This window comes from Cannabis sativa, chromosome 1 (assembly GCF_029168945.1).
Source record: "Cannabis sativa cultivar Pink pepper isolate KNU-18-1 chromosome 1, ASM2916894v1, whole genome shotgun sequence".
Lineage (NCBI taxonomy): Eukaryota > Viridiplantae > Streptophyta > Magnoliopsida > Rosales > Cannabaceae > Cannabis > Cannabis sativa.
This window is the reverse complement of record NC_083601.1, coordinates 1,721,074-1,793,162: the sequence shown is the minus strand read 5'-3', so window position 1 is coordinate 1,793,162 and position 72,089 is coordinate 1,721,074. Positions and strand designations below refer to the sequence as shown.

General features: G+C 30.7%; 1 protein-coding gene across 1 annotated transcript; it reads right to left on the bottom strand.

The window, feature by feature from the left end:
• Positions 1-40,671: 40,671 nt before the first annotated feature.
• Positions 40,672-41,896, bottom strand: LOC115705071 (ethylene-responsive transcription factor 2). Its single transcript, XM_030632310.2, has one exon. It carries the CDS (start codon positions 41,780-41,782, stop codon positions 40,823-40,825), a length of 960 nt encoding a protein of 319 aa, XP_030488170.2. The 5' UTR covers positions 41,783-41,896; the 3' UTR covers positions 40,672-40,822.
• Between the last annotated feature and the right edge of the window lie 30,193 nt (positions 41,897-72,089).

Sequence of the window (72,089 nt, the reverse complement as noted above, 5' to 3'; positions counted from 1 at the left end):
ATTTACAGTATTAAAAATAAAGTTTCTAATATTCTAGTGTAAAAAATTTTAAATTTATTTTTAGCACTGCAAATTATTCCAAAATTTTTAAAAATTTATAAGTATGATATTATAAATTATGAATATCATACTCTTATGAATATTTATTGTGTATACTATACATTATAAAAAAAAAATATTTATATTATATATATAAAGGGATGATAAAAAAAGGGTTTTGTGCAATGGTCCAAGCTGCCATATGCTTAAGCCAACCCTAACTATAATGAATACTGACATGAATTTTTTTTTTTTAAAAAATATTCCAGTAGTATGTATTTTTGTGTACAAAAATTGACTAACAAATTATAATAAAAGGTTGACGATAGCACTCATCTTTTTCTTATTAACACATGATGAAGACCAAACGTGAGATTTCAATGTTAATACTATTCAATTATAATTTTTAAATATATAAAATTTAAATTAGTTTTAAATTTATTTATAAAAAAATATCTAATTATTTTTATTAAACAATAATAAATAAATAAATTTAAATATTTTAAATAATATAACTAATCATATTTGTTATAAATTATACTTAATTAATTAAATTAACATCTAATTAAATAAATTAAGATTTATATATAAAAAAATAATTTAATAATTAATTGATTGATTTAACAGTGTTAATTTTAATTAATAATTTTCGTTAAATAATTATATTTAATATAGAATTTATATATCTATATATATAATCCCAAGCCCTCAAGTTAAGTTTGTATAATTATATGAGTTTATTTTGAAAAAATAAAATGGCGGCATCACAATTTTTTCTCTTCTAATTTTTTATTTTATTTTATTAATTATTGAGAAATAAAAATTTTATTTTTAGCACATCCTTAAAATATTGTGTATAATTATATGTTAATTTTATTATCTCTAGAGTTTGTTTGGTACGTGATATTGTATTGTATTATGTTAGATTGTATTGTATTATTATTATTATTTAATGCAATACTATATATGTTTAGTACTGACTTGTATTAAAAGATTGTGTAAAGTTATAATATATTTTCAGTAAACTCGACCCTAACACCGACTTCGGGTCGGGTCTGGGTCTAGGATCTGAGTTTAGGTCCGATCTGGGTTCAGGATTCGGGTCCAGGTCCGGGATTTGAGTTTGGCTCTGGCTCCAGGTCGGAGATTGAGGTTGACTTCGAATCCTTTGTAAATATTATAATATAAGTTAATACAGACTATTTGTTATGTATTAATTAAATAATACAACTTACATTGTATTAAAATTTTTAGTTGTAATATATTAATACAATACATTATTTTATCTAAACATAGTGTTATTTATTATTTAATACAATACGATCCTTAAACCGCCTTCCAAATGAGTCCTTAAAGATTAATTTTATACATATATATGACATTTATATAATTAATATATTGTGATTTATTAATCAATACTTCCATAAATGAAAAATAGTAATTATTATAATAATTCAAATAGCTGGTAGTGACCATTTTTCAAGCTGAATGTTGTTAAGTAACAATTGTGTGGACAGTAAGAATTGTAGGAGCTATTGTTCAAGATTGGAATAGAGAAATTATATATTGCTTATTGATGGATCTACCAAGATTTCAGTTTTAAGAGATGCTTCGGGTGGTTGGAATAATGTGTTAATTTGATTCTTTTTTTCTTTTTTTTTGCCTCATGAAGTGAAAGCTATCCTTTCAGGTGGTGTTTCGTTTACTGGCAGGCCCAGCCCTAGGCATAGGCGGGCTAGGTCCGTACCTAGGACCAACTCTTTCTAGGGGCCCATTTAAAATATTAAGACCTTATTATTTTATTACTATATTTAACTAAAATTAACAACCAATATAATTAAATTAGGCTCAGCGTAGTGGCTGTCGAATGATAAGGTTAATGTTGGTTGAGATTTGAGTTCAATCCCACCAAACTTCACATTTTAACTACAAACAAACGTATACACTTAATAACTAAATTCAAAAAAAAAAAAAAAATTAAATACATAAATATTATTTAAACTTTCTTTCTAAATCTAACATTTTATAAGCTTATCTATTTTTTTTTTCTTTCTTTCTTGTCTATATCCCTACTTCTCTTATCATGTTTTTATTTTCCTATTTATTTTGCTTCAATCAAAATTACATTTTTAATATTATGAAAAGAAAAAAAAAACATTAATCAAGATATAATCTTTAATAATAATAATAATAATAATAATAATAATAATAATAAATTTCTTGAATATTATTTAAAGTGATTTTAATTTATATCTTTTTAAATATCTTATTATAATTATGAACTATAATTTAATGTAAAAATTATTTTAACTACAGGTAAATGTAGACTTCATAGTTTTTTTTTTATTTCTTTTTTTATGAATTTGATTTATTGTATGGTTGAAATTTTGGCAAAATAAAAATATTATTATAGATGATAGAGAAAATTTAAGAATACAAATTTGTTATTTTAGATTTTTAATATTTTTTTACTTTTATGTCATGAAATGTAGCATATAATTTTTTAGGCTATTTTTTTTATTTATTTATTAAAAGGCCCAAAATTTTATATCGTCTTAGGCCCCCATTTCTTGAGGGCCGACCCTGTTTACTGGAATGTAATTGTAATAGTAATAGGAATAGTAATGGTAATAGTAATGGGATTACAATTACCATGTTTGGTTTATTTTGTAATGAGCATTGTAATCATTTTTTTTTATTTGGTTTAGTATAAAAATAAAATTGAATAATTAATATATTGACAAAAACTCATTTTATTTATTGTCAACTACATTTGATAAAGAGGTGAGAGAGAGAAGGGTAGAAAAGTCTTTTTGTAATGTATTGGTAATTGTAATCCTCATTCATGAGTCATACTCATGTAATGAGAATTTATGCAAGTGGTGTAATACTCATTACAATGTAAAAGGATTACAAAAGTTAAAAGTAGGGCTGCACACGGGTCAGATTTTTGGGTTTTCGGGTGTTCGGTTTCGGGTTTTCGAATTTCGAGTGTTTTAAATTTGCAACCGAACCCAATTTTTGGGTGGCCGGGTCTGGCGGGTTTCGGGTCGGGTGCGACGGGTTTTCTGTAATCGGGTTTGAATTTTAATGGGTCAGGTCCGAGTGAAATATTTTTGGGTCCAAATAAAATTTATTTTTAAAAATACCATTTTATTTTCTATTTTTAACATCTTTTTTGGGCTCAATGAACAATCACATTATCCAAAATTCCTTATTCAATGAATCAAAATTCACAACCTACGAAATTTCCATGCTCACAAGCATGACCTAAATAAAGAAAATTCATTTTCTATATTTTCTCCCAATTATCAAACAATTCAAAATGTTAAATAAAGCAAGAGTGGAAATTTAATTTCAATAATTTGTAAAAAACTAAAAATATATTATAAAAGACAATCCAAGAAAAATAATGGTGAATCGAATTCAAAGCTACCAGACCGATCGAATTACACTATTTAAATAATATATGTAATATATATGTATATATATGATTAACATTAAACTTAAAGAGTGGTTATTGGCTTGGCTTCGCAATATGGCCGCTCCTCGTGCTTCGCCGTTTGGTGGTTTGTCTAGTTGGTGGACAAAGATTTGGTTTCTTAATCTTCCTCTAAATGTTAGACTTTTTGCTTGGCAAACGTCTCATGATTGGCTTCCAACTAAAATTAATCTAACTCGTCATGGTCTGTTAATTAATGGGTTATGTTCTTTGTGTGGGTTGGAAGAAGAAACTACTCATCATGCTCTTTGGGGTGTTCTTCGTTGTCACATTGTAGGAAATTATGTGATTTTGTGTTGGAGGATTCGCTCATTCACTTTGTGGATTTTCTCGATTTCATTCACAGGTTTGTATATCCTTTCAAAGGATGTGATTGATTTGGTTATGGTATTTCTTTGGAGGATTTGGTTCAAACGTAATAAAATGGTCCATAACAACGTTGAATTGTCTCATGTGCTCATTGTACATTGGCCCCGCGATTACCTTGGAACATTTCACCACAAATAGGTTTCGGTGACGGCTCCCTCCACCTGTCAGTCGGCAGTGGATGTCCCTGTTGGCGAGTCAATACCTCGGACAACCCCTCTTCAAGCAGTGCTGAAATGGAAACCTCCCCTACTTGGCTTTCTCAAAGTCAATACGATGCCACTATTAATTCTTTGGGCAATTGTAGTGGCTTGGGTATGGTGATTCGTGATCATTTGGGAATTGATATAGCTTCGACAAGTTGACATTTGGATGGTTATTTTGTTTCTGAAGTGGCTAAAGTTTTCGCTATTCGCAATGCGTTGATTCAATTCATCTTCTTTGGATATGGTACAATTATTATTGAGTTTGGCTGGTTGAACATTGTGCTTAAACTTAAAAACAATGTTTCTACTATTATTTTTTTATTAGCTTAATTTAGATGATATTTTTAGTCTTTGTAATAGGCTCGAAAATGTTGGTTTTGTACATTGTATCAGATCTTATAATGGTATTGCCTAATTTTTGGCAAAATGTGTAAACTGGTTACTGTTGGAGTAAACCTCCACTTACACTGATATTAAGACTCAATACAATAAATACAAAGGACAGAAAAGGAATTACCAGTAAAGCCCTAAGTTGACCTTCGGTCTCTAATATCCCTAACAGAAATTAGTTAGAATGGATTTGGTTAAATCCACACCTAACTAATTTTTGTAACTAACTATCTATCACATGCAGAAATAAAACCAGAAACCCTAGATCTATATATATACCTGCACTCAAGCTTAGATCTATATGGTTGAGAATTCACTTCAAGATCCAGATGCTCTGAACTTGAAGGAGAAGAAGGAAAAGACCTCGCATGTACAAGAAAAAATAAACAGAGAGTTAGGCTTTGTTAGGGAGAGAGATTAAACACTTAAACTTGTTTTAAAAATAGAGATTACCAGTCGAAAAAGTTACCTGTGACTTGGAATCTCCTCTGATGTACTTCTAAACAACAAGATCTAGTGGAATCGAGCTCTCATCTTTGAGGAGCAGCTCAAACGGAGACGTAGCCAATTTATTGGTGAACTTCGGGAAAAAAAATTCTGGTGTTTTCTAACCCTAAATCTTTTCTGTTTGTGTGTATATGTGTATAGATCAGATCATTGTAGATCTGATCTTGGATTGGTGTTTGTGGGAGTGATTTCTGGGATTTCTGGTGTTTGGCTTCGAGTTTCTCAGAGAGAAACTCTCTGCTAGGGTTTCGAGGAAAACCTAAGGGAGAAAGGAAGTGACTGAGAAGGTTCTCGAGCCTTTGGGGTTTTGTTCAAACTCAAAATGAAGTCGTTTTGATGTTCTGACTTTGAAAAGTCATGTGAACAGGGAAAGGTCGAAATTGACCTTAATTATTGATTAGTTTGTTTTGTTGGTGTAGGGACAGAATAGTAAAATACTATATTAATTTCCTACAATGGTATCAGAGCTTGGTTAAAGCTGGAGAAAGATCAACATTCAAACTAGTCAAGAAGGAGGAAAACTCAAGCAAGAAATCAAGAAACACAAACAAGAAATTCAAGAACTCAACCATATCAACTTGAAATCTTTAACAAAGGATTTCTTGGACACATTATAATTATCTTTATAACTAAATTGCCTATTAACACTTATCTTTATTTGATCTTATTTAAATTCATTAACTATGAGCAATTTAAAGGTTGACATTGACAAATTTGATGGTTCTGGTGATTACAGGATTTGGAGAAGGAAAATTAAGTCACTCTTGGCTCAACAGAAACTGTTGAGAGTGCTTAATGATCCTATAGAATGGCCAGAAGGAACTACCAAGATTCAACAAGAAGAATACTTGGAAACTGCAACTGGAATCATGTTATTCAACTTATCAGATGCCATAATCAGACTAATAGACAAGGAAGAAACCCCTGCCCAGATTTGGAAGAAACTGGAAGAACAGTTTCAACAAAAATCCCTAACCAACAAGATTTTCTTGAAGGAAAGGATTTTTGGTTTTAAAATGAGCTCATCCAAATCACTTGATCAAAATTTGGATGAATTCTTAAGGATGCATATTGAACTTGCAAATTCTGGGGAAAATGAGGCACTAAGTGATAAAAACCAGGCTATAATCATCTTAAACTCTCTACCTGAATCCTACAGAGAAGTTAAGACTGCTATTAAGTATGGAAGAACATCTATAACCCTAGAGGAGGTGATTTCAACACTCAAATCTAAAGATTTAGAGATGAGGACAGAGAAAGGTGGACATTCAAATGGTGAAGTTAACTTGAGTAGGGGCAGACCAGGTCCAAGAAAACCTTGGAATAACAGAGGTAGAAGCCAAGGCAGAGGTTCAAACAAACAGGGAGGATTTCAAAGAGGCAGATCTAATTCTAACCCTAGAAATTCTGATGAAACTAATGGTTGTTACAATTGTGGTAAACCTGGGCATTTTAAAAGAGATTGTTATTTCTTGAAAAGAAATAACAAACAAAAACCACATGGACAGGGAGATTCTAAATACTCTAACTCTAAACCTAAATCTGATATGCATGATGCTAATGTTACTGATGGATATGAAAGTGGTGAAGTGTACCAAGTTGGACCATCCATCAAAGATGAATGGATCCTTGACTCTGGTTGCACTTTCCACATGACTAACAATAAAACTTTTATGTTTGATTTCAGGAAATCAAATGGGGGCAGAGTTATACTTGGAAACAATCAAACATGTGACATACAAGGTTCTGGATCTATCAGTTTTAAGATGCATGATGGAATGATCAGAACACTAAGTGAAGTTAGATATGTTCCTAATCTAGCCAAGAACCTAATTTCACTAAGTGTTCTAGATGACCAAGGAATTGTTAGCAGGATTGAATCTGGCCAAATGAAAATAAGTAAAGGGGCTCTAACTATCATGAAAGGACACAAAGATGGAGGCTTATACTACTTAAAAGGCACACCAGTTGTACCTTGTAACTACACTGCTCACAGCAACAGTGATGACTCAAATGCAATGCTATGGCACAAAAGACTAGGGCACATAAGTGAGAAGGGACTACAACTAATGAGTGAACAGAATCTGCTAGGTAAAGATAAGGTTTGTAAACTTGATTTTTGTGAGTGTTGTGTACTTGGAAAACATCATAGATTGAAATTTTCCACTGGCACACACAACACTAAGAAAATACTAGAGTATGTTCACTCTGATCTGTGGGGACCAGAGAAAATAAGTACTCATGGAGGCTGTGTCTATTTTCTATCTATTGTTGATGATTTTTCAAGAAAAGTCCGGATTTTTCTTTTAAAACATAAAAATGAGGCTTTTTCTAAGTTCACACAGTGGAGAACACTTGTGGAAAATTTAACAAATGAAAAATTAAAAACTCTAAGGACTGACAATGGATTGGAATTTTGTAATGAAGAGTTTAACAATTATTGTAAAGAAAATGGTATACAGAGACACAGGACAGTTAGAATTACACCCCAACAGAATGGAGTTGCAGAGAGAATGAACAGAACCATTCTCAACAAAGTGAGATGCTTGCTGTTGCAATCTGGGTTGTCTCAAGGATTCTGGGGAGAAGCAGCTTTAACAGCTGTTTATTTAATCAACAGAAGTCCATCCAGTGCAAATGGATTCAAGACTCCTGAAGAAAAATGGTCTGGTAAACCTCCTAATCTATCTAATCTTAGAGTATTTGGTTGTGCAGCATATGCACATCAAAGTGTTGGAAAATTAGAACCTAGGGCTATGAAATGTGTTTTTCTGGGATATACAGAAGGAGTTAAAGGCTATAGGCTTTGGGTTTGGGAACAAAGGGGATTTAAAACCATTAATAGCAGGGATGTAATATTTAAGGAAGACATTTTTCCATGTTTGCCTATTTCTTCTAACCCTAGTGCAGGTACAAAAGACACTGAAAATGCAGATAACACTGCAAATGAAGGAACTGGATTAATTCAGGTGGAACAAACAGTGAACACACCTGAACAGAACCAGGGAGATCAGGTTCAGGTGGAACCTGGGGACCAGGTTTAGGTGGAACCTGATGATGATAACACTGGCCTTATAAATGAAGGGACTCAAGAAGACTTGGGGGATTACCAATTGGTCAGGGACAGAGGCAGAAGGGTACCAAGACCTAATCCTAAGTACAGCTTTAATATATGGGATGAAGACATTGCATATGCCTTTATGAGTGAATTGGAAATGGTCAATAATGAACCTCAGTCTTATGAAGAGGCCATTAGAGGACCAAATTCCAGGAAATGGAAAGGTGCAATGGATGAAGAGATGGAATCTCTTTAGAAAAATAGAACCTGGATTGTGGTGCCTAAACCTAAAGACAAGAGCATAGTTGATTGCAAATGGTTATTCAAGGAGAAAGAAGGCAGAACTAAGGATGAACCTATAAGATATAAGGCCAGGTTAGTGGCCAAGGGATTTACACAGAAAGAAGGCATAGATTTTAATGAAGTGTTTGCACCAGTTGCAAAATACAAGACTATAAGGATAATGCTAAATCTAGCAACTCAATATAACCTGGAAATAGACCAAATGGATGTTACTACTGCTTTCCTACATGGTGAACTAGAGGAGGAGATCTATATGAGGCAACCTAAAGGCTATACTGAAAAAGGGAAGGAAAACTATGTCTGCAAGCTAGTAAAGTCACTATATGGGTTAAAACAGTCACCTAGGCAATGGAATAAAAGGTTTGATGGATTTATGCTAAAGCTAGGATTTTCTAGAAGCTACTATGACCACTGTTTGTATTACAAAGGAACTGATATTAATAAAGTCATATATCTACTTCTGTATGTAGATGATATGCTTATAATTAGTAAGGAAAGAGCAAGAGTAAACACAATGAAGGGCCTACTCAATACTGAGTTTGAAATGAAAGACCTAAGGGAAGCTACTAAGATTCTAGGCATCTCTATTAAGAGAAACAGAGCAGAAGGGACACTTAGCCTAACTCCGGAAGACTACATACACAAGATAATTGAGAAATTCTCAATGAAGGGATCTAAAATTGCTAGCCAACCTATAACTTCACAGTTTACACTATCTAAGAAGCAATGCCCTGAGAGCAAAGCAGAGAAGGAGGAAATGAGTAAGATTCCCTATGCTAATGCTATTGGATCTGTTATGTACCTAATGGTAAGCACTAGACCAGACCTTGCTTATGCTATTAGTGTGCTTAGCAGATTCATGACAAATCCTGGTAAGACACACTGGCTTGCTATGAAATGGTTACTAAGGTACCTAATTGGGACAACTAAGCTAGGACTCAAGTACAAGAAATAACAAGGAAGAAAAGCAATAGAATGCTTCAGTGATGCAGACTATGATGGGGACAGAGACAGTAGAAAATCTACATCAACCTACATATTACTATTGGGAGGAAATTGTGTAAGTTGGAAAGTCCAATTACAACCAGTTGTGGCATTATCCACAACTGAATCAGAGTACATTGCAACTACAGAAGCTATTAAAGAAAGTATATGGGTTAAAGGAGTCCTAGAAGAGCTAAAATTACTAGACTTAAAACCATTTATTTACTCTGATAGCCAGAGTTGTGTGCATCTATGCAGAAACCCTATGTTCCATGACAGAACCAATCACATAGAGATAAAGTATCACTTCATCAGAGACAAAGTGACACAGGGACACATAAATATTGACAAAGTGCCTACAGAAGAGAATCCTGCAGACATGGGGACTAAAGTGATCACCCTATCTAAGTTTAAACATTGTTTAAACTTAATAGGGTTGGATCAAGGATAATGTGATCCTTTGGATCACAGAGCTATGACCCTCAAAAATGACTCGACCACTATATTATCAGCTCAGTGAAGGTTTAGGTGGTAATTGTTGGAGTAAACCTCCACTTACACTGATATTAAGACTCAATACAATAAATACAAAGGACAGAAAAGGAATTACAAGTAAAGCCCTAAGTTGACCTTCGGTCTCTAATATCCTTAACAGAAATTAGTTAGAATGGATTTGGTTAAATCCACACCTAACTAATTTCTATAACTAACTATCTATCACATGCATAAATAAAACCAGAAATCCTAGATCTATATATATACCTGCACTCAAGCTTAGATCTATATGGTTGAGAATTCACTTCAAGATCCAGATGCTCTGAACTTGAAGGAGAAGAAGGAAAAGACTTCGCATGTACAAGAAAAAACAAATAGAGAGTTAGACTTTGTTAGGGAGAGAGATTAAACACTTAAACTTGTATTAAAAATAGAGATTACCAGTCGAAAAAGTTACCTGTAACTTGGAATCTCCTCTGATGTACTTCTAAACAACAAGATCTAGTGGAATCGAGCTCTCATCTTTGAGGAGCAGCTCAAACGGAGACGTAGCCAATTTATTAGTGAACTTCGGGAAAAAAAATTCTGGTGTTTTCTAACCCTAAATCTTTTCTGTTTGTGTGTGTATATGTGTATAGATCAGATCATTGTAGATCTGATCTTGGATTGGTGTTTGTGGGAGTGATTTCTGGGATTTCTGGTGTTTGGCTTCGAGTTTCTCAGAGAGAAACTCTCTGCTAGGGTTTCGAGGAAAACCTAAGGGAGAAAGGAAGTGACTGAGAAGGTTCTCGAGCCTTTGGGGTTTTGTTCAAACTCAAAACGAAGTCGTTTTGATGTTCTGACTTTGAAAAGTCATGTGAATAGGGAAAGGTCGAAATTGACCTTAATTATTGATTAGTTTGTTTTGTTGGTGTAGGGACAGAATAGTAAAATACTATATTAATTTCCTACAGTTGCCAAGGAATCCTATTTATATTTAGAATATAATAATAGCGGATGCTATAATTGAATAAATTCTCACTTTCACATTAATAAAGTGTTTGTTACTCTTGATGTTTAGTAGTTGACATATTTTTTTTTTTAAAAAAAACTATACATATATATTTCTCTATCTTTTGCTGAGATTGAGACTAAAATTGTGGTTGATAAAATTATGTGAATAAATGATAATTACTCTATTTTAACCGATGTATAAAAGAATAACACTAAAAATCAATCCATTATCCATTTCATGGGGACACAAAACGCCGCCGTATGTGAAGTTTAGCAAGTTGCATGCATGGGAAAGCAAGTGGTTTATTTTATATATAAGCAAGGCAAAAACAGGTTCAAGTTGGTGAGAGAAAATATGATATTATTTTTATTTGAATTCAATTAATTTCATCAAGTTGGCCATTTGCAATGCATGCCTGTCATCATATTTCCTTGTCTTCTTCTTTTAATTATCTCACCTGCCATGCCATATACCTACTTTTCCAATTTTGTTTCAAATGGATATCACATTCATTGGTAAGATCACTATTTAATGGCTTTACACAAAATACTATATATTTTTCTTCTTCTTTTTACTGTTTTTAATTTATTTAAGCTTCTATGAAGATTTTATTTTTTCTGTCTCTTTCTTTCTTCTTTTTTTCAGTCACCAATGCTGATTTTTTATTTATTTGCAGTCAATCAACGCTGACTTTTTTTTTTTCTCTGAATCTCCATCTCTTTTTCATACGCTATTTTTTTTTTTTATCTTTATATAGAAAATATAAGTATAATAAGTTTAACTTTTTACATCACATTTTTTTTTTAAAAGTCTCATCAATAGATAAAATAAACTTAGATCTGTTAGTCATTACAAATAATATCAGCCGGTATAGTATAAATTAGAGGTGTTCGCGGTGCGGGTACACTACAAAAAATCTTACTTTTAGTCCTAACAAAACTTGTGATTAAAACTAAAAAAATCGTGACTAATTATAAATTATTATTTCTATGTTATGACTAAAAGGTCCATGACTAACAGTATTAGTCACAAAAATTACAATTTGTTGTGACGAAATATATTTTTAGTTACAATACTTGTTGAGACTAAAATTAAATTAGTGACAACTTATAACTAAATACTACATTTTAGTCACAAGTAATATTTTATTGTGACTAAAAGTCACATTTAGTCGCAAAAAAATTGTATTATGACTAAAATGTTGTCATTAAAAGTAGCAATTTTTTGTAGTGGTAGTGCGATTTTTGACCTTTTTTTCAAACTAACCCGCACATATATACGATTTTTTTAATTTTCCAAACTGCACCCGCACCGCGAAACTAAAAACGCCAAAACCGCACTGCAAAAAATGGTGTGGTACGGTGGAATTTTTCCGGTTTTTATAGTTTGAACTATCACCAAATAATTAATTATCACAAATACAACAAAGTTTGAGAAACACTTGTCAAAAATACCATAAGGCTTGAAAATAAGTATGAAAAAAAAAATTAACTGTCAACAATACAATAATTAGTGGACTTTGGGTTGGACAGTCACATTGGACCTAAATAAATATAAAAATTGTTCTTTTTATAATGTGCGGTGCGGTGCGGTTTGAATCGTATATTAACAATTCAAAACTTTAAACCGCACTGCACCACGCAGTTTAGGAAAAGTTCAAACCGCAACCACATTTTCTTTTTGCAGTGCGGGCGGTTTGATGAACACCCTTAGTAAAAATCTTTACCATACCAGATAAATTATGAGCAAACGCCCACTTAGCGACATTGTGAGCCGCAAAATTTCAAAGTCTTGAAATAAAAGAGAAATTACAACCCATAAATAAAGTAGAGAGTCTATTACATTGGTTAACATAGTAATCAATTCCCTAGTTAGCAGAAATTCCCTTCAGAGAATTGATAACCATCTCAGAATCGCTCTCCACCATCACAAAATGATGCTTCAAAAGGTTCGCAATTTTTAGGGTAAGTAAGCAAGCTGCAACTTTACCAATAAGGGCATCAATATAGTCCAGCCTTTCTGTAGCAGTTCACAAAATTGTACCAAAATAATCTATAGCCAAAGCCACCATACACATAGTCCCACTCCCAACTCTGACATCACAATTAATCTTTAACCATGTCCTCCGGGGGGAGACCAAGCGAGAGTGGCCTTAGTAGTCTGGGCAGGGAATAAAAAATCGAGCCATAATCTACATAACAATGATTAATAGTGTCAAGATGAGTAATGCTACATAGGTTATTTTTGTGAACTTTATCGTTACGGGCCCACCATATAGTATCCACCATAGAGAAACACCTCCACCTCATTAATACCCTTAGCTTTTAGACCCCATAGAAAATTAATCTAATCCCACACACTAGCACCAGATTCAATCACTGGCCAAATCCCCCACGAAGAGGATCTCCACAAATGGTAGGCAAAATTACAATGAAGAAATAAGTGTTCCATAGATTCCTCTCCCAACCCACAGATAGGACAAGAGGGATCATCGTTATGCATTCTTCACCAAAAGAGTACGAATAGGAAGCGCATCAAAGAGAATGTTCCACCAAAAAACCTTGTGACGTTCCAGCACGGCCACCACCACAGGCGGTGCACGCTCCAGGTATTGGATCAGGTAAGCAGACTTACTTGTGAACTTTCTAGAATTTTCTTTGGTCCAGATCCATCGATCATTCCCCTGGCCACTTGGTATACCTCCTTTCAAAATGTAGAAAGGTATTAGGCCTGCATCACACCTACATCGGACTTGGCGTAAAAACCAATTTTCTGCCCAAAACACATTAGAGACGTAGATCCAATGTAGGCTCGATGTAGGTTCAATAGTGGCTTGATGCTATCCATTTTTTTATGTTGAAATGGGAAGCATCGGGCTATTATCGGACTAACATCGGGTCACTATCGAACCTACATTGGGCCTACATCGGATATATGTCTTTAACCTTTACTCATTTCAACAATAGAAAGGCATCAGGTCTGCATCAGACTTGGCGTAAAAAGTAGTTTTGTACCATAAACACAGATATGAACAAACCCAACCATAAATCTAACAGAAACTCACAAATAACATAGATTCATCATACATTTTAATCCTAAATCAATAAACCTATCAATATACTCATAAATTTTAACCCTAAATCACCCAAAAATACAATGAAATGAAATGAAAAGAGAGGGCTCGAAATCTTACCTTCGACATTGCAATGGACTGGTCGCGGTGGTCATGGGTTGGAAAGAGAGTCTGATATGCCGTAATGGGCGTGAATGGGTGAGAGAGTCTGAGATGTTTGATGTTAGGGGTTGGGTCGGTGGTAGTTCTTCGGTTCGAGAAGACAGCGAGAGAGAATAGAGGAAGAGAGAGGCAGGAGTGTGTTGGAAAATGGGAGGGATAATTTAGGAAATAGATAAAAGTTGGCCAATATTAATTAGCTTTAGTTTAGGGGAAAAAATTAAACCTAATGGATGGATATTTTATCAAACTAGTGGAGTCTCACGTGCTTCGCACGTGTGGCTCCTAAAAATATTTAAGCACAACTATTTTAAAAAAATAAAATAAAGAAGCATTATTTATTTGAAAATATACTTATTGCTAGCAACTAAAAAAAAACATAAGACAAAATGATTATTTTCACAAATATTCACAAAAGATAAAATGTTAATTAGAGGGGAAGCTTAGTTTAGAAAGAAAAAAAAAAAGAAGTAAGTAGTGTATATGTTTCAATTGCCTACTTTAAATTTTTTATAATTAAATATATAGTGAAGGCTAATTGTGTAATTCAATTAGTAAAAGGCCAAAAAGCTATTCTCACTTTTATATAGGTTATAGAAGATTTATCATTTTAGATCTCTAACAGGGGATCTTTCTCAAAATAAAATAAAAAAAACAAAAACAAAAAAAGGGTGCTTTTGGTTTGGAGAATTAGCAATTTAGCATTTTATTGAGGTGTATCTTTTTTACTATTTTTTCTTTTAAGGAAAACCCAAATTTGTAAATGTAAAGGGGTGTGTTTATAAAAAAAAAAATGTGAATAAATGGATTAGGGCTTATTTAAATTAAGGGTATATTTATAATACTAGATTAATATTATGTGCAATGCATATATAATTAGTTTTATTTTTAATTAAGTTTAATTAGGTGATATTTTCTTTATAATTAAGTTCGATTAAGTGTAATACATGTATGTTCAACTTTTTTTAATTATGTGATGTATTTTTTTAAAAATATTGGAGTTGAGATTTTAATCTTTGAGAATTTTTTTTGGTTATTTTTAAAATAAAATTAAAAATATGGTTAAAATATCTACAATATTTTATGTATTTTATATAATTTCAACAACTTAATTAAATTATTAATATTGCCAATTATATAACTAATTACACAATATTTTTATTTATCGAAATAGGACACACATTATGTAATATTATTAATTTTAGTTTTGTTTTTGTGTTGTCGTAATATTATATACAAATTCTAATTTAGATCAATGTGTATATATAATTATTAATTAATTAGTTGAAAAATTATATACGCTATTGAGTATAATCAATTTTATGGTCTTATTTAAAAAAGAATACTTTTTATTAAAATATCAACATATTTTTATTTTTAAATATAAAATAATATTCTGTTAAAGTTAACGTAAAAAATAGAAAAATATCGTTAAACAAAAATTTCATTATATAGCTACATTTTATATAGAATAGATTTTGAGGTATGTTCTCATTACCAAAACTCCTTTGGGTTAATTTTACTTGTTTGCTCTTAAAAAAAAAATGAGAAGTAGAATATTTTTCGAGCTGGGCTTTTTAAGTTTGTCTGTACAACATTAACAGGCCCACCTTAAGTCTTTACAATCACTGGAAATAGAGAAGAGATATTTACAAAAATATGGGAAAAGAAATTAAAGTTTTGATAAATATGGCATGCAAACTTAATTGTATTAAATATAGCATTTTTTCAAAAAAGTACTTTAAAATATGGGAAAATCATTATAGATAAAAAAAAATGCTATAAAAAACTATAAAATTGTGGTTCATTTTTTGTCATATAAAATAACCAGTTATTTACACAAACACTGTAATTATAATTTTCTTATTACCAAAAAAAAAAAAAAAAAAAAAACTACAGAAGTTAAAACAATAGTAATATAATTTTGTTAAGGCAATAAATTAAGATAGCAGTTTATTTCAAGTAATCAAACCAGTTTTTTAATGAAAAACCCAGTTACACAGTTGTCAAAACACATAGATAAATTTTACATGTTTTTAATAAGTTCAAAAACTTGATCATCAACCCACTATCAAAATTAATACCAAAACTAATACCAGCACAATACTAATATTAAAACCAGTTACAAACTTCTCAGAAATTTCAATATTAGACCATCAACACACTACCAAAACATTAACTATCCACTAAACAATAATATTAGCCGCAAAAGAAGTAGAAAATAGAATAAGAGTAAATTGCTAGAGTTGTTATCTTAATGAAAAAAAACCAGTTATGTTATGGATGTCAAAAATTATAAATAAATTTTACATACTAATATTTTAGATACTGTATGGAATATTGAACAAATCAAATACAATACCAAAATAAAATTAGTTAAAAACTTTTCAAAAGCTTCAAGATTTAATCATCAACTCAGTCACTATCCAAAATAGTCATTATCCACTAAAATAAAATATTAACCGCAAAAAAAGTAGAAAATAAAATGAGAATATTCAATGAAGTTGTTATCGTTGTCAGATTATTATCAAAAAATTCGTCGGAGTTGTCTTCATTACTGGAAACTCATCATTGTTAGACATTGGAGTTGTAACTGGTGTTAGACGTTGGAATTTGATACACTGAAACCAGTTACAATAATCAGCTAATTAAAACTATAACTGAGAAACCAATTATTTAAACCAACCGAATCAAAAACTAAAATATTAGAGCCAGTTACGTAAAACAACAAAAATTATAAATAAATAGGGAAACCAGTTACCAATACAACCTAAAACAATCAAAAGATAAATTGAAACATAAAAACTAGTTTCCTTAAAAAAAATAAACTAATAATTAAATTGCATAAACCAATTATATTATATAAATTGAAACATAAAAACTAGTTCTTAAAAGAAAAAAAATAACAATTAAACTGCAAAAACCAGTTACATTAGATAGCTTAAACAAAACTAATAATTAATATAGAAACAAAAACATAAGAAGCCTAAAACAATAAAATGATGTATTAAAACACGAAATAGCTAGTTAATTAAAAAAATTAAAACATACCACAAGAGAATTCTTAACATATAAATAAATTTAAATTATTGAAACTAGTTATGTTAAACAACCAATTAAAAAGTGATACAGAAAAACTAGTTACATAAAGCAAGTAAATTACGTAAATCTGACACAGTAAAACCAGTTTCCTAAAATAACAAAAGAAAAAATAAAACATAAACCTCAATTACGTAAAATAACATACCAACAATTAAACATGAAAATCAGTTATTTAGTACAACCAACTAAAAAATTGAACATTCATAAGAAGATAAATTAAAATAAATTAATATATTTTTTTTTAAAAAAAAAAAGATACATAACAAAGATAAATCCTTAAAATTTGGATCATATTTACTTTTTTCTTTTTTCTTGTGAATAACCTTCCTAAGAATTTTAATTTTAATTAGAGAAAGTTTCTTCTCAAAGTCGACACTTGAATCTTTAGCAACATCTTTCATTGTATCCTTATTAGAGGAATCATATTCCATTTGAACAAAACACAAAAAATAAACCGAAACCAGTTCATCTTACAACAACAATGAACATTATAAAAACCAAACAAAAATGAGTTTCGTCACACAACAACAATAAAGTGTGAGAACCAGTTTCGAGCCTAGAAATAAAATAATAAAAAGAAACTTAAAATAAAAATTTACAATAACATAAAAAAAAAAAAAAAAAAAAAAAAAAAAAGGAACAACCCCATTACATAACCCTTAAAATCTGTGGAACCAATTTCGAATTTGTAAACCATGTGAAACTAGTTTTGAATTTGTGAACCATGTGAAACCAGTTTTGAATTTGTGAAACCAGTTTCGACCATATGAAAAATCATAACAAAACATAAATGATAAACAATAAAAGTTAACTGAAACCAATTTCATCAGAAACCAAATGAGAAAAAAAAAAACACACACGCAAATACAAAAAATAAAAAATATTAATCACAAATATAATCAAAGCAACACACAATAAACAACAATAATCTAAAAACAAAAAATAGGTGTGAAAACAAGTTTCAAACCTAGAAATAAAATAATAAAAAGAAACTTAAAATAAAAGATACACAATAACATCCTAAAATAGAGCAACTCATTACAGAGCTCTCAAAACATGTGAAACCACCAGTTTCGAACTTGTTAATCCTGTGAAACCAGTTTTGACTCTATAAAAAAATCATAACAAAACTTGTAAAACCATAAAAAAAAACCTTGTGAACTCATACAAAATTCTAACAAAACTTATAAAACCAATTTCCCTCGTATAAAAAATAAATAAAATATGGAAAACTTACAAAAAAAATATATATTATATAAAAAAAAAATACTAAGATACCACGTAAAAATTCTTAAGAAATGACTTATAAAATTAAACTACTATAACAAGAAACCAATTATAGCAAACAAAAAAAAACTAGTTATGTAAAGTAAATTAAAACCCCATTATAAAATCCTCAAAACATGTGAACCATAAGAAAAAATTGAGAATCAGCAAAAAGAAGCAAAAGGCCAACCTGGGATACCGGGGGAAGGCTCTACGAAACAAAGTAAGGACATAAAAGACTAGATTTTGGTCATGAGGTGGTGTTTGGCCACAAATTTTAGAATGTCAAAGAAAGTGGAAATACAAAAATTCCAAAACTTGTTCACCAATTTAAACTGTACTAAACAATCTGGAGGTACCAAAAACATGATTTTCTCCACAACCTCACTTGGCAAATCACAAAATCTAGCCATTTATACCATGAATGATCAAACTATAAGGTTTTAATCAAAACTTTTTTATTCATAAAAACAGAATATACTAAAAACTCAAGAGCACAATATCAAAAACTCTATCTTAAAGATAAATGAAAATGAAAATAGTACAAAAATTCAAAATAATGATAATAGATACACAAGTGAATGAGTATAGCTGACCTTAATTTGTGTATGATTAAGCTCTTCCTCTTTTTTCTTTCAACCTGGTATTTAACCCTAATAAATTGGAAACAAAAATGCATGTAATCAACAATGGTGGATATGAAATTAAGTTAAAAAAAATATTGGTTTAAAAATAGAGTATAATGAATTGATTGATGTAAATAAATTTCCAAAATGAATTACTCACTCAGTACTTGTCGTCTCTTCTTGAAGAGCAATAGCATAAGAGTTGATCAGTGAAAAACTTAAAGAGAAGGCAAAAGGCAGTAGCGGTGGTCGAGAAGGAATTTGGTCACCGGAGCTACCACTGATGGTGGTCAGAGAAAGAGAAGAAAGGAGAGAGGCAGCCACTGAGCGGTGTGGCCTTCGGTTTCAGTCCGATTGGAGAGAGAGAGAGAGAGAGAGAGAGAGAGAGAGAGAGAGAGAGAGAGAGAGAGAGAGAGAGAGAGAGAGAGAGAGAGTAGCGTTTAGGGTTGAGATTGTGATTTTTTTACCTAAATATAGGATTTCAAAATTAAATTCACAAAAAGTGGAAAAGGAAATACCATAAAAAACTTTAAATTTAGACAAATGCCATATAAAGGTGGTAAAGTTAAACATATTTATCAAATTTTTTATAGAATCCCATATATAGTGTAATTTTCACAATAGAGAATGAGGAAATTGCACTCTATACTTTTTTTATATTGTCTTCTTTTATTTTTACCTTCTTTTTTAAAGTCTATTATTTTTACCTCTTTTTTCAAATATTATACCAATTTTGCCCCTGTCACTACAAGATACTCTCTATGTGACTCTCTTATGTCAAGTTATTTTGAGTACAATACATATAAAAAGAGGTATGTTTCAATTAAATATAAAATTAGAGGTAAGTTTGATTAATTGATTAATAAAAGTGGTATTTTTCAACTTACCCCAAATAGAATCTGCAATACATAGCAGGCCCATATTAATCTGTGTTTTGGAGGAATAGCCCATTCCAATCTAAATGATGGCGTTATATCATACTATTTTGGCCTTTTCTTTTCATAATTAACCAAAAATGATAAAAATATTACAAAAATACTGATACACAATTTCTTAACAAAAATACACACTGTTGTTTTATGTTATTTTTACAAAAAAATTTATACTATATTGTTTGTACTTTGTTGTTTTATGCTGCTTTCATAGAGTTTCATAAAAAATGTAATTGGAAAGAAAAACATAAAAAAATTAATCATGTTTGAAAATCTGTATGTCAATAAAATGTTAAAAATGTATCATTTTAGACAGTTTCTTTTAAAAAAATTCCCAACTATTTTTGTCTCTCTAATTGTATACTATTTTACTAAACAGTATCATTCCACTATTTAACAGGGTAGAAATCGTAGCTTGCAACATTGCGAATATCATTGTTTGTAAATAGTTATTTTCTAAATTATATGTACAATTTTAGAAATGAGTTTTATATAGATGGTACTGAAATAAAATTCATTGGTGCAATATCTTATAATCAAATACATTTATGGTGCATTTGGAAATCAGGTGTGATTGAATTTTAATGTAATTTGAGATAATTATTAAATTTGACTGTGTAATTATGTAATTATATATTATATATGATAACTATAAAAAAAATTATGATCACTGAGTATAAGTATCCGAGGAGCAGTGATGAAACTAGAAAAGATTATTTTAAATGAGGTGAATATTTAATATAAAATAATAAGAAAATAAATAAACTTTAAAGATTTATTCATTTTTTTTCCATCCTCCGTAATTTTGATTGTAAACCATAAATAATTTTATTTATTACTATTTTCTTTTAAAAGAGATTACTAAGATATTTTTATGAATATTTATAACATTGTGTATAATTAAATTAAATTTAGAAACTTTCAATCAAATTATTTAAGCAAGAATAGACGCCAAAAAGAAACTAAGGGAATATTATTTTTAATGCTAAACTAGTAAATATCTCGCGCTTTGCGGCGGATATATAAAATATTTTAAATTATATATAAAAAATAAATTGTATATTTTAATTAATAATAATTACTTAGTAAAATTATATTAAAATTTTAACATTACTATTAAAAAATTTGTAACATAAATACTTAAAAATTAAATTTGTTGCTAATAAATACTGGAATTCGAAAAATAGTAGCATAAATCTTCATTTATAGTTTAATTTTTATTTTAAAGAGTGTGTTAAGTTCTGAGTTCGAATTTTATTGTGTGTGTTTTTAATGTTTGAGTTTTAGTGTTTTACTGGGGTTATGTTTGAGTTTGTGTTTATGAGATCTGTTATTTTTTTTTATTTAGTTTTATAGATTTTGAGAACTTGAAATTTGATGTTGTTTCTATTGATTATTGAGATTGAGAGTTTAATTTTTCATACAGGAATTAAAGTGTACCTTTTCAGTTCATTGATTGAAAAATATTAGTAGAAAGTTTATGGAATGAGAATTTTGAATATATAAAAATAGAATTAAAAAAAAAATAGCATTTGAATCAAGAATCAAAATTTATTGTTAATTTCCTTACAAAAAAAAGTTTATTGTTAATCTGTAAAGATAATATGGCTGGAAGAAGATAGAAAAATTGATTTTTATTTCATTTAATATGTATATAATATTTTTTTCTTTTTTGAATAATATGAATTTATTTTAATTAATTTTTTTTAAATTATTTTTTTAAAGAATAATTAATTTGGCCAATACTATATTTACATGTGGCACTTTATTGATAAACTAACAAAACGATAAATTGAGTGTTAAGTTTAAAAATTTGAGTATATCAATAAGAACTACAACAATGATGACATCAATTTTATATGATTGGAATATAAAAATAATGTATTATGAAAAAATTTGATTCATAATCTCACACCAATTTCTTCTTCTACATAATCTCACACTTGCTTTTTTTTTTTTTTTGTTCAATTCATAATGTATGATTCATAATAATCTCACAGTACAATCATACAAATAAGTATTTATCAATTAATAAATAATAACTTAAGAAATTGATCATATACATAATAATATTAAAATTAATAATTTGTTCATTAAATAATAAAATTCTTTTAATAGGAGAATCGAAAAGCTATATTATTAGTTATTAAGATGCTTAATATTTATACCATTTATAAATAATATCTAGAATTTTAAATTGTTCTATTAAAAATTAATTATTAATATAAAAATAAATAAGTATGGTGATATAGAAAAAAATTAGATTATTATTATTATTATTATTTGCTAAGAATTATTTAAGTGAACTGTATTCTTTCTCATAATCAATATTATTTTTATGACTCGATTATTTAAAATTATTGTCATCATTCTATTTCACACGATATCATTACCGCATTCTACTTATAGTCGATCGTCAAATTATTGTCTCCAATAAGTTTATTCAATACATAAAATAATGAGTTATAATTACATAATTATTTAAAAAAATTAGTTATAAAAAATAGATCTAAAAATATTGAGAAATTTATTAAAAAAAAAAAAAAACTCACTATCCAATGTTGAATGATCTATAAATCGATTGAAAACTCATTATACAATATTTGTAATTATATTCTCTACTCAATTATATATTTGTAATTATTTTTTTTTATTGATTATTATAAATTATATCGTCAGAGTTAGGATTTTTTTTTCACTTTTTTTATATATTTTTAAAAAAATATTGTTGAGACTTTATTAGACATAAATTTATTAATTATTTTGTTAATTAATTTTTAATTGGCATTATGGACTTAATTATTAAAAAATGAAAAAATAGATTAAGTAATTGAAAAAACTATTATAGTTTATTAATTATAATTATAAGGATGAATTAATTTATTAATATTATAGTTATAGATATTATATGTACATATATAGGGTAGGTCATTATATTAGATTTTAGTTTACTTTTTTTTTTTCAAAAAAATATGGTTTTGAAAAATGATTTAAAAATTGGAAAAAAAATACAATTTTTGGTTTAATGTTATATTTATATATAACGAATAGATAAAATAGAGTTTGGAAATATTATTTAAATAATACCAATATTATTTATTATTTTTTCTATTCTATCAAATAAAATAGGATAGAGTTTGAAATTTAAAAAATTAATTTATGCAGTTACTTTTAACTAACTTTTTCATGTGTATATATAAATTATTTTTGAGTAACAATTATATTATATAAATTTTTATCGTAGGTTTCTTGAGAAAAAGATATAAAAGATATTTTTTTATAGTTAGTTATTAAATTAGATTTTTTAATTCGTTTTAAATTAAATATAGATTTTTTTTTTTTAAATTAGTTACTTATTTTTTAGAAAACTAATATATCTATTCTATATAAAATGTGGCTATATAACTAAATTCTTGATTTATGAAAAATTAGTGGGTGATTCTTTTTTTTAAAAAAAAATATATATTATTAGATGATTTTTTTTTAAAAAAATATTAATCATACATCTATCTAAATCTCTCTATACTCTATTATTATTTTCTAATTTTTTAATGCAATATCAATTTAAAAAATATACAAAAATATCATCTTATAAACCGTGTATTTAAATAAAACTCAAATCGTACTATATATAATATAGAGAAATTTTATAATGCACCCCCTTAAAAGAGATACACCGATATATCTCTATCTGTTTTAGTATCCAAAATAATTTTTTAGTCAAATTTTTTCTCATGGTCATGTAAATTATACTTATTTAAGACATCCTGCAAAATTTTAAGAAATTCGGAAAAGTTTAACACACCGAAAATTGTGTTCAAGTATTGTGTTGCACGCGTGACTATTTTATTTTATACGCGTGTAAAATAGACTGTTTGAACATTGTTTTCTATATTGTAAATTATTCCGAATTTCTTAAAATTTTGTAGGATATCTTAAATAGCTATAACGTACATGAATATGAAAAAAATTAGACTAAAAAACTTTTCTGGATACCGAAACAAGTAGAGGGTGCATCAATACATCCATTTTAAGGGGGTGCATTGTAGAATCACCCTATAATATAAACTATAAACTTAATCTAATTAATTTACACGATTTCTCTCTCGGTTAGCTATAATAAAAACTAACTTAATGTTTTCTCACCAAAGACAATTATTCGAGGTCTTCTCTCTTCTCTCTTTTGATATCTTTGTATGAACTTATGATGAGAGGCTCCAGATCAGATACCATAATCAGATTTTTCTTAATTGCACACAACACACTTTGTTTAGACTATTTTTTTTCTTCATATCTATGTTTGTATGTTTGGTTAGTAAAATTTTGTAGACCACCCCAAATTTATTTTTTTTATTTACTACTAACAAAATATTATTTTATTTTAATCTAATTAAGAATTTTGCCCTTGAACTTTAACATGTACCAAATCATTCCCCTAAACTTTTAAAGTCGTTAAAAATGCCCCTGGCCTGAACTATTGAGATTGTTATTTTCAACAACCTTAAAAGTTTATTGTAAATGAATTTTTTTTATAGGGACATCATACATGCTTTTGAGTATTGGATGTATGGATATGTGGTAAATCGATTATTTGTTTTTTTTACTAATGAATGTATATTGATTGAGTTTTGAATTTTTTTTTGGATTTAGTTTGAAATCGAAATTTGAGTTTTGAGTTTAAAGAGAATGACATAAGGTATATTGTTGATCCATTTTTCTTCCTTTTTTTCTATTTTTTTTTTTTTTGTATCAAATTCTATTAATTAAGTAATATGTAAACAATATATAGATAAATTAAGGAGAGAAAAGAAAAATATCAATTTTAAATTGTATTTATATATAAATATTATTTTTAATTAAATCAAATAAAAAATAGAAAAAAATGAGAAATAATAGTGATTAAAAAAAATTACCCAATAATTTCTCATAAACCAAGAATTCTGTTATATAGGCACATTTTATATAGAATAGATATATAGATTTAAGTATTTTATAATTTATAGAAAATTTATTAGAATTAGAAAAATAATAAAAGATTGATTTATTAGTTTATGCTCTAATAAAATATTAAAAAATGAGAGAAATAAGGAGAAAATAGATAGATGTATTTAAGCTAATTTTAAAGCGCCACATGACCGCCTCATACTTCTCCTTTATCTATTCTATATAAAGTGTGCCTATATAACAGAATTCTTGGTTTATGAGAAATTCATGGGTGACTTTTTATTTATATTAAAAATAAAATGGTTTATGAGAAATTCATGGATCACTTTTTATTTATATATAATAAAATAAATCCCATTAATTCTAAAAAAATACAATTGGGTTTTTGCTGTTGTACATTTACGATAGTATTTTCTTAATTATTTATTGTATTCCTTTTCCTATTACAATTTTGACATTCCCATGGAATCACACATAATATTCCAATCCGCACTTCTCTTCTTTCTTCTTCACAACTTAATAACAAAATATATAAGTAATAATAATAATAAAAAAGAAGTGTGACTTTTATCAAAGTTCACAAAACCAACGTTCACAAAACCAAGCATCAATTGCAAAAAAAACACAACAAAGTTTACAGCTAACAAATGATTGTAAGTGCTCGACATATGCATTAGTTTCCAGGAGCAAAATTTTTATAAGTTACGTAATAATTTACATATATGCTGCAAACACAATATAAAAAAATAAAGAAAAATATGGAAGAAACAAGAGACAATTATTCACATCTAGAAAGGTAGTAGAGATAATAATAGAAACTTTTCATTTTTTAATCAATTTTTTTTCTTTTTGAATAAAGATAAATATGAAATTTTAATCGTATAGAGTTTTATTTAAATAAAATATAGTATTTTAAAATAATTTAAATTTAAATAATTTAATAGTATTTTGTTATAAAATACTATCACTTTTTGTTAAACATGGTTTTCACTTTTTTGTCGACACTACCATATTCAATTTATCAACGAAAAAATGGACAATCCAGATATATGCGGATCCGACTAGAATGAAAAATGTAAAATATAAAAATTACACTATTGTCTCCATCGAAGCAAATGAAGATTGAAATCCACCAATGACTATTATTAGTTTTCTTATCTACAATTTTTAGACAAATGCTATCTTCAATTATCAACAATTTAGAGATTGATTTTAATTTTCTTTTTATCTTACACCCATTTAAGTAATGTTTCTTTAAGTATTGGAACATCAATTTTTAATTTATTTTTGGATTAACTTAAGAACATATTTAAATCATCAAACTTTCTTAAACGCTAATATATTGCATTCGGTATTCACTTTTAATTGACAACATTATAAACTATAATATTTAGATACACATAATAATAATCTCACCTAATAACTAATAATATTTTCCTTAATTTTTAATTGTATCACTTTCAAATAACATAGAAAAAAATTAGCATAAAATTTAGTATATGTGCCTCGCACGTAGTTTTTTGCTAGTATATTTATATATATGTAAAAGCAATAAAATCGTATAACAATATTATTTATCTAAAGATTTGATTTGAGTTATCAAATAGATAAATAGTGATGTTTTTCCTTTTGAACATTGTAGTCAATTTGGAATAATTTAAGAGAAGGTATGATTTTTTTAATTTTTTTTTAAAATTGAAACTCTCATACAAATATTACAACACAAACTAAAAAAGACTATACATTATTAAGAATCTAAAAATAATATATATATATATATATATATCTATTCTATATAAAGTATGCCTATATAACTAAAATTCTTGGTTTTTGAGAAATTTATGGGTGACTTTTAATTTTTATTTAATAAAATAATAAAATATTATTTATATATAATAAAATAATAATAAAATAAATCCCATTAATATTTGAACTGATATTTGGGTGACTTTTAATTTTTATTTAATAAAATAATAAAATATTATTTATATATAATAAAATAATAATAAAACAAATTTCATTAATATTTGAACTGATATTTGATACTAAATATTCGAGAATCACAACACATTTAAAAAAAACAACCCGGGATTTGATACTCTGAGACTCTCAATTAAAAAAAAAAAGTAATATGCTCATCAAATTTGTATTTATTTTTAAACATGGTGAAAAAATAAATTATCTTTCATATTATTCAAGAGAGTAAAACAAGTTTTATATTGGTTTACTATTCAACAACCTTGTCAAGAATTCTTGTAAGTTGTAACCACAAAATTGCCAGGTCAAACCAACACTTTCATTGCAATATTCACAGACTAACTACAAAATTATTTCATAGCATTTACAGAACCGCACACCCCCAATCATCTTTAATATGGACGTATCAGAAGCCAGATCATTAACCTAAATTGGTTAGTTCTATTATGTTTTGGAACAAATCGTCTATAATATAAAAAACCCATCATACTTGTATCTTGAAACATTCTTCAGGAACCAAGATTTTAAAACACAATTGTTACCTCCTTAAGGTCAACCCACTCCCAAGTCTCATTTGTTGTATTTATATCATAGACCAAAGCATGTCGGCCCTGTAAATAATAAGAAAATCAAACGTGGTTTAAATCTCAAGGCAATAGAGCCTTTTCCGTTAAATCTCAAAGATACATAAATATACAAGATAAAAAAGTCAATCTAAGAAGTGGGTGCCACGTTAAAGCTAAGGAAACATTAAGCAACTGTTAGGCTTGTTTTACAATTTATGGTGTTTTAAAAGAACATATCGAAACAGAAACACATAAAAAAACCTCCACATCATTTAATTTTTTTTAAGGTAGTGTTCAACTAGGAGATCTAACGAGTTTCGCCCCTTCGCTAATGGCTTCTAAGAGTTCAAATTCCAGTATTGTATAAATCTTCAATTTGTTCTATTTCTTATATTAAATGAAATTTTGCTACTTTTTTTTTTAATTTACAACTTTATTGTTTATATATTATTAGGGACATTCATGGAAATTAGGGTTTCTTTGAAATATACAATTAATGAGCATTACTTTTTGATCATAGTGTGTTTTCCATGGCTGAAAACCTCAATAATCTCTATCATTTGATATCAAATAAAATAAAATTATCATGATGTATACATTATGGTTATTTAATGAGTAATTAGTGTGTTGAAATTGTCAAGCTGATATTTAGAATTGTTTATAATTGAATTGTTTCTTTGTCAAAATTAATATTAAGTATATTTATATGTTTATAAGTTTATCTATTTTCTCTTAGATCAATTATGCTCATATAGCAATAGAATCATACTCATATAGACATGTTATTTTCATTTTGTAATTTAGATCTTCTTAGTCATTATTTAGCTCACTTAAACCTTTTTCGATTATGCTAACTGAAGTTTTGTTTCTTTTAGGTACTTCATTACAAAGATCTGTATTACATATATTGTTTATTTTTGACTATGAGGAGGTGGATTTCTTTATTGGGAAACATATAGCGTGACAAATTATTGTTCATATATTTAATAATTCTTGTTTATTAATGAGATTCATATATAGAAATGAGTATATTGAATTCTTTATTCAAATAATTATTTTTGATTTTTACGTGATTATTTATTGTTTTTTATTCAAATAATCTCACCTAATAACTAATAATGTTTTTTCTTTAATTTTTTATTGTATCACTTTCAAATAACATAGAAAAAAAACTAGCATAAAATTTAGTATACGTGTCTCGCACGTAGTTTTTGCTAGTATATATATAAGAATCTAGATTTTACATATACATATTTTCAACCTTCCGAAATGTATTGCTTTAATAGGATGAATTTATAATTTACAAATACATGTATTTCAACCTTCCCAAAATGTATTGCTTCAATAAGATTTCTAAAATTATATTCTCATCTATGACTTAATCTTAATTTTAAGATTATTAATAGTGTCCGAGCTTTTCACAAAAAAGTGATGGTTTAAGGATTTTGACAAAGATTTTCATCTAAAATCATAGAACTAGAACAAAAACATTACAGAAAAAATAATAATCTAAATCATAAAAGAACATAAAATTGTATGAAACAACTATAGTGTCCTTATATGTTTATACATATATGCAAAAGAGATATTAAAATTAAAAACCCTAAATTAAATTTATATGAAACAACTACAGTGTCCTTATATATATTTTTATATATATATATATATATGCAAAGAGAGATTGAGAGAAAAATTAATAATAATGATCTTAACTAAGTTCATAGAGTGTGGCTGAGAGAAGCAAACAAAAGCTTTGGGTTTGATATATTTGTAGTTTATGTGAAATAGGGATAGTGTTTGGTTAAGGATGATATATATTTATAGGGCAAGACTATGGTAGGACCCAGGGCCGGCCCTAGGCATAGGCGGGCTAGGCCTGTGCCTAGGGCCCACCTAGTCCAGGGGCCCAAAAAAAAAATTTTGCCCTTTTAAAATTATACAATTTTTTTGCTGATTTTGAAAAATACCATTTTTTTTTTCTAAATAAGGGCCCAAAAAATAATTTTTACCCTATAGCCCACTACATTTCAGGGCCGGCCCTGGTAGGACCTAGCAAAAATTTCCTACCGGTAGGGTACTTTTTTTAACCATTGATTTTAGATCGTGTGGTTATTATGATATCAGATGTATACTTTTACGATAAGACTGCTTGTATACAATTAAAACTTTATATATTATAATAATATTTAATGATATATTTATTTTAAAATTAATAATTTATAAAAAAAAATTATTAATGTTTAATTTAAATATTATTATTTTTTAAAAATTTAGTTTAATTTTTTTTATATAAGTATTTATTTTCAAAAAATAATTTTAGTTACCAATTTTGCTATCAATATAATATTTATCAATATAAAATATCAAACTTTATTTTTCTCTCCTAATTAAAGGCTACGCTCAATTTTAATTCTCTCTTTCTCTCTCTTTTAGTGTCTCTTAATCTCTCTCTTTCTCTCTCTAAAGCAACAATTACTTTACACCATATTTTAAAAAATTAAGTAAAGTGGATTGAAACCCTGTGAAGATAGTAAAAATAAGTAAGTTTAAATCTTCTCAAACTCCATTTAATTATTTAAATTTTGTTATTTGAGTTTTTGGAATTTATTTGCTGAATGTGTATCACATTATTATAGTTATTTAAGACATTCTGCAAAATTTTAAGAAATTTGGAAAAGTTTAATACACTGAAAACAAGGTTTAAATAGTGTGTTGCACGAGTGACTATTTTATTTTATACGCGTGTAAAAGAGACTGTTTGAATATTACTTTTTATATTGTAAATTATTCCGAATTTTTCAAAATTTTGTAAGATATCTTAAATAGCTATAACGTACACGAATATGAAAAAAAAATTAGACTAAATTTTTCTGGATACCGAAACAAGTAAAGGGTACATCAATACATCCCTTTTAAGGGACTGCATTGTAAATTCACCCAATATCATATATTTCTAGAGTTTAATTCAATATTATGATTAGCAATATTACAAATATAAAATACTAATGTAAAATAGATAAATGAATTATTTTCGTATAATGTTTTATATTAGACTTTAATTTAATTATTTGTGGCATAAATATTGAAAATTTAATTCTGGGTTACACATTATTTTTTACAGTAATAATAGTAGTTAAGTTATATTTCTGAACTTTCGTTGGTACCTGGCCATCAAATGTTAAATCATTATCCACATGTCATTTTCTTATTGGTATATTTAAATTAATTTTTAAATTAAAAATATAAATTTTATAACTTGGACTAATCAAGGACTGTGACGTGGCTATTAACTTGGTACTTAATGGTCAGGTATTTACAGAAATTTTAGAAATATAACTTAAGTATCATTATTATTAAAAATTAAACTTAAATATTTATGCTACAAATTACTCATTTTATAAATGATAAAAGTATAACAATAAAATGATAAAATAATATTAGGGATTATTTCACAAATACACAAAAATTACAAAAATACGATTTCACGAAATTTTAAATATTTTTACAATTTTTTTGATTTTATTTACAGAAAATACGATTTTTTTATGTGGTACTCTTGTTAATTTGTTGTTGATTTTTTGTTATCTTTATGTTATTTTTTATTGTTGTTTTGATGTTATTTAGATATTATTTTTATGTTACTTTTATGTATTTTTTTGTTATTTTTTTTTTGTTGTTTCTATAGAAAATCGTAAAACTATATAAAAGAAAATAAACGTAAAAATATAGTTTTTTTTATAAAAAAAAAATATTGTGTTATATACTTATTAAGAGAATGCCAAAATCCAAATATCAACCCCACTTGCACAATCCCTGCGCCAATGTCTAAAGCGTGTGCTTGATGAGTCTTAAGGTGACTCAATCAATAAAACAATATATAAAGATTGATTTCAGCGAAAATAGAAATATATAAAATTTCAAATAAATAATCCTATACACTTTTTCAACAAAAGTTATATACATCTTTTCTTTTCTAATTACAAATGGGTTAAAAAAACTACCTTATAGCATAAGTACAATATACTATGCCCTACGCTAGAAATACCCTATATATATACCATAAAAATAGATTATGAGATATTTGTTTTACGGGAATAATTTTAAAATATAGTTTAATAAAAAAAATAAGAGAATTAAGGAGAGAGTAAATATGACTATTAGAGAGATTCTAATAGTGTCCAAGCTTTTCACAAAAAAAAAAAGTGATGGTTTAAGGATTTTGAAAAAGATTTTCATCCAAAATCATAGAATTAAAACAAAAACATTACAGAAAAAATAATAATCTAAATCATAAAAAAACATAAAATTGTATGAAACAACTATAGTGTCCTTATATGTTTATACATATATGCAAAAGAGATATTAAAATTAAAAACCTTAAATTAAATTTATATGAAACAACTACAGTGTCCTTATATATATATTTATATATATATGCAAGGAGAGATTGAGAGCAAAATTAATAATAATAATCTTAACTAAGTTAATAGAGTGTGGCTGAGAGAAGAAAACAAAAGTTTTGGAAAAATTAATAATAATGATCTTAACTAAGGTGCCGTTTGGCAACACTTATGTTTTTTAATTTTTTAATCACAAAATGAAAGTAGAATTTTTGTTTTTAAAAAATTTATTTTTGAAAAACAAAAATATGTTCTGTAACCACTTTTGTTGTTTAATTTTAAAAAAAAAAAAACAAAATTGTGTTCTATAAAGTTCATTTTTATTTTTATTTTTTGATTTTATTTAAGTCGGGTTTAGGTCCGGGGTCGGATTCGGGTTCAAGTCAGGTTCAGCGCCAAGGCCGTCAAAAGGGAATTTGGTTCCGAGTCTGGTTGTAATCCAAAAGATTGATTAAGAAAAAAGAAACTGTTTAAAAAAATATTGAAAGTGATTTTTTTTTTTTTTAAAAAAAATTTGATTTCTAATTATAAAATTGAAAAGTAAAAACAGTTTTATAGAACATATTTTTGAAAAATATTTTTACTTTTCCACTTTTAAAATATATTTGTAGTTTATGTGAAATAGGGATCGTGTTTGGTTATGGATGATATATATTTATATATATATAAAAATAAAAATAGATTATGAGATATTTATTTTATGTGGAGAATTTTTAAATATAATTTAGTTTATTAATAAAAAATGAATTAATATTTATAAAATTAATAAAAAATTAAAAAAGTGAGAGAATTAAGAAGAGATCAAATATGACTATTAGAGAGATTTTAGAGTGTCATGTCACCGCTTCATACTTCTCCTTTATACGTGGGAAGGGGATTTGGTTCCGGGTCTGGTCGTAATCCAAAAGATTGATTAAGAAAAAAAAAACTGTTTAAAAAAATATTGAAAGTGATTTTTTTTTTTTGTTTTTAAAATTTTGATTTCTAATTATAAAATTGAAAAGTAAAAACAGTTTTATAGAACATGTTTTTGAAAAATATTTTTACTTTTCCACTTTTAAAATATATTTGTTGTTTATGTGAAATAGGGATCGTGTTTGGTTAAGGATGATATATATTTATATATGTATATATATAAAAAAAAATAGATTATGAGATATTTATTTTACATGGAGAATTTTTAAATATAATTTAGTTTATTAATAAAAAATGAATTAATATATATAAAATTAATAAAAAATTAAAAAATGAGAGAATTAAGGAGAGATCAAATATGACTATTAGAGAGATTCTAGAGTGTCATGTCACCGCTTCATACTTCTCTTTTATATATATATACTAGTATATTGTTACGTGCGATGCACGTATGCTATGTTTTATATTAAGTATTATATTATGAGTTCGGAAGGAAATAAATGAATCAAAAATAAATAATATTTAATTTAGAGAGATTTGAATAATAAATTTAAATTTAACTTTTATGTCCAGTATAATGGAGTTTAAATTAAACTACAAATGTTAGTAAAAACATATTGGAAACAATAATAATAAGGTTATAATATATGTTGCATTTGTTCCAGTTCAAATATTACAAAATTAAGAATAACTAACACTTGAAGGAACATTCTCACTACCTAGAAGAAATCTTAGATATGGAGTCAAAAACAGAGCAAAATCAAAATTAATGTGTACAAGTATTCCTAAGAAGCTACCACTGTCAGCCTACCAGAAGTCATGAATTTTAACAATGCTAACTGAAATCTCATCTACTCATTATAAAGCCACCATCACTCAAAATAGCACAAAAAAAGTAACAAAGAAGTATTAAAGGTGTAATTTTTACCAAAAGTAATGAGAATTAACAACTGATGATTGCATTCTGTTCCTCGAACACCCCTATTGTCAGAGTAGATTGTCCTATATAAGGAGCGATCTTTGCCTGAAATGAAAAGAAAAAGTAATTATATTCTGACCTTTAGCTTGGACACTCTTGTAAAATAACAGAACTGCAATCGATGAGAAAGAAATATGAAATCTGAGAGAGAGAGGGGCTTTTGTTGTGTTTGGGGTGATGAATGGGTTAATCGTAAAGATTGTTTAATTTTTTTTTTTTTGGGTTTAATTATTGGGTTTATTTTTTGAAATTTGAATGAAGCCGTGTAATTTGTTAGAGAGATATGTGGGTAAGATATTTTTTTTAATTTTGAAAAAGATTGTTTAATTTTTTGGGTTTAATTATTGGGTTTATTTATTTGTTAACGTTTAACGTTAACAGTCTGTTAAGTTAATCGTGTAAGGCTAAATAAAAAAAAAAAAAAGAATCGTTAAACCAAGAATCGTTAAACCAAGAATTGCCGTTAGATAGGCACTTTTAATATATAAAGATATAGATATTATTATTGAAATAATAATAAATATTAATATTGTTAAAAAAAAATAAAAATATTAATATTGTATATATATATTTTAATGAAATTTATCTTCATTAAATTAAATCACCCACAACAATAAATGAATAAAAAGTAGGTAAAGAGTCCCCACTAAGAACACGATCAACCTCTTCTTAATTAGATCATTCACAAGAGTAAGACAATCAAGCTCCACCACCACCTAAGATTAATTCTTTTTCTTGATCCAACTTAAAACTTCTTTGAGCCCCATAATTTCAACCATCAAAGGAGCCAACTCCCCTCACGAAAACATTGTTTAGCTTCAATCACCATCCCAAAATAATTTCTAGCCACCCTACCAAAACCAAAGCAACCTTCATAAACAAAAATAGCACCATCAACATTAACTTTGATTGTGGGGAAAGCCGATTTAGTCCAACGCTCATCTACTCTCTCACCTTGATTCAGGACCTATGGAGAATTTAGGGACTGAGTTTGAGCATTATTTTAATTTTCAAAGCTGAGAGAAGCCAACTACACTACACCATCAATGGAGGGAAGTTTAGAGTTCCAAACTAGATTATTCATGTGTTTCCAAAGAGACTGACATAACATGGCAGCAACTAATTGGTCTTCATTCTTCCACACACACAGACTATCATCAAATCAGGTGCTAAAAACAGTTGTAGCAGAGATAACACTCAGAACAAGGGAAGCTTGCCAACAGTTCTAAGAGAAAGGACAACCAACAAGGATATAAAAAGTGTTTCAACGTCCCCATGTAAAATTGGGCAAATAACATCTAGAGGGACACGTTTTATTGATAAATTAAACCAGGTAGGAAGGCAGTTTGAGCAAGCATGCCACATAATTTTTTTTACTTTTGGCAGAAGTTTTAGTTGCAAAAGATTCCTCCAAAAACCAGAATTGCCGAAACGAGAAATAGAAGACTTTAGATCTTGCAACAATTGATATGCACTACTCACCGAAAACAAACACGAACCTTCCTTAATCCAATACCAAGAATCAACATCCACATTTTGACTAATAGGGATCTCTTTCACCAATTTGTAGTCTCTAACCAAAAGCACACGTTAGAGAGGATCTCATCATCCCATTCTCTACTCTCTGATTTCATCAAAGCACACACCTTTTGATCAAGTAACGCCATATGCGAAGAATCTATATAAGGATGATCTACATCATTAAGCCATGGGTCATTTGCGATACTAATAGTTTGACCAGAACCCACACAACGTCTCACCCCTAATTTGACCTCAGATTGGGCTTCCAGAACGTTTCTCCAAATATAATTAAGATTATTACCAAGTTCAGCAGTAAGAAAAGATCCCCAAGGGAAATAACTAGCCTTGAAAACTTGACCAACTAAACTTTTATCAAAGAGCAACAAACGCCATCCTTGCTTAGCTAACAGTGAGAGATTGAAATCTCTGAGATTTCAGAATCCCATCCCACCATTATCCTTAGACTTACTAAGCTTTTTCCAACTCATCCAATTAATTTCCTTATCTTGAAAGGACTTTGAACGCCACCAAAAATGACTCATCATGCGCTCAATATCCTTAATAATCTCAACAGTCAGGAAACACACATTCATAATATAAGAAGAGAGAGATTGGGCAACAGATTTAAGCAACACCTATTTGTGTGCAAGAGACAAAAACTTGTTATCCCAACTTTAAATTATTTGCCTGACCTTGTCCTTGAAATAACCAAGCACCACATTCTTATTTCTACCAAGCAAACTAGGAAGACCTAAGTACTTACTATGAGCATCAACTTCCCAAATTCCCATCTTAGAACATATAAGAGAGTGCATAGTTGAGGAGGTATCAGTAGAATAGAAAACTGACGACTTAGCAAAGTTCACTTGCTGCCTCGAGGCTTTCTCAAAGATTTCTAGAAGCTAAAGCACAAAAGAGGACTCCCCATCAGTAGCCTTACAAAAGAGATAGCTATCATCCACAAAAGGCATATGAGAGATCATTGGGGCCCCATTAGCAACTCGACAACCATGTAACTATCTTCTCTCTTTAAACTTACCAATCAATGCCGAGAAACCTTCAGTACAAATTAGAAAAGATAAGGTGAAATAGAATCACCTTGTCTAATCCCCCGAGAAGGCATAATAGGACCCACCTCAAAGCCCCCACTAACAATGGTATACCGAACTAAAGCCAAACATTGGTAAATAAAGCACACCCATTTATTAGCGAAACCCAACTTAGAAAGCATATCACAAAGGTAAGGGCACTCCACTCGGTCATAAGCTTTACTCAAATCAAGCTTTAAAGCCTTGTAACTATCTTTCCCTACTTTCTTTCTTTGTAAATAGTGCAAAACCTTAAAGGATATCATAACATTATCAGTAATAAGTTGCCCAGCTATAAAAGTACTTTGATTTTGGGCCACCACTTGATCAAGTAGATACTTCATTCTATTCGCGAGAACCTTCGAAATAATTTTTAAAATAACATTAGACATTAGAAATATTTAATTATATCAGAGGTGAAGAAATTCTGGATTGTAAGAACTACATGGTTTACGATAAATGTTTTCATGTATATACAGTAGAACCTCTATTCAAGAATACACTTGGGACTAAGCAAATTATATTCTAATTGAGAGGTTATAACTAAATAGAGTTACACTAGAAAAAAAAAATTAAAATACCAAAAAATATCAATGTAACAATAATAACAAAAAATAATTATTAATACTATATTATAATAGATCTAGAATTGTTTTAAAATAAATATAATGTTAATACATATATTACAATTTGGAATAAAATTATTAATTTTATGTAAATAAATTTACAAAATATATGTATATATTTTATAAAGATATAATTATTCTTATATAGAGGTATACTTTATTAATACGGGACTTAGAAACTGTATAACTAATTACAATTTAGAGGTTATTTTTATTTATAACTAGCCCAAATTGAGAATTGATTTTGTAACGTCCGTATTTTATAATAATAAACTCGAAAATTAGTTTTAATAATTTATATATTAATAATAACATGGATCGGGATCCCGAGTATCAAAATATAAGTTAAAAGTACTTTACTACTATACACATATTATATTATTATTTATTTTTTTTAAAAAAGTTTAGCGGACAAGCATCCTCAAAATACAGACTCCAAAATACTAATAAATCGAAACCCTCTAGGTTGCACTGCCGCGATATGTACAATCATGCCGAGTTCCGCCTCACTGTTCCTCCAGCTTTGCTTTTCCTTTACCTACACAAGGTAGCAAACTGATGAGTCAACAGACTCAGTAAGATATGCAAGAAATATATAAAAGTAGCACGCTGCCAGCTTTATGATTAAGCTGCCCTGAGCTTAACAACGAAGCTCACCAAATGATTAAGAACGTTCTTAAGGGTAGTACGACTGCTATACCAAATGCACTAAAGTACCAACTCTGTACTTGTGTTGGTAGAGCCCTAACTGTACTCCCGGGAATTACTAAGTGTTGTACCACGAACACGACGTACCCTGGGTACTCGTGTTGGTAACACCGCAATCACATTAACATGCAATACTATACTAACACTCTAATAATTATTTATATTAGTGCTAGTAGTATAATATTCAAAACAGACATATACAGTCATATATAAACTCTTTCGCTATCTTACCTCGTTCCGTGCTCAAGTGTGCCGGTCAGCCTGAGTGGAAGTGCAGCTCGACGTTTTACAGGGCCCTAAACCATTATGTTCAAAAACCGATGAGAGACTCGCTAAAATACTTATCGGGGATTTAAAATACAAACTAAGCTTAACCCTATCGATAAAAAGGATGCCAATACTCTAAATTACTTAAAAACGGGAAAAATTAGGGCTCGGGAAAAAGCCCCAACCGGCAGGCCGGTTCCCAACCGGAAGTCCGGTTCCTGGGACCAACCGGTCGACCGGTTGCAACAGGGCCCCAGGAACCGGAATTCTGGTTCTGAGCTGGGAACCCAAAAATTCTTCCCCTTAATTCAAATCAATCCCAAATTTTCTAAAAATTTCCAGAATACCTGCATACACTATTTCAAACCAAACCCAAGCCACAAATCACAACAATTTATTCAGATTCCAAAAACACCATTGGAGGTCAAGGTTTGAGTTCTCAAACTCAAACCTTGTCAAAACCTTACCACAACCAACAAAGACAGCATAAAGCAACTCAATTAAACTTACTTAATCAACAGAAATCAAATTCAAACAACAACTATAACTACAGAACCAAAATTCCTAATTTAAATCTCAAAACCTAACCTTATACTAACTAGAAACAAAGAGAAGAAGACTAGGAATCCATACCTTATACAAATTCTCCTTCAAGAGATTAGAAAGACTATACAATCAGCAATCCAAACCCTTTTCTTGCTGGGTTTTCTAGGGTGCACGAAAGAGAGAGGGAAAGAGGAAAATTCCCAAGCTTGATCATCAATTTCTCACTTAATCCCTCTTTCCTTGATAATATTATTACTTATCTATGCATAGGTTAAATAAAGGAAGCTTCTACTTCCACTAAAAGCCAAAACACTAAAAGCAAAAAGACCTATTTACCCTTCAATTAAATTATCAAAACTAAACAACCTAAGGACAATTTGGTCATTTCCAAAACCCGACTATTAGCATTAAACAAAATACACCGAGCAAATAACATACATCAAAATATAAGATATGACTCTCTAAAGGCCCCAACGCCGCTTTCCACAACTTCCGAACACAACACAGAAATTAGGTAATTAAATGTAAAATAGCATAAAAACATATATGATATATGAAATATATTTCTAAAATATGCATTCCATAATTATTAATACATAAACCTTAAATATTTAATAATACAAAGCATTAATCATAGGCGGCCTTTACAGATTTTTTTTATAACAAATTAAAGGTTATTCTTGAATAGAGTATTCTTAAATAGAGGTTCTACTATATATAATTGACTTTGTTCGATTTATTGGACATTTTTGTTTACCTTTAAAAAAATTAATAAAAGATATCACCCCAAGTTTAATGATTCAAATCTAACATTAGTATACGAAATTGAATGGCGTGACAATTATAAAGCCTAAAAATAACCTACGTAATACCAACGATCGCAAAAACTTTAGTGTTATTCTTTGTGCTTTTTATTTTTAAATATTATTTGTCGTCATCTAGTAAACAAATATTCAAGGACAAGTTTTTAATTAGTATTAGTATGTTTGACTAATACTACCAATCCACATAATGCATTTCTATTGTTTCTACTAAAATTTTTAGTCAGATTTCTTAAATTTTTTAATATAGTCATATAATTCTGTGATTACATCTAGTCGTTGTAAATTTTTTTTTCTAATTTTTATAAGATATTTTATGTATAGTGACATTTTTCTCCCAACAAGTTAGTGATGTCTTAGTTGAACAGAGAGACATAGAAGACAGACATTCATAATCACGTGTAGATTTTTTATTTGCATGTGCATGCAAGTCAAGAGTTGAACTCGTTTAATTGGAGCTTGCCTAAATGTGCGTGATTGAAAGAATATTTAAATTTCTATGTATTCACACTAAAGAAAAGTAAAAGATCAGAAACTATAATAAAGTAGTGGAAAATATATAAAGCAAAAATATCCTAAAGGGAGTTTCAGAATTAATAGGAAAAATAGATTTAAGGAAAAAGAAAAAAGAATTTTGTGAGAGATGGTACTTATCATGTGGCAAAAGAAAAAGTAAAAGTATGTAATTTTTTTTTTTTATTATTATTAACATTTGTAAAATTTTGGTTGTTATAAACCATTTTATACTTTTCAGTTTTAGCTATATCACCGCATATAATCTTACTTTTTTTTTTGAAAAAATATAAAAACTTTTATATTAGTATTAAAACGAAATTAAAAATATTTTTTAATAAAAATAAATTTTAAAAATAGTTTATTTAAATATAACACTTTTAGATTAGACAAATTTATATGATTGAAATTAATTAGATCTGATCATATGTTAAAATTAAACATTTAGTATATAATTATTTAGATAGGCTTAAAACTATTCGATGTGATCCAATAAACACCCCTAATACAAATATCATATTATTTTATCAAAAAGAAAAAACAAAATGTAATATTTATCATTAGTATTGGAAATAGAAAAGTCATCACGCACGAATTTTCTTTTCTTTTTTTTTTTTTTTTTTGTCTCCAATGTCAATAATTATCAAATTAATAAACAAAAATTAAAAATCTTTGATTTTTTACGATGTTTGATGTTTTACACTGAATATTAATAAGGCTAATTGATTGAAGCTTTGCTAATATTCACACACACCCAACGAACTTGTTTTTGTCTTTTTTTTTTAATCAAGATCACTATTTTTTTTTAATGTAGATCACTACTTTTAATTGTTCACTCAGTTAAAAGTTTAATTTTTTAATAAATAAAAAATTAATTGACTGACACCACTTTTTAAGTATTTTTTGTTTAGCCTTTCAAAAGAAAAAAGGAATGAGATTTTTCTCTTATTTAACTAACTAATAGCTCTTCGCCAAGTGGCAGAAAACTTGTGGTGGGGCCTATCTCAAAAGTGTCGAATTCCTTCTTCGATGCCACGTCATTATTCTCCGCCGAATTTCTGACAACCTTCATCTTCTTCGGTGAGCCGCCACCAGACCCAGTCGTCGTTGTAGTCTCAGACTCTCGGCGTTTGCCCGTAATCCTTACCGGCGGCGGCTCGCCGGAGCTGATTCGGTGTGGAAAATTAAGCAAAGCTTTCGAACCTCTCATTTTGAAAGCGGCTCGATCGTAAGCCAAAGCCGCTTCCTCAGACGTCTCGTAGGTTCCAAGCCAAACTCTGGCGCCATTCCTTGCCGGATCTCGAATCTCAGCCGCGAATTTTCCCCATGGTCTCTGTCTCACACCTCTGTAATGCCTCCCTCTCGCCACCGACGATTTCCGGTTCGAACCAATAATATTATTATTACGACACTTGTTTTGCTCGCTATTAAAATTATCATTATTTTGAATATTTAATAACACATTAGGAGCGATCATTCCCGAGTATCTATCGAACATTTGATCCTGACCGTTGATCTGAAAATTCCTCGGCTGATTAATATTATTAGGGATTAATGAACATTCGGCAGCGGTTATTGGAGGCCCAGCGAGTTGACTACTCTGATTAAACGAGTAAATATACTGATAATCGTACGGCTCAGATTTCACAACGGCAGCTGCCGCCGTTAAATAATGATCTGAGGGAGACCATCCGAAACTAACGGCGTCGCGGAGTGAGTTGTAGACGATCATATCCTCCGAATCGTTAACTTGTAACGGCAAGTCTCCCCACTGGTCCGTAAGACAGGGGGACATAAGATCAGTGGTTATTGTAGAAGTAGAGGTAGAAGTTGATGATGATGAGGAGGAGGAGAAATTGGGATATAATAATTGGGGATTGTTAAACTCGCCTACCATAGCTTCTATCATTGTGTTTTTTTAGGATGAAGGATTATCTGTGTTGGGTATGTTATGTATATATACACTCTTATATAGTGGTTAGGTGAGAAGATAACATGAAAAATGCTTAATATATATACTAAATTATTTTTGATATTATAATTTTCTACTTTACTGTAAAGTTTTTTTTTTTCCTTTTTAAATATCTATTTTATGGTGGGGTAGTAGACTTGATGAATTTTCTTCTAGGTAGTGGAAAATGTTGGAAGTTGGAAGTCGTTGAAGTCACGTGACTTAAACAACATGATGTCATGATGTGCTTATGTAATTGCGCAATGATGCACCACATTTTTAATGGGAAATTTGATTTTCTATACTTAGAAAATCAAAAAATTTGATTTCTAAACCAATAATTTAAACCCTAAAAAAACTATACTTTTTTTTTTTCAAAACCCCAAAAATACCCCCAAACTAAAACTATTGCTCTTTCTCTCTCTATCTAGCCGGTCCCAAGAATCCCACACCCCAGGTCCGATGGTCGGACCATGGGGTCCGATGGGGTCCGACCAATCGGACCCATCGGACCCCAAGGTCCGACCATCGGACCTCTCTCTTCCCCTCTCTCTCAAATCGCAAAAAAAAAAAAAAAAAGCCGGTCGGACCTCTTTCTTCCTCTCTCTCCAAAATCGCAGAAAAAAAAAAAAAAAAATTTAAAAGACGGTCGGACCTTGGGGTCCGATGGGTCCGATGGTCGGACCCATCGGACCCCCAAGGTCCGACCATCGGACCTCTGTCTTCTTCCCTCTCTCAAATCGCAGGAAAAAAAAAAAAGTTTCGGGGGCGGGGTTGCTCTTTCGGGTTGGGGTTGGGGTCGGAGGGGTTGGGGTCGTGGTCGACGGGGGTGAGGGTGGTGATCGGCGTTGGGGTTGACGTGGGTGGGTGAGGGTGGTTCGGGTGAGGGTGGGCGGTTGGGGTGAGATAGAGGGATAGAGAGATGATGCAGAGAGAAAGAATATTGTGAGGGGGGTATTTTTGAGGTTTTGAAAAAAAAGGAATAGTTTTTTTAGGTTTTAAATTTTTGGTTTAGGGAAATTTTTTTTTTATTTTCTAAGTATAGAAAATCAAATTTCCCTTTTTAATGTAATGAATTTACTTGGTTTGGTGGTTGTTGTTACCACTTACCAGCAGTTTAGCACCAGTGAAGGAATTATTACAAGATTTTAATTGACTTATCTTATGTTATTACTCAACGGTTTATGTGCTTTTCTCACCTATTTTGCCTAAACATTAAACACAATACTTCTTGTTACATGTTAGAAAAAAGGTAAAGACTATTTTTAATGATAAGTGGGACCCATTAATAAGACGCCTAAGTATATTTGTGTTCTAATAGAAGAGGTATTGTATATTCATGGTGACATTAATGGTTCAGTTTGTTGATATTTTATTAGAATTAGAATCCAGTGCATGTGCGATTTGATTGGAGTCATTTTCCAAATCGCACGAGCTATGACCTCAAGACAAACCACAAAATATGCAGTGCAAGTGATATACTTTTACACTTTTAAAACTCGTAATTAAAAAGACTTTTAGTAATTTCTCGTTCAAACTTTTTTTATTGACAAATTGGTTACTAAATATATTAATTTTGATAAGTTGGTCCCTAAATTTTAATTTTTGACAAATCAATTCCCGAACTTTGAGATAATTTGGAAGATTTTTTTAGTCCATACTTTTAAATAATATAGTAGTTTTGTTGGCTTTTAATTATTAATTAGTTAATACATTTTTTAATTTATAGTAGATTTTCAAAGGAGCTTGGCCAAAGAAATTCCCCCCAGCCACTGCTTAACATTCTATAGAACTCTCCAAGAGTAAGAATAGGGAAATTTACATGGTATACTAACTTTTGTCATTTTCTTACAAAAATACTGTTAGGCGGAATTTTTAACTTTTTTACTGTGTTTTTTCATAAGTTTCATACTGCAGTATACTGTATTAAGTTTTCACTGGTGTTCTACTGGTGTTTTACTAGTGTTCTACTGTTGTTTTGAGTTGTTCTGCTTTGTGTTTTACTGGTGTTTTACAAAAACACAGTATTTTTGAAAAGATTTCCGTGTGACAGTATTTTTGTAAAAGTTAACTCAAATTCCAGTATTTTTGTAAATTTCCCTAAGAATATTTAAAAAAACAAATTGCTTGCATACATTTATATCTGGTCTTATCCGAAATGAGATGATCATAAACTTGCCCAATCAATAATCCACCACTAAGTCCAACTTTGATAATATCATCTTGAGAGAAAGTCTCTCTTCGTCTCAAAAGTTTTCTACAATACCAACTAACATCAGCCTTTAACTCAAGAAACCAAAAGCATGTTTGATATTGTTTTCTATTTTTTGTTTTCAAAAAATTATTTTAGAAATGAGAACAAAAAATAATTTTTGAAGTTTTTAAAACACAAGTCACGTTTGGTTAGTGATTTTTAAAAACAATATTGACCAAAAGTAAATTGATTTTTAAAATAGAAAACAACATTTTGTTGTTTTCAAAATTCTTGTTTTTTGTAACTTTGCTTTCTGAAATCTGTAAGCCAAATTGTTTTCCAAAAACAATTTTCTGTTTTTAAAAACAAAAAATAATTTTTTAGTTATGATGTCAAACATACACCAAATCTCTTAATTTTTGATGTACAAATTGTTCATTCATTTCACTTTAAACACATCTTGCTTTGTAGTAATAGTCCAAAAATACTTAACTAAAGCCGCCTTGTTCCATTTAGGACCTTTTTGAAATCCCAAGCCCCTAACTTTCTGGGCTTATAAACAAGGCTCCAAGAAGCCAGTTTCTGTTATTTATTGTTTGACTGTCTCTCATGTATCTCGACCCTATATATATATATATATATATATATATGTTAGGCCTGATCAGTGCAATTCAATTTCTGAGAGTTTTAGTTGAGCAAGAACTATTGTAACTCAAGAGTAAGAGTATTGAGAGAAGTTGGATGTACATTTGTTGCAATCTTTGAGAACCTACAGAATTGTAATCTTTTCTGAGATAGTGGATATATTTGACATAGGCATATTGTTGGCTAACCTTGAAGTAGGATTAACTACGCTGGTTATATCCCAACTAAGTATTCTTGATTTTTTTTTTTTTTTACATTTTGATTACTCTGTGCTTGATTATTAGTTTATTTATTTATTTTATTTTTAATTTTTTTTTTTGCTGTATTTTGTGCAGTACTGTACTAGATGTTTTGTCCAGGTCCTAGACCTATTCGATTCTTTTCTTTTTAATTTTCCCAACAGATAGACTTTTAATCACTTATGAAAAACCTTATTTTATGTTGAACACCCTAATTATGATCGTTTATAAAAATAAATATTTTAAACGATCATACCTAGCTAAGGGTCATTTTAAATAATTTTATGGTCTCTAATGCTAGCTAGCATAATGTTGCTCATTGTAAAATCAACGAATATTGTTGAAAAATAACTTTTATAAATGAAAAGGGACTAGAGAAAAAGATGAGAAAAAAGATTATAAAGATCAGGGGAGATATTGAGAGTGAAAGGAAAATATGCATCAGCAAATTCTATTTACACCCTATATAATGAATGATAAGTGCACATTAATATTTAAAAAAAAAAAAAAACTTTTTAAAAATCACTCTAAATAATTTTTTTTTTTCAAAAAATTTTATTCTCACAATAATTTTTTTGTGTTAGTTTCAAAATTTATTTTAATTTTATTTTCATATATTTTTTTATAATAAAATTTTACATAATTTTTTGTTATAATATTTAAAATGTAATTTATTTTTATTTGATAAGTATGTAAATTAGAAAAAAAATAAAAAAAAAATAAAAAATATTTTTTATGTAAAATAAAAATTATTAAAATACTAGACATTTATAAATTTTTTGAATACAATTTAAACTCCCCTTATTATTAGAAGGACTTACCATATTTTCTGTTCATGTTTTTATTTTTATTTTAACTTGTCAATCATTTAAGCTAGTATTTTTTTTTTCTTTTTCTTTTTGGGTAAATGGTTAATTATTATTATTTTTTTTCTTTTTCTTAATCTTCATTCCAATATTTTCATTTTATCTTTCTTTGCTATAAGTAGGGTCAACTCTCAATTTAAACAAGTTAGATTTATGCTTAGAACTCACTTGAACTTTAGTTTTTCTTTGAAAATCACACATTTTTTAAATAACAGCCTAGTAATTTTTTTTCCTTAGGCCTACCAAATCTTAGGACCACCTATAATAGATCTTAAATATTTCAAAATGTTATACGAGAAAATTACAAATTTCATTAGTTTTTATATAATATATGGAATAATATAGTTTTTTTCCTTTAAAAAAAATTACTTTATGAGATTTTTTCTTAACAAAAAAAAAAAAAAATGGGAAAAATCGCTAAGGTAACCAGTTAACTCAGGAGGTAATGAGTTACTTTATATTTTTATATATATATTTAAATATTTGTCATAATATATACATATATATATTTATATATTTGAAAAATATGCATATTTTTGCAATCAATACTGTAGGAAATTTAAGATTGTATTTTACAATTCTGCCCTACACCAACAAAACAAACAAATCAATAATTAAGGTCAATTTCGACCTTTCCCTGTTCACTTTACTTTTCAAAGTCAGAATATCAAAACGGTTTCGTTTTGTGTTTGAACAAAACTCCAAAGCTCGAGAAACTTCTCAACACTTTGTCTCTTTCCTTAAGTTTCCCTCGAAACCCTAGCAGAGAGTTTCTCTCTGAGAAACTCAAATCCAAACCCTATGAATCCCAGAAATCACCACACAAACACCAATCCAAAATCAGATCTGTTAAGATCTGATCTATACACATACACACACACACACAAACAGAAGTGAATTAGGTTTAGAAAACACCAGATTTTTTCTCGAAGTTCACCAATAAATTGGCTACGTCTCCGTTTGAGCTGCTCCTCAACGATGAGAGCTCGATTTCCACTATATCTTGTTGTTCAACAGGATATCAATGGAGATTCCAAGTCACAGGTAAATTTTATGACTGGTAATCTCTTTTATTACTAGTATTTTGTGTTTAATCCCTCTCTCTCTCTCTCAATATCTAACTCTCTGTTGTGTCTTTTTGCATGTACGAGCTTCAATCTCTGTTTCTTCAAGTATTCAACACCTAGATCTTGAAGAACACCCTCAACCTTGTAGATCTAAGCTTGAATGCAGGTATATATAGATCTAGGGTTCTGGTTTTATTTCTGCATGTGTTAGTTAGGTAGTTACAGAAATTAGTTAGGTGTGGATTAATCAAAATCCATTCTAACTAATTTCTGTTAGGGATTATAGAGGCCGAAGGCCAATCATAGGGCTTTACTTGTAATTACTGTTATGTCCTTTGTATTTAGTCAAATATCAGTGTAAGTGGATGTTTAATTCAACAATTTCCACCTAAACCTTCACTGAGCTGATATTGTAGTGGTCGAGTCAAATCTGAGGGTCATAGCTCTGTGATCCAAGGATGACATTATCCTTGATCCAGCCCTATTAAGTTTAAACAATGTTTAAACTTAGATAGGGTGATCACTTTAGTCCCCATGTCTGCAGGATTCTCTTCTGTAGGTACCTTGTCAATAGAAATGTGTCCCAGCTGTGTCACTTTGTCCCTGATAAAGTGATACTTTATCTCTATCTGCTTGGTTCTGTCATGGAACATAGGGTTTCTACATAGATGCACACAACTCTGACTATCAGAGTAAATCACAGGTTTAGAGTCTAGTAATTTTAGCTCTTCTAGAACTCCTTTAACCCATATACTTTCCTTAATAGCTTCTGTAGTTGCAATGTACTCTGATTCAGTTGTGGATAATGCCACAACTGGTTGTAATTGTACTTTCCAACTTACACAATTTCCTCCCAATAGTAATATGTAGGCTGATGTAGATTTTCTACTATCTCTGTCCCCAACATAGTCTGCATCACTGAAGCATTCTATTGCTGTTCTTCCTTGTTGTTGCTTGTATTTGAGTCCTAGCTTAGTTGTCCCAATTAGATACCTTAGTAACCATTTCATAGCAAGCCAATGTGTCTTACCAGGATTTGTCATGAATCTACTAAGTACACTAATAGCATAAGCAAGATCTGGTCTAGTGCTTACCATTAGGTACATAACAGATCCAATAGCATTAGCATAGGGTATCTTACTCATTTCCTCCTTTTCTGCTTTGCTTTCAGGGCATTGCTTCTTAGATAAAGTGAACTGTGTAGTTATAGGTTGGCTAGCAATTTTAGATCCCTTCATTGAGAATTTCTCAATTATCTTATGAATGTAGTCTTCCTGAGTTAGGCTAAGTGTTCCTTCTGCTCTGTTTCTTTTAATAGTAATGCCTAGAATCTTAGTTGCTTCCCCTAGGTCTTTCATTTCAAACTCAGTATTGAGTAGGCCCTTCATTGTGTTTACTCTTGCTCTTTCCTTACTGATTATAAGCATATCATCTACATACAAAAGTATATATATGACTTTGTTGATATCAGTTCCTTTGTAGTATAGGCAATGATCATAGTAGCTTCTAGAAAATCCCAGTTTTAGCATAAATCCATCAAACCTTTTATTCCATTGTCTAGGTGACTGTTTCAACCCATATAGTGATTTAACTAGCTTGCAGACATGGTTTTCCTTCCCTTTTTCTGTGTAACCTTTAGGTTGCCTCATGTAGATTTCTTCCTCTAATTCACCATGTAGAAATGCTGTTGTAACATCCATTTGGTCTATTTCCAGGTTGTATTGAGTTGCTAGACTTAACATTATCCTTATAGTCTTGTATTTTGCAACTGGTGCAAATACTTCATTGAAATCAATGCCTTCCTTCTGTGTAAATCCCTTGGCCACTAACCTGGCCTTATATCTTATAGGTTCATCCTTAGTTCTGCCTTCTTTTTCTTTGAATAGCCATTTGCAATCAACTATACTCTTGTCTTTAGGTTTAGGCACCACGATTTTATTTTTCTTAAGAGATTCCATCTCTTCATCCATTGCCCTTTTCCATTTTCTGGAATTTGGTCCTTTAATGGCCTCTTCATAAGACTGAGGTTCATTATTGACCATTTCCAATTCACTCATAAAGGCATATGCAATGTCTTCATCCCATATGTTAAAACTGTACTTAGGATTAGGTCTTGGTACCCTTCTGCCTCTGTCCCTGACCAATTGATAATCCCCCAAGTCATCTTGAGTCCCTTCATCAATGATGCCAGTGTTGTCCTCATCACGTTCCACCTGAACCTGGTCCCCAGGTTCCACCTGAACCTGTTCTCCCTGGTTCTGTTCAGGTGTGTTCACTGTTTGTTCCACCTGAATAGATCCAGTTCCTTCATTTGCAGTGTTACTTGCATTTTCAGTGTCCTTTGTACCTGCACTAGGGTTAGATGAAATAGGCAAACATGGAAAAACATCTTCCTTAAAGATTACATCCCTGCTATTAATAGTTTTGAAACCTCTTTGTTCCCAAACCCAAACCCAAAGCCTATAGCCTTTAACTCCTTCTGGATATCCCAGAAAAACACATTTCATAGCTCTAGGTTCTAATTTCCCAATACCTTGGTGTGCATATGCTGCACAACCAAATACTTTAAGATTAGAAAGATTAGGAGGTTTACCAGACCATTTTTCTTCAGGAGTTTTGAATCCATTTGCACTGGATGGACTCCTGTTGATTAAGTATACAGCTGTTAAAGCTGCTTCTCCCCAGAACCCTTGTGACAATCCAGATTGCAACAGTAAGCATCTCACTTTGTTGAGAATGGTTCTGTTCATTCTCTCTGCAACTCCATTCTGTTGGGGTGTAATTCTAACTGTCCTGTGTCTCTGTATACCATTTTCTTTGCAATAATTGTTAAACTCTTCATTACAAAATTCCAATCCATTGTCAGTCCTTAGAGTTTTTAGTTTTTCATTTGTTAAATTTTCAACAAGTGTTTTCCACTATGTAAATTTTGTGAAAGCCTCTTTTTTATGTTTTAAAAGAAAAATCCAGACTTTTCTTGAAAAATCATCAACAAAAGATAAAAAATAGACACAACCTCCATGAGTACTTGTTTTCTCTGGTCCCCACAGATCAGAGTGAACATACCCTAGGATTTTCTTAGTGTTGTGTGTGCCAGTGGAAAATTTCAATCTATGATGTTTTCCAAGCACACAACACTCACAAAAATCAAGTTTACAAAACTTATCTTTACCTAGCAGATTCTGTTCACTCATTAGTTGCAATCCCTTCTCACTTATGTGCCCTAGCCTTTTGTGCCATAACATTGCATTTGAGTCATCACTGTTGCTGTGTGCAGTGTAGTTGCAAGGTATAACTGGTGTGCCTTTAAAGTAGTATAAACCTCCATCTTTGTGTCCTTTCATGATAGTTAGAGCCCCTTTGCTTATTTTCATTTGGCCAGATTCAATCTTGCTAACAATTCCTTGGTCATCTAGAACACTTAGTGAAATTAGATTCCTGGCTAGATTAGGAACATATCTAACTTCACTTAGTGTTCTGACCATTCCATCATACATCTTAAAACTTATAGATCCAGATCCTTGTATGTCACATGTTTGTATTGTTTCCAAGTATAACTCTGCCCCCATTTGATTTCCTGAAATCAAACATAAAATTTTTATTGTTAGTCATGTGGAAAGTGCAACCAGAGTCAAGGATCCATTCATCTTTGATGGATGGTCCAACTTGGTACACTTCACCACTTTCATATCCATCAGTAACATTAGCATCATGCATATCAGATTTATTTTTAGAGTTAGAGTATTTAGAATCTCCCTGTCCATGTGGTTTTTGTTTGTTATTTCTTTTCAAGAAGTAACAATCTCTTTTAAAGTGCCCAGGTTTACCACAATTGTAACAGCCATTAGTTTCATCAGGATTTCTGGTGTTTGAGTTTGATTTGCCTCTTTGATAGCCTCCTGATTTGTTTGAGTTTCTGCCTTTACTTCTACCTCTGTTATTCCAAGGTTTTCTTGGACCTGGTTTTCCTCTACTTAAATTAACTTCTCCATTTGAGTTTCCACCTTTTTCTGTTCTCATCTCTAAGTCTTTAGATTTGAGTGCAGAAATCACCTCCTCTAGGGTTATAGATGTCCTTCCATACATTATAGCAGTCTTTACTTCCCTATAGGATTCAGGTAGAGAGTTTAAGATGATTATAGCCTGATTTTCATCACTTAGTGCCTCATTTTCCCCAGAATTTGCAAGTTCAATATGCATCCTTAAGAATTCATCCAAATTTTGATCAAGTGATTTGGATGAACTCATTTTAAAACCAAAAATCCTTTCCTTCAAGAAAATCTTGTTGGTTAGGGATTTTTGTTGAAACTGTTCTTCCAGTTTCTTCCAAATCTGGGCAGGGGTTTCTTCCTTGTCTATTAATCTGATTATGGCATCTGATAAGTTGAAAATCATGATTACAGTTGCAGTTTCCAAGTATTCTTCTTGTTGAATCTTGGTAGTCCCTTTTGGCCATTCTATAGGATCATTAATCACTCTCAATAGTTTTTGTTGGGCCAAGAGTGACTTAATTTTTCTCCTCCAAATCCTGTAATCACCAGAACCATCAAATTTATCAATGTCAACCTTTAAATTGCTCATAATTAATGAAGTTAAATAAAATCAAATAAAGATAAGTAATAATAAGCAATTTAGTTATAAAGATTATTAGAAAGTGTCCCAGAAATCCTTTGTTAAAGATTTCAAGTTGATCTGGTTGAGTTCTTGAATTTCTTGTTTGTGTTTCTTGATTTCTTGCTTGAGTTTCCTTCTTGATTAGTTTGAATGTTGATCTTTTTCCAGCTTTAACCAAGCTCTGATACCATTGTAGGAAATTTAAGATTGTATTTTACAATTCTGCCCTACACCAACAAAACAAACAAATCAATAATTAAGGTCAATTTCAACCTTTCCCTGTTCACTTGACTTTTCAAAGTCAGAACATCAAAACGACTTCGTTTTGTGTTTGAACAAAACCCCAAAGCTCGAGAAACTTCTCAACACTTTGTCTCTTTCCTTAGGTTTCCCTCGAAACCCTAGCAGAGAGTTTCTCTCTGAGAAACTCAAATCCAAACCCTAGGAATCCCAGAAATCACCACACAAACACCAATCCAAGATCAGATCTGTTAAGATCTGATCTATACACATACACACACACACACAAACAGAAGTGAATTAGGTTTAGAAAACACCAGATTTTTTCCCGAAGTTCACCAATAAATTGGCTACGTCTCCGTTTGAGCTGCTCCTCAACGATGAGAGCTCGATTTCCACTATATCTTGTTGTTCAACAGTACATCAATGGAGATTCCAAGTCACAGGTAAATTTTCTGACTAGTAATCTCTTTTATTACAAGTATTTTGTGTTTAATCCCTCTCTCTCTCAATATCTAACTCTCTGTTGTGTCTTTTTGCATGTACGAGCTTCGATCTCTGTTTCTTCAAGTATTCAACACCTGGATCTTGAAGAACACCCTCAACCTTGTAGATCTAAGCTTGAATGCAGGTATATATAGATCTAGGGTTCTGGTTTTATTTCTACATGTGTTAGTTAGGTAGTTACAGAAATTAGTTAGGTGTGGATTAATCAAAATCCATTCTAACTAATTTCTGTTAGGGATTATAGAGGTCGAAGGCCAATCATAGGGCTTTACTTGTAATTACTGTTCTATCCTTTGTATTTAGTCAAATATCAGTGTAAGTGGAGGTTTAATTCAACAAATATCTTAAAAATTATTGTTATCTGTAATTTCAAATAGATGACATGTGGATCCTTATAGAGACCTATTACGAATTTCAGGCCCAATATGAATAACTTGATCTGTCCATCCATTAGGAACGGATAAAACTAGACATATGGTCTGGTTCTGGCATCACTTCCATGAACACGAACAATGGATCCCGGATACTAATTTCACACTTAGTAGGCAAATAACGTGAACTTAAGGAGTATATCTTCATGGATCATCCGTGAATGAAATACGAAGGATCGTCTCTAGATCACTAGGTTACGTTCTCAGAACTTTCCCACGTGGCACATCTGGCGACATGTACCTTCTTTCGAAAGGCACACAACAAAAATGAAATTACTTTTTTGGGTTGTCGCTCACTATTCTGACATTCTTTCCTCCCAACGACGGCTCAAGCCTCATCTGTCACTGTCAACAGTACGACCGTATACGGAAGACAACTCTACTCAACTTGGGTCTCACCTACCCTGCTGATTAGCTCAAATTATATCAATAAACAATTGTATTTACCTCATCAGTGCTTTTATACTCAAATAACCTTAATGGGTCTGGATCAGTCCGACCGATCAAGGAAATATGCCTATAAATATGGCATTATTCTTCAATGCAAAGGATTGAAATTTTTAATGTTCAAAACTAGAAAATACATTTTTTTGGTAAATCAATAAACTTTATATTGACATCAAAACTCAATTATATTTATAAGGCAAAGCCAAACAAATTAGTTACATGTTCTAATGAGCTCGATCATCCAATTTTCACTATAAAAAATCTTACTTTTAGTCACAACAAAACTTGTGACTAAAAGTGAAAAAACTGTGACTAATTATAAATTATTATTTTTATGTTGTGACTAAAAGGTCCATGGCTAAAGGTATTAGTCACAAAAATTACAATTTGTTGTGACTAAATGTATTTTTAGTCACAATACTTGTTGTGACTAAAGTTAAATTAGTGACAACTTGTAGCTAAATAGTATGTTTTAGTCACAAGTAATATTTTGTTGTGACTAAAAGTCACATTTAGTCATAAAAAAATTAAGTTGTGACTAAAAAGTTATCACTAAAAATAGCAGTTTTTTTTACAGTGTTTGATATTCGGTCAAACTTTTTGAAGTTCATGAATTGTAATCTAACACAAACAGTATGAATTACGTGCTTAACAATTACATGAATCAGTGGAAACTTTTGATCCCATAAGACTTGAGTTTTTATTATGCGAGATACTATATACTACAACAATACAACAAAGATAATACTTAGAATCACCATCCTTACTTTCGAGAGATTACTTTTCTGCAACCAATAATGGATCAATTTTTTCATGTTAGTACATTTGTAAGACAAACCACACCAAAAAGCTATTTCCTCAAGGACCTTCTTACTATAACAACAAGCAAAAAAAAATGTTGGTGCTGTATCTTCATCTGCAACCAAATCTGAGTAATCGATCAGTCTCTAGTTAGGAGTCTGTCACGTAAAGCAAGCCACATGATAACTCTATGCTTGCACACAATAGAACTATCGCAAATCATAAAATACTTCCATCTTTCCATATTTAAATTTTGCATTTTGTCAAATAGACCAAAAATGGAGAAGTTAAAGTTCTAGAACTCTGTTTGAGAGAAGAAGGTCATTTTATTTTTTGTTTACACTAGTCTCCTCCAATACCAACTCACCTAAAGTGAAACTTCATAGCTCCACAATCTTTATGTTTTATGTATTGGGTTTATGGTACTAAATCAGGTACGTAATGAAATTAGAAGTTTTGATTATCATCGTACCATATCCCTAAGATCACCATATGTATAAATATATATTTATATATATATATATATTAAATTTGAAAGTAAAAACATGAAAAAATTATTTACCCCTTGAAGCCTATCAGGGTATCCTCGAGCCTTTTTGTATATTGTATCATTGGAAGACTGATGTCAAAACTCACACATTGATCTTCTAGATCTTCCACAACACACAAGAACTAGTGAAGACTAGTAGGATAAAAATGTATATAAAGTTCTTGTATTCTTAGTACATGACCAAGAACAATTCTGTTATATAAATGGAGAGAAAAGAATAATCAGATTAATCTTTTTTAGGCTTTCATAAAAGTTACGTTATAATTCTCATTCTAAATTTTGGTTTATACAGTATATTAAATATACTCAATAAATATTTTTTTCAATTATTAAAATTATTTATTAAATCATATTTAATTATTTGAATGAATAATATAACCGAATTACGTTATAGATATTTATTTCCTATAACAAATTGAGAGAATCTCTCAACCACTTGAGAGAATATTTCAATTACTTTTTAAATTTAAATTTAAATAAATATTAATCTTTTGAATTAATTAATTAAACTTAAAATAAATCCAGTGGGGACACCCTACATTAGGGGCACCTACACTATGTATGGACACAATGTAGGTTGGGCCTCCCTCTATCTTAGTTAACATAAGGGTTGTGTCTTTTCTCTTAACAACTGTTGTATTTTTCTAATTTATTTAATTAATTAATTTAAAAAATAAATTATTTATTACAAAATAAATAATTTCTATTTTGACAAATCAAAATAGATTTTTTTTGAACTTCCATATACGGCTTTTATGTCTCCCCTTGATAGTATTTCAACGTGGCGACTCAGGGACCATGGACCTATAATTCTAAGCTCCAATACACTAGATTATTTATTGAATCTCATTTACCAAATAATCTTATTCATTAATTTCATTACTCTACTATAAATATAAATATGAAATTGAACTCTTAGTAATTATAAAATTATATTTACAGAGTTTTACTGTAATGTCCATTGATATAATCATATCCAGTGATTAGTACTCATTGTGTTGGTTCGTAATTAATTTTGGTTAAATTATTGTTTCCTTTCTAATTATTTTTTTATCCTTTAGTACCATTAATTCACTAGTGAAAGTATAATTTACATTCAGTCTAAATTTATGCACAACTTTTCAGTTCTAGAATTAACACTTAAAGGAAACTAACGCGCGATTTGTTAGGAAAGTCAGGATTCTATAATTGTAAATTATGTTTCCAACCATCTATATTATTATATTTCCAAAATAGAAGTTGTAAGAATTTTCTTCTCTGAATAACTTTAATGAGTGAATCAAAGAAACTAATAACATCAATCACAGTTCATGATTATTATGGATTTATGTCGATCTACCATTGATTATCATTATGATTTGAATCCGGTCTTTATATTAAACGACATGTTTGATAAAAATAAATAAGTTATTAGAAGGATAAAATAGTAAGTAATTTGACCAAAACTAATTATGAACCGACACAAGGAGGCCTAATCACTTGAATTGATTATATTAATAGACACTGTAGTAAAATTCAGTAAATATAATTCTATAATTACTAAGAGTTCAAATCTACATTTTTAGTGGTCTAATCATGGAATTAATAAACAGGATTATTTGGTTGATGGGGTTCAACAAATAATCTAGTTTATTGGAGCTTAAAATATAGGTCCATAGTCTCCGGATTGCTACCTTTGAAATGTTGTCAAGGGGAGGTATAAAAATTATATATGAAAGTTCGAAAAAATTTCTTTTAATTTGTCAAAATACTTATTATTTATTTTATAATAAATAATTTATTTTTTAGAATTAATTAATTAAATAAATTAGGAAAAGACAAAAGTTGTCACGACAAAATACACAAACCTTGTCTTAACTAAGATTGAGGGAGGTGCCACCTACATTGTGTCCAATCACAGTGTAGGCACCACTATTGTAGGGTGTCCTCTACTAGATTTGTTTTAGATTTAATTAATTAATTCAAAAGATTAATATTTATTTAAATTTGAATTTGAAAAGTAGTTGAGATATTCTCTTGAGTGGTTGAAAGATTTTCTCAATCGGCTATAGAAAATAAATCTCTATAATAAAATTCAATTATATTATTTATTCAAATAATTAAATATAATTTAATAAATGATTTGAATTTAAATAATTAATCAAAAAAATATTTATTGAGTTTATTTAAATATACTGTATAAGCCAAAAAAATTACGTAACTTTTATGAAAGCCTAAAAAGAATTAATCTAATTAATCTATTCTGTCCATCAATACCATAGAATTGTTCTTGCTCATGTGTTGAGAAAAATAAGAACTTGATATACACTACTATAGCACACACTAGTCTTTGTGTGTGGTGGAAGATCTGGAAGATCAAGGTGTGAGTTTGGCGTCACCGTAATCTACTCGAACGAGTGAGTATCTACTTGTATATTTATCTGAGTTTATCCCAAGACAAACATATGTCTCGTCAATACCAGTTTAATAGTTATTATTCTTGTCTCGCGTAAGACTATACAATCAACGAGTTTGAACATTATTTATTAAACGTATATTAAATTATAATGAGTTATTTAATTGCATTTAATGATACAACATTATTATTATATTTTTTGAGTTGATTCACATTACTTTTGTGGGACATGTGTCAGCTTCTGATAAATAGCCAAACTTTGGGTATAACACCAGATTTTAAGACCGACCTTAAGAAGCTTCAAATGAGAAATAAGGCAAAACATATGCGAGCCATCAACCTTCTCTTTCCAATGAGTCTTCACAATATCAAAAACCTTCCAATTGCTTCCAGAAATTAAAGTATTTCAAAAGATTTTTGATATTCGGAAAACTTGGACTAATTAAGGCTTAAACCTGAAAATACATTAATTGTAAACTCTATAGCTAAGAGCTTAATAATAATGACTTATAAATTAAAGCAAGTTAATGCCCCGAACACATAAAACTGTCTTATTTTTTTTTTAATCTTATTTTCTTTAGCTTAAATATTTATTACAAATGATTTCTAAAAGATTCAGCAAACAACCATAAAAATGAGTATCCCTATGTTATATTTGTTGAACATAAATCTAGTGATATTTTAGTAACATGGTACTCACTAAATAAAATAAAAAAAAATATTTTTATAGTAACAATTTTTCAGTTAATAGTCATAAATTTTGTCATTAATACAAGTTCTCGCCAATTTAGTTTTAGCTACAATAAATATTGTAATTAAAAACACATTTAGTCACAAAGAATTGTGATTTTTGTGATAAATATCTTTAGTCACGGACCTTGTAGTGATAACATAGGAATTACTTATTTTTTTCACAATTTTTTTTTATTTTAATCACAAATTTTGGTGTGACTAAATTAAAATAATAAATAAATAAATAAATAATTTGAATGTAATTAAATATATTAATCTCATGTATGGAGTATACATTGGACTGGACCGATATTGCAACTAAGTTAAGATATTACAAACTTACCGTTATATATCTTTCCAAGTCAATATCAGTAGTTGATCTTAAGATTAAAAGAATCTAAATCCTGATATGCTTAGGCTCAACTCAGGAGTACTATTCATGTTCTTTGATTTATTAGTTAAGCCTACTTTTGGGTCAGGGTGATACGTATATTTTGGGAACATGATAGTATGATTGAGTGGGAGTGCTGAACATAAATATGGAATCTATAGCTTCTACTAGTGTATAGAAGTCAAGTGATGATTCCTTTCGAGCTTAGCAAATAGAAGTAAATGGATGAACTCTTGTTTAACTGACTAATTATTAGATCACTAAACACCATTTACAGGTAGCTAAGTGTTTTAAGGGGCAAAATACATTGAGGGGTGAGAACGGTAAAATTATCCCATCTCGATGTAAATCATCTATATAGAGGATTTTTAAATCACAATAAGATTATAACAATGGTTAAATGAGATAGCATATTGATATCGTGGAACATATAATATGCTCTATATAAGTCTGAGAGTGCAATTCTAAGTTCTAAGAGTGGATTCAACGAAGAATTAATAAGTAGGAATTTACTTGGTGAATTCGGTTCACTTATTGGAAGCTCAGCATATAGATCCATGGTCCCCATTCTAGTTGAGAACATTCTGCTTGTAAGACTAATTAACTGATTCGTGATTGATCAATTATAATTCTAAAGTTAGACTATGTCTAATTTATGAATTTTCACTAAGCAGGGGTGAAATATTGTAAAGAAAATAGATTCTAGGTTTATTTATTTATTAATGGACTTTATATGTCTAGTTAATAATTAAATTAAATGACAATATTATTTAATAATCTATTTTAGTTATTAAATAATTAGTTTTGGCATTTAAAAGGTTAGAATTGGAAAATTGGCGTTTTTGAGAAAATAGAAATAAAATTTGTTAAAACTGCAAAATCAAGTGGGGCCCATTATCACACCATGCCCGGCCACTTATTGTGGAAATTCAAATTGATATTTTCATTATTTTAATGCCAAATAATTCCTAACCTAAACCTAGTAGTTGCCTATAAATAGAAAGTGATGGCTCAGTCAAATTAATCACATGCTTTATACAAGTTTTCAATAACCTTTTCTGACAGAAATTTCTCTCTTAAAAAAAAAACTGAGCCTTCCCTTTTTATATATCTTGGCCGAACCCCTCTCTTCTCTTTTCTTCTTCTATATTTCGACCCTAGTGAAAGAGTGAGTGCCCACACACAGCAAGCAGTAACTCAATCATAGATTGAAAGACTGTGAAGGATCGAACTCAAAGAGAAGGACATTCGGGCTCAGATCTTGATAATACTCTGCGACAGAAATGATACAAGGGTTAGAGATCTGAGTGGAAGGAGACATTAATTCCGCTGCATCAATGTAAGGTTTTCTTAACTTTATATGTGTTTATTTTATCGTTTTAGAAAGTTCATATTTAGGGTGTTAAACAACATACTTGTGAGTAGATCTAAGATCCTGGTAAAATAATTTCCAACAGTTCTCGCTAATTTAATTCTAGCTACAATAAATATTGTAATTAAAAACACATTTAGTCACAATAAATTGTGATTTTTGTGATAAATATCTTTAATCACGGACCTTGTAGTGATAACATAGAAATTATTTCTTTTTTTCACAATTTTTTTTTTTTATTTTAATCACAAATTTTAGTGTGATTAAATTAAAATAATAAATAAATAATAATTTGAATGTAATCCAATATATTAATCTCATTAGATTATGTATAATGAAGTACCACACATTAATAATTAATAATTTGAATCAAAATTTCACTAAAATAATTTAATTTAATTTAACACAAGTTCAAAAACCGCCTGGGGTCGCCGTCGTAACTATGAACGAAGCATGCAGTTTTGGAACTACTTGAAATTTTGGTATTTGTTTTGTTATATAATTAATTAGATTACGAAACATGAAGATGCGTGCATGAATTTGTTTACACTGCATATATCATATATAGAAATAAAATAGGTACATTATTTTATTTCGAATTTTGCTGCAGTACACATGAGTCGTTGAATAATATATAATATATTTTCTTATTAACTGGCCAACTGATATCAATTTTCCTCATTTTTTATTTTCTTTATATATTATTTTAACAAGTTGATGAAATAACGGTCTATTTAGGCGAAGTAATGTATAAGAAATGTCAAATTAATTTGTGGGAATTCCTTTGCAAGTTGTGGCCGACAACGACCCAAAGGCAGAGAGAATAGTCAGTATCGTATAGTGTAAATTAATTTAACTGTCTGTCTCAACATATATAGATCTGAGCTCAACCAACAGAAAATTATACATATATTATACTAGTTGGGTTGCATGTAATATAACGTAATTTTATTAATTTTTAGATACCATTAAAATAATAATAAGATTTAATACATATTATTTATATAAAATATTTAATGTAAATTACGAAATTAAAATAAATTAATATAAGTATGTTAATATTATTTTTTTAGTCATCTATTGTCACAAGCCTCTAATTATTAAATTAGTAAAAGTTCAATATAATTTTGAGAATACTCAAACAACTTTATTTAATTTTTCCAAAAAAAAATATTTATATATTTTCTCAAAATTTTTATTTATTAATTAATTAATTTATTTAAAATATTAAATATTAATTAATATATATCAATTAAAATTATTTAAAAAGAATTTTAAAAGCCTAACTGTAATATCCATTGAAACGTGAAATAAATAAATATATACACAATGAATTTATTGGAACTAACAAGATTTACCTTCCTATATTTTCGCCTCCTGTTTATCTTCAGCTGAAGTCTGTTATTTAGTTGGTTAGGTAGTTAAATTAGTTAAGGGCAGTTTAGTAATTACAGGCTGAGTTGTTGATTTTTTTCTTGCTCTGTTTGAGCCTTGTATATATACCTCTGTATCTTTTATCTCAGTTAATACAAGATTTCATTTTCACCCAAATGTGTTTTCGTGTTATGGTATCAGAGCGGGGAAGAGGAGCTTCCCCTCGATCTTGATCTGTCTTTCTTCTCTTCGCTGTGTCATTTTCTCCAGCGAGAGTTCTGTCTTCTTCCCTGAAATTTTGTTCTGAATTTCGTCTCTATTCTTCGATTAGTGTTTCTTCCTGATATGTCTCGTTTCTGCCATGGAAACTGATAATCAAGCTGAGATCCAAGGAGCTGATAACGATGGTGTTTTCGCCACTATCGAAGAAGTTACTGGACCACATAATCAATGAAATCATACGCAGCAAAGGAATCCCCTAGAAGATCCTTCGAATCCATACTATTTGCACCATGGAGACAACCCAGGTAGCATACTTGTGTCTCAACCTCTTACTGGGCAGGACAATTATATGTCCTGGAGTAGAGCCATGCAATTGGCTATTTCTGTCAAAAACAAGATTGGATTCTTGGATGGTACCATTCCTAAACCTCATTCTTCTAATTCGGTTATGTACAATGCTTGGTATAGAAACAATAACATTGTTATTTCTTGAATTCTAAACTCAGTCTCTAAAGAAATTTCTTCTAGTCTCTTATATGATGAATCTGCAGCTGCCAGTTGGACTGACCTTAAGGTTAGATTTCACCAGAAAAATGGGCCACACATATACAACTTAAGAAGAAATCTGATGAACTTAAGACAGGAAAACCAAACTGTGAGCATGTACTTCACTAAGCTCAAAACGATTTGGGAACAATTGTCTAATTACAGGCCAAATTGTGTCTGCAATGGTTGTACATGTGGGGGTGTTAAGAAATTACAAGAACACCATCATATGGAATACATAATGTCCTTCTTGATGGGTCTGTCAGATTCTTTTTCACAGGTTCGAAGCAACATTCTCATCATGGACCCCCTACCTGAAGTTAACAGAGTATTTCACTTGGTGACACAAGAAGAAAATCAGAAGGGGAACATTAGTTCCACTGCTGATCCAAATTCGAACATGGCATTTGCCTTCCAAGGAGACAAAAGCAACAGCAACAAGAACAACTCTCAAGGGAACAAACCTAATCAACCTAAAAGAAACCGACCCTTTTGTACTCACTGCAACATCCTTGGACACACTGTTGAGAAGTGTTATAAAATCCATGGATACCCTCCTGGTTTTCACAAAAATGACAAAGGGAAAGAGGCATCTGCAAACCAGGTTCAGACTATTGTTGAACCTGCAACTGGGAACGATGGACAGGCTATACTGCCACAACTAACAGCAGCCCAATATCAACAGTTATTGAATCTTTTGGCTGGACAGCAATCAACTAATACTAATTCTAAGGTTGGCAACAATACAGGTAACCCAGGTATAGTGCTTTCGAGTATGTCCAATTTACATCTAAATGAATCTTGGATACTCGATTCTGGGGCTACTCGACATATATGTTATGATAAAAATATTTTTCAAAGTATATGTTATGTTGGTCCAACTAGGTTGATTCTTCCTAATAACGAAAGCCTTACTGTTAGTCATAGTGGCACTATTGCTCTTTCGAATAATCTAACCTTGAATAATGTTTTATATGTTCCCAATTTCAGATATAATATAATCTCAGTAAGCTGCCTTACTAATGACAGTAATCTTGATATATTATTCTCTTCTAATCAGTTTGTTATACAGGATCTTTCCAACAAGAAGAAGATTGGCAGAGGTGAATCCAACAATGGGATGTACATTTTGGATTCTCACCCTCATGCATCTCCTATTCTTGCTGTCAAAGCTGATGTCTGGCACTCAAGGCTTGGACATCCCTCAAATAAGTGCTTAAAACTCATAGATAGCAAAATAAATTGTAATACCTCAAATTTACATAAAGATACTCCTTGCTACATTTGTTCTTTGGCTAAACAAAGGAAATTACCTTTCAAAAACAATATTACTTTTGCTGATAATATTTTTGATTTGATTCATTGTGACATATGGGGACCCTATCATGTTCAATCTCACTCGGGTTTTAGATTCTTTCTTACTATTGTTGATGATAAATCTAGGTTTACTTGGATATATCTTTTGAAGCATAAATCTGATGTTCATACTGTTATTCCTCAGTTCTTGGCTTATGTAAAGACTCAATTCAATTGTAAGATCAAAAAGTTTAGATCCGATAATGCTCCTGAGCTTTTCTTTAAAGATCTGTTCTCAAATTATGGAATATTGCATGATTTTACTTGCGTTGAAATGCCTGAGCAAAATGCTATAGCTGAAAGAAAACACCAACACTTATTGAATGTTGCTCGTGCTCTTTGTTTTCAAGTACACACACCTCTCAAGTATTGGTCTGAATGCATTATGACAGCTGCTTACCTTGTCAATCGTGTTCCTTCTTTTAACTTGAACAATAAAACACCTTATGAATTATTGTTTTAAAAAGAGCCAGATTACACTCATCTTAAAACATTTGGGTGTCTAGCCTTTGCTACTACCCTTACTGCAAACAGAACTAAGTTTGCTCCAAGAGCTAAGGCTTGTGTTTTTCTTGGCTATCCACAAGGTGAAAAGGGATATAGATTAAATGATATAAACATTAAACAGATTTTTCTGTCTAGAAACGTGGTGTTTCATGAACATATTTTCCCATTTTCAAAACTAAATGAGGACACTAGTAATATTGATCCCTTCATTACTACTATCTTACCTACTGCTGATGTTTCCAATACTCCAGTAAATGATTATCCTCCTACTAACACTGTTGTTCCTAGTGTTAATATTCCTTTACAGGAAGAAAATTATGGTGCACCAGACATAGAAGTGGAACCTGCTGATATGACCAACACACCAGAAATTCCAAACAACGCACCAACAGTGGCACCTAGAAGAACTAGCAGAACTACCAAACCCCCTACCTATCTCAGGGACTTTGAATGTTACTCAATACTACAGGATAAACATACCACTCCCCATTCTCTTGATAAATACATGTCTTATCATAAACTAACTGAGTCTTATAAAGCATTCATTCTTACAGTGACCTCTCTTAAGGAACCACAAACATACCAACAAGCTATCCAATTTCAACATTGGTTGGATGCTATGAACTCTGAATTGACAGCCTTACGCAACAACAAAACTTGGATTGTCGTGCCTCTTCCCCCCAACAAACGAGCCATTGGATGTCGTTGGGTTTATAAGATAAAGTTAAATAGTGACGGCTCTATGGAAAGATTCAAAGCAAGATTAGTGGCTCAAGGATACACACAACAAGAAGGCCTTGATTTCTTTGATACTTTTTCTCCGGTGGCCAAAATGGTCACATTTAAATTGTTACTTGCCATTTCTACTATCAAACAATGGCATATTCTTCAAATCGACATTAATAATGCCTTCCTAAACGGGGATCTCAATGAAGAGGTCTACATGACTTTACCTCCTGGTCTAACTTTATCTGCTTCTGATTCCACAGGTACAAATCTAGTATGCAAACTTCAAAAATCTATACATGGCTTGCGGCAATCCTCCAGACAATGGTACAAGAAACTCACTGAAGCTCTCATTCAAGAAGGCTTTCATCAATCACAAGCGGACTACACCTTATTCACTAGAGGAAAAGATGACAACTTTATAGCTTTACTTGTTTACGTGGACGATATAGTCATTACTGGCCCCAACATCAACATTCTCCAACAACTTCAAGACTCTCTACATGACAAATTTAAACTCAAAGCCCTTGGCAAACTAAGATATTTCCTTGGCTTTGAGATAGCAAGGACCAAAGACAGTTTATTTCTTTCCCAACGCAAATATACATTACAACTACTTGAAGACAGTGGTTACATAGGCAGCAAGCCCGCAAAGGCTCCCATGGATCCTAGACATAAGCTTGATGATCAACAAGGTGAACTGTTGACTAATCCCTCAACCTACAGACAACTCATAGGCAAAATGCTTTATTTAACATTGTCAAGGCCAGATATAACATATGCTGTCAATGTTCTAAGTCAATTTATGGCCTCTCCACGAACTCCTCACTTACAAGCACTACAACACCTCATTCGATACCTCAAAGGCAGCCCTAGTCAAGGTATTTTATACTCTGCAAACTCCTCCCTTCATCTCAGAGGTTTTTCGGATTCAGATTGGGCATCTTGCCCTATCACAAGACGCTCAACGACAAGGTTTTGCATCTTCTTGGGAGACTGTCTCATCTCCTGGAAAACTAAGAAACAGCCAACGATATCACGAAGTTCCGCAGAAGCTGAAAACAGGGCACTTGCTGCTACAGCAAGTGAAATAACTTGGCTGCAATACCTACTCCACGACCTACACACTCAGCAACCAAACCCTGCCTTCATCTATTGCGACAATCAGTCTGCAATTCACATTGCCAACAACTCGACATTCCACGAACGTACAAAGCATATCGAGTTAGATTGCCATTTCGTTCGTGACAAAATCAACCAGTCCACCATTCGGCTCATACCTGTTCCAAGCACTCTACAACTTGCCGATGCTTTCACAAAGCCCTTACCTGCTTCAACACTATCGGCTCACACAAGCAAGATGGCTGTACAAAACATATACAGTCCACCTTGAGGGGGGTAACAAGATTTACCTTCCTATATTTTCGCCTCCTGTTTATCTTCAGCTGGAGTCTGTTATTTAGTTGGTTAGGTAGTTAAATTAGTTAAGGGCAGTTTAGTAATTACAGGTTGAGTTGTTGATTTCTTTCTTGCTCTGTTTGAGCCTTGTATATATACCTCTGTATCTTTTATCTCAGTTAATACAAGATTTCATTTTCACCCAAATGTGTTTTCGTGTTAGAAACCTTTGATTTGGGTTTATCGGAGTTGGCGGAGTCTCGTCTAAAATGAACTATAATAATATATTTAATTAATTATTTAATGTTTTTAAGAAAGGGAACTAATTAAACAAACAAATTCTAAACATGATAATTAAATAAAATGATGTTTGTTTCGGAAAAAAAAAAAGTAAAAAAAATGCTCATGTATGGTTAGAATTTGAGAATAAGATGAATGGAGTTCTATTTCAAAAGTAATTGGCAATAGGAGGAGCAGCCCATTCATCTTATATATCACAATTTATTTCCACACATTAGCAATAATACATTTGTTAAATAACAGTTTTACGATGCATTTGTTCAAATGGTAAATGAGTAAATACATATACATAAAGTTAATAAAATATTAAAAATGTTCGATTAAAATCCTATGTGGGCACATAAGTATAATGTATATGCTATTATAAAGTGTGATACAAAATTTAGTGACCAATTATGTTATGGGTATCAAAAGGGTATTAAATTGTCATAGAATTAATGTGTAGATACCATGAGTTAATTTATAATTTGTTGAGGGACCAAATTATAAATACCCGAATCTCATTCTAAGATGAGTCTATAAATAGGTAGTGGTCTCCTTCCCCATCAGAGAAAATACTTTAGAAAATAGTGTATTCTTGGAAGATCAAAACCTTCTTTGCAATCTCCAACAATGGCTTCAAGTTAGTGCTTCCGCTCATCTTTTGTCATCTTCTTCTTCTTTAATTTAGCAAAAGTTCGATAAATTTATGATTTAGGGTTTTCTATATTAAAGCACTTTTAGAAATATATTTAAATCTGTTATATATATATTTTTGGAGTGTTTTATAAACCCTAACAAAAAAATATATAATATATTATATTTGTTTTTTTTACAAGATTATTATATTTGTCAATTATTTATATTTTGTTATTAGTTATTTAGTTTATTTATAAATAATAAATTGTGGTGAAATTTCGTTGGAGTAAATTTATATATATAAATTGTTTTGATAAAAGATTGGAGTAAAAATTTAGTCATACCTAAAAATGAAAATATGTAGATGTATATGTCAATTAATTAAAGTATGTTTCTCAAAAAGAAAAAATAAATTAAGTATGTTAATTGTTTTGAATATTTGCTATTGTTATTTTTTCTTTTTTTCTTTTTTACTTAAAAGGTCAAAAGAGGTTAAAATTACTATAAATAAAGGGTAACCAATTAAATTTAGACGTGTGTAAATGTGGTTCCTGTATATACCTATTAATTGTAGTCTAATGGTAATTTAATTAGTTTAACAATTAAAAAATCTATGAGCGTCTGCCGTTTGTTGCTCTGAGGCAGTTAATAGTCCTTTATGGTTTTTTTTCTGATCTGCAGTTTCTCTGCAAACCTTTCTAACCGTTCCACACTGTTCTTTGCATAATCCTGTGTCTATCCTTCTTCCTTCCCCATGGATCCTTTAACCAGTAAAATGAAGGGAGTTATTAATCTTGAGGATGAAGAAGAATCAGTCCTTGCTTTTGATGAAAATGAATCTCCAAATTTGGAAATCACCAATGATCCCTCCCTTTTTGCCCGGGTTCTTACTCGTAAACCAGTCTATTTGTACACATTTCAGAAACAAATGAAAGACCATTGGGATGGTCGTTACCCTGCCAAAATTACTGAGAAAGAACCCCTCTTATTTATAGTCTCTTTCGGCTGTGAAGGGGATAAGGAAAGAGTCCTTACACAGGAACCATGGCATTTCCAAAACCACCATATTGTTCTATATAAGCCTACTGCACTGCAGAATGTATCACCCTCAGACCTCAAATTCTCTCCATTTTGGGTACAAGTTTATAGGCTACCTTTTCTTAGTAAGACTAGAGGTTTGGCAAAGGCCTTGGGCAACAAAATTGGAGAATTTTTGGAGGTATATACTGATTCTCTTAACGAAGGATGGGGGCCATTCTTACGTATTCGAGTCAAACTTGATGTTACCAAACCATTGAGAAGGGGTAGGAACATTCGATTGCAGCAAGTTAAAGACAAATTTTGGGTTGATTTCCGTTATGAGAGATTACCCGAATGGTGTATGGAATGTCGTTGTCTTGGCCACCCTTATCAGAAATGTTCAATTTTTCTTGAACTTTTAGACAATGGAGTTGATCCTGAACTTGCCTATGGTCCTGAAATCAAAGGGGCTACTCTTCCAACATCGGGTTATGACAGATACCGAACAGACTTCTCCAAAGGAAATGCTTGGCCACTTCTTACTCGATTGGCACGGAATGCTCTTACAACATCCATTCCCTCCTTCCCTAATCGAAACCAGCCACAGCCTAGGAGATTACTTTATGGAGAATCATCTAGCACTCAGCAACTCACTCATGGCTTTCCAGCAAATCAAAATTCTGATGTTAATCGTACTAACTCAACTTGTCCTGAGGCAGTTACCATGGATAGCAGTAGGCCTTTCACCTTTGCCCCAACAGCACTAACTTCTGCTTCATTGGTTCCTAGTAACTTGCATCTGCCTTTGCAACACCAACATCGGCAACAGATCGGGTTGTAATTTCCAAATCAGCCTCAATGCTATTACAAGTAATTGAACCCCCTGTTAAAAACAACGGCATACCTGGTGCTTCTGCAAGTGTTTTTTCACATAACATACTGCCCATTACAACACACGGATCAACACATGTTAGGGACACCTTCTCCAGCAAACTCCTTCATTCAGCCATTAACACCACACATCCACCTTCTCCAAATGAAAGTGATCTTTCTAATCTGTACATGCCAATGGCTGGTCATCAAGAAGGAGTCATAGCAACATATCCTCCTGAAGCACTGCCCACAAGTACTTTTAACATTGCTGCTGCAACAGTCTCGAAGTCTTCTGATTACCCACTCATGACAGATTCTACAACCTGTATGTTGTCTACTGGTGCTGCGAATGATAAAGAAAATTACTCTCCAAATCGGATGGGCAAGAGACTTCCTGAAAAATTGTCATTGCGAAAGGCGTTGAAGCGATGTAGGGGAACTCAAAATACCATCTCAACTTCAGAGTTGTCAACAGATGATGAGATCAACCAGAAGGCTTCTGAATTTACAACAGATCCAACTGGTACTTTTGACCAATGTGCGGAGGCTGTCCTTCAGCCCCGCAATTTGCCATGAAAATAGTTAGCTAGAATACGCGTGGATTGGGGAATCCTAGTGCATTCCGACAACTTCGTTTGCTTATCAAAGAGCAAACTCCTCATGTTTTATTTATTATGGAAACTAAATTAGCTTGTAATGCAGTAGTTCGTTTTCGTCAATCTTTAAATTTCAATAATGGACTTGAAGTCCCAAGGGTAGGTTTAAGTGGGGGTCTACTCTTATTGTAGAAAGACAATGTTGATGTAACACTTCTTAATTTTAATGCAAATCTCTTTGATTGTTACATGAAGTGTGATAATGGGCTTTCTTGGCACTTCTCTGCATTCTATGGTGCTCCTGAAATTCAAAATAGAATCCACACTTGGAAATTGCTTGAAAGATGTAAAGATGTTGCTCCTTTAATGCCTTGGCTAGTGATCGGTGACTTTAACGAAATTCTATCAAACCAGAACAAGCTTGGTGGTGCCTTACGGAGTGAATCGCAAATGGATAAATTCCGAAATGTCTTGGATCTTTGTTACCTTTATGAGCAGCCATTTGAAGGAGATCCATTCACTTGGATCAAGGGACGTCATAATGTTAATGCTACTAAGGAAAGACTTGATTGGTGCTTTGTCAATGATCAATGGAATTGTAATTTTGAACCTATCACAACTCATCACCTTGACTATTTCAAGTCTGACCATAGAGCAATTTCTGTCACGGTTGTTCCCTTGGCTGGCCAGCATCATACCACTACAAGACACTCAAGGTTTAGGTTTGAAAAGCTCTGGTTATCTGATCCTGCTGCTGCAGAAATAATCCAACATGAATGGAAAAAAAATCTGACAGGTTCTTCTATAGACAATTTCTGCAAAAATATTGAAGCATGTTCAAGTTCATTACAACGTTGGCATAACCACAAGTATGGGAACATGAAAAAAAAGATTAAAAAGGCACATAAGGAAGTGGAGGATCTTAACAATCAACATGTACGCACCTCAGACTCCATGACTCTGCTGAAAAAAATGGAAGATACATTGGACGAGTTATTAACACAGGAGGAAGTATATTGGCAACAAAGATCGAGGGTCAATTGGCTTCAAAGTGGTGATGAGAATACCAAGTTTTTCCATGCTTATGCTTCATCCAGGAAGTCGAATAACACAATCAAAGCGCTGCAAAATCCTGCAGGTGTAATAGTCAGCTCGAAGATTGAAATGACAGAAGTTATTTGCTCTTTTTTTGAACAACTGTTCACGACATCAGGTACAGATGCTTCAGCATTAGATCAGGTTGTACAATCGGTTCCCACCACTGTTACAGATGACATGAATCAGATCCTACTACAGCCTTTTACAGATAAGGAAGTTGTAAATGCCCTCCATTCTATGAGCCCTGATAAAAGCCCAGGAAGTGATGGAATGTCCGCAATGTTTTATCAAAATTACTGGGAACATGTTGGTTCAGATGTGACCAAAGTTGTTTTAGGAGTTTTAAACGAAGGCCATGACATGAGCACTTTAAACAAGTCAATCATAACTCTCATCCCAAAAGTGAAAAAGCCGAAAGCCATGGGGGACTACAGACCAATCAGCCTTTGTAACGTCATTTACAAACTGATTTCTAAAGTGTTGGTTATGCGCTTCAAGGATGTACTGCCCTCAGTCATCTCGGAAACACAAAGTGCTTTTCTTCCTAACCGCCTTATTACTGACAATATCTTGGTTGCTTTTGAGCTTGTACACCATCTAAAACATAAGACACAAGGAAGTAAGGGCTACTCGGCACTAAAACTAGACATGAGTAAAGCATTCGATAGGGTGGAATGGGATTACCTATATGCTATCATGGAAAAATTGGGGTTTGCACATCATTGGATCTCTCTCATTATGAGGTGCCTATCTTCCAATAGTTTCTCCTTTCAACTAAATGGAGAGATTGTTGGGAATGTGTGGCCGACTAGAGGACTTCGCCAGGGAGATCCTTTATCTCCTTACCTCTTCTTAATTTGTTCTGAAGGGCTCTCAAGGTTACTAAACCAAGAGGAACAAAGGGGTAACCTGCTAGGATTAAAGCTCAGAAGGCATGCTCCGTCAGTCTCTCATTTACTATTTGCTGATGACAGTCTCTTATTTTGTCAAGCTAATAGTAGCTCGGCCTTGGCAATCAAAAATGTTCTTGATATCTATCATCGAGCATCAGGCCAGTTCCTTAACACTCACAAATCGATCATGTCATTCTCTCCGAACACTTCGGATGACGCAAAGAATTACTTCAGTCAACATTTGAGAATGCCAATAAGCGAGTGTCATGAATCATATCTGGGTCTCCCTGCCTACTCCTCTCATAACAAGCAAGAGTTGTTCAGTAACGTCAAGGAAAGAATTTGGAAACTACTACATGCTTGGAATGAAAAACTCTTCTCCATAGGAGGTAAGGAAGTTCTTTTAAAGGCGGTGGTTCAGTCTATCCCTACATATGCTATGAGTTGTTTCAGATTGCATGTTGGGTTTTGTAATCAAATTGAATCCATGATGGCTAATTTCTGGTGGGGTACAAACAAAGATGGTTCAAAGATTCACTGGAAAAGATGGAAATTGTTATGTAAGTCAAAGTTTGAGGGTGGAATGGGCTTTCGTTCGTTTGTAGATTTCAATCAAGCTATGCTTGCGAAACAGGCTTGGAGATTATTTGAAAACCCAGACTCTCTCCTAGGCCGACTATTGAAGCATAGGTATTTCTCAAGAAATTCATTCCTCGAAGCACACCTAGGACATTCTCCTTCATTAACTTGGCAAGGAATTCATTGGGGTAGAGAATTGCTACAAAAGGTATGAGATTCAAAATTGGAAATGGTTATCAAGTTAGGAGTGGGTTAGATCCTTGGATTCCAGGACATGATGAATTTAAACCGATTAGCTATACTGGACCACCATCCTTGCCGGTTTCTACTTTTATTCTTGACACCATGGAATGGAATTTGCCTCTTCTTCAGGATAATTTTGCTCAAATTGACGTCGATCGTATAGTCACAATTCCCTTAAGTTTTTATCAATCACAAGATCGACAAATTTGGCACCATAACACTACTGGGGTATATACAGTAAAGACGGGTTTCCATCTTGCAAACTCTATTTCCGAGAAGAATCAGGAATCATCTTCTGATGATTTTCACAGCTGGTGGAAATTCTTTTGGGCTTTACAGTTACCTCCGAAAGTGAAAATTTTTGCTTGGAAAGTCATTCAGCATGCTTTGCCCGTAGCCTTAGCTTTGCATAAAAGGAAAATTAT

Excerpts from the sequence above, each read along its gene's own strand:
- LOC115705071 (XM_030632310.2), bottom strand. The coding sequence starts at position 41,782 with ATGATAGAAGCTATGGTAGGCGAGTTTAACAATCCCCAATTATTATAT.